Source organism: Zalophus californianus, chromosome 14, assembly GCF_009762305.2.
Source record: "Zalophus californianus isolate mZalCal1 chromosome 14, mZalCal1.pri.v2, whole genome shotgun sequence".
Taxonomy (NCBI): Eukaryota; Metazoa; Chordata; class Mammalia; order Carnivora; family Otariidae; genus Zalophus; species Zalophus californianus.
In genome coordinates this window covers 27,985,358-28,056,710 of record NC_045608.1, presented here as the reverse complement: position 1 = coordinate 28,056,710, position 71,353 = coordinate 27,985,358, and the positions used below count along the sequence as shown (strand labels likewise).

Genomic DNA, 71,353 nt, shown 5'->3' with positions numbered 1-71,353 from the left:
CTTGGTCCTTTCTACTTACTCAACGTGGGGGCATGCCTTCTCATCTCTGGGCCTGGGCCCCCTCATCTGCACCCTCCTGCTCTCTTATCAAATAACAATAACAATGATAATCATAGAAGCTACTGTTTCTTGAGCACTGACACTGTGTCAGGCACAGTGCTCACCCCTTGATGTAACATGGCATGGCTTGTTAGAAGGGGCTAAAGACCATCCTCCGTATTCTCTCAGTGCCAACTAGGGTCCAGTGTCCAGCTTTGGAGAGAGAGGACGGAGTGAAGGACAGAATGCCCGGCAATCTCATCACATCCACTTCTAGTCCCTAAAGTCTGCTTGGGGCCTATGGGAGCCAGCAAAGCAGCACTGAGCTCCCTGACTTGGTTTACCTGCAGTGGGGTGGCAAACTCAAAGGCCTGCAGGAATCAAGCAGGTGATGATATAAAGCTGGCCAACCAAGAGCTCTTGGCACTGGCTATTTGTCCCATGTATGCAGGCAGGCAGACCCAACACAGGGCAGGCCTCCAGGGAGGGGCATTTACATAGGAGTCAGAGTGAATTATGCCAAGGAGGTGGCCCTATCCATTATTGTCACAGTCTGCAACTTTTCATGAGAAACAAGAAATCCAGATTTTAATACTAGCTGCTAATGCAATTTTTAAAAAAGCACTCTAAAAGCCAAATGAAGCAGGTCCTGGGACCCATTTGTGTCATACACCACCAGTTAGTAGACATCTGTCTGAGATGATGTCTTTCGTTGACCTATGGGGAGAAGGGCATGGTGGGCCTACAGGGCCCTCTACCCATAACCTGGAAACTTGAGAAGATAGGAATTAAAACACCTTTTTGAGTGTTTTAGAAGGACAGATTTTTAGAAGGACATTTGTAGAAGGACCGATTTCTCTAAATATCTAGAAAATGATGTCAAGGGGTAGGCACCTGTTAAAGGTCTGTGTAAGACACCCACGCACAAACACTGAGGGAGCAAGATTCCATACTCCCCAAGCCCTGGAAGGGCCTGAAGTTAGTTTCCTACTGAAATAGTAACATTTTTGGCACACTTGGAGGAATACAAGCATGATGTTTTTAAGTCTACATGCTTCTTTTGCCAATTCCACGAAGCCTATATTCTCAAACAACCACAAATAGGCAGGTTTACTCCATAGTCCAGGCCTACAGAATCCTCCAGGCACCTGCCCCTCTACCCGCACCGTCCTGATCCTGACATGCTGCTCCTCTCACCATTCCCTTGACTACGGCCACCACCCCCATGCTCCTGGGGGCCTTGAGTCCTCCTCCTCCACCATCTCCCCATTTCTCATTACCTGACTTAGATACCATGGCCCATCAGTATTATTATACCCTTGAAAGAAACTCAACCACCTTTTGGCTCTAGCCCTTCACATTTTTGTATTTGGCAAACCCTAGCAAATATTGAAGTTGAAGCCAAATATTCCCTCGGCTGTGCCTACCCCTGATCTGTGGACATTACCGCAGAAAATTCACACAGCCCAGATTGTCAGTTGCATCATTTTTATTAACAGACTTTATTTCTTAGAACAGTTTTAGATTTTTCAGAAAATTGAGCAGATAGCACATAAGAGTTCCCATATACCTCCTCCGGCCAACCACATGCACACAGTTTATCCTAGTGTTATCATCTTACATTGCTTACAAGTAGCTATTCAGTGGTCTCCCATTGCTGAGGACAAAATCCAGAGTCCTTGTGATGGTCTGCAAAGATTGGCGTAGTCAAGACTTGCTTCCCTCTGCAAACAATCTATTTTTGCCCACTTTGCTCCAGCCAGAGACCTCCTCTCTCTTTGTCACACTTAACAGAACTATTCCTGCCTCCGGTCCTTTGCACGTTCATTCCCTCGGCCCGGGATGCTTTTCCCCTGTTTTACTTTGATCATTCATTCTCATTTCTCCTGGCTCAACCCACCTGTCACCTCCTCAGTGAGAAGATCTTAAAAGCATCAAGATGGAAAAGAACAACAGTTAGATTGAAAGCTGACTGTTCATCTGCAACAATAGGGGCTAGAACACTGTGGAATAAATAGTATCTTCAATGAACTGAGATAAAGTAACTATCAACTATCAACTTTCTTTACATTCATTAGAAATTTCTCTTAAAGACAAAGACAAACTGAAAGGCAAATTTCAGATAAATGAAACTGAGAGAGGTTCCTGCCAGAAGACACCCACTTAAAGAAATTCCAAAAAATCTACTTCAGGCAGAGGGAAAGTATCACATGCAAGAACATAAAAAGAGCAAAGATGTGCTAAGCATGAGGGTGAATCTAAACAAGCATTGAGTGGATACAACAACAAAGTTTCATGGGGCATGGCACAGACTGACTATATGGTCACCATTCATTTCTGCTCCTCTCAGACACAAAGGAAGCTGTTTTCCACTTTTAATTGCAAATAGTTGAGGTCATGTTATTGGATTCTGGCCAATGGAGTGCAGATGAAGACAGAAGTAGTGTATGCTACTTTCAGGCATAGGCATAAATCACCAATGCGCTTTCTCATCCCCTCCCACGGCCATGGTAGAGGTCACCCATTGAAGATGGTGACATCATATCATCCCAGATCCCTGAGTCACTCCATGGAGGAGACACTCCAGGAGAACTTTCCAACCAGCACTGAATATGGTGTGAAACAGAAACCTCTATTATGTTAACTCACAGCTGTAGAGATTATCACAGTAACTAGTTGTACTCATCTTGAGTAATGTAGAAATTGGTCCATTGAAAAGAGCTGTTGCCATTCCAAGACATCAAATGTGTGGCACTGGCTTAGTGGTCATGTTGTGGACAACAAGAAAACTCATATAAGAAGGCTCAGAAAGTGCTGATCTGTGTTGCAATGGCAGAACCATTGCCTGGATAATTCTGAGGCAGATCATGAGCCTCATGGGCCAGTAGCCCTAGGGGAAGGGTTTATAAAACAGAACGTTAGTATTGTGGGTCAGATGTAGATGGGTACATCTGTTAAGCTGTTACAAGAAAGAGATGAGCTTGGAGAATATTTGGCCAATTAATAAGAAATAAAAGGAAATAGAATCCAGAAATTTAGAGCCTTGAAGTTTCAAGAAAGTACACTATTTTAGATCCCAATCGGTTAAGCAATGGGATCGTCTTTAAGTATTGAAGACCAGTTAAATTTTTCAATGAAATGAAGCAAATCTTTTTTTTAATTTTTTATTGTTACGTTAATCACCATATATTACATCATTAGTTTTTTTAATTTTTATTGTTATGTTAATCACCATATATTACATCATTAGTTTTTGATGTAGTGTTCCATGATTCATTGTTTGTTCATAACACCCAGTGCTCCATGCAGAAGTGCCCTCCTCAATACCCATCACCAGGCTAACCCATCCCCCTACCCACCTCCCAAATGAAGCAAATCTTAGCAGAGATTCTCTAAACGCTGTTGCCACCATTTGAGAGCCACCAGTTGAGAGAGAAAGGCATGGGGACGAGAAAGCAAAGAAAAAAAGGGGAATTGAGAACTTTGTCACAGACCACAGAGAGGTCTGAAGCGACCTAAGTTTTGAAGGAATTGCATTACAAAAGAAACCATGAGCCCTGATTGAAAAAGCCTTTGACTCTTTAAAGCTGAAAACAAGCCTTGGCCCTGTTTCCACAATCAGGAGGCAAGCTTTGAAGATTGTACAGACCTTCCTTGGATGTGGCAACCTCACTTCTTGAAGGAGTCCCACCTGGAGCTGACTGGCTTGCATCAGAAGAGGACAAGAGTGACAAATAGACCTTGACTGGGTTAAGCTATGGAGTTTTGAGGATTGTTGGTACAACAGCTAGAATTATTTATCATTCATTAAGTCACATAGCTTTATTTAAACAAGATAAAAATAACATAATAGTAAGTTGGGAAATACTTACGATTGATCAAATCATTTAACTTTTTAAAAACAAGATAAAACTAAAATACTTAGCACAGTAGTAAATTGGGAAGGGACACCTGGAGTGAAAAGTGGTCTTGGAAAGTAAAAGTCTTAGCTAACTTTTGACTTCAATTCAATAATTCCTAAGGTAACCACTCAAAGAATAGCAACCGAGAGGTTTGGAAACCAATAGAGGAGGAAAATGGAACAGGACCAATAAAATATCCAAAGTAAATCAAGAATTGAGGAAGAGAGGGGGTGCCTGGGTGACTCGGTTGGTTAAGCAACTGCCTTCAGCTCATTTCATGACTCCAGGGTCCTGGGACCAAGCCCAGCAGGGAGCCTGCTTCTCCCTCTCCCTCTGTCCCTGCCCTGCCCCCGCTCATGCTCTCTCCCTCTCAAATAAATCAAATCAAATCAATCAATCAATAAATAGAATCTTTAAAAAAGTAATTGAAGAAGAGAGTACAAAAATACTAGGAGAGATGAAGCAAATAGAAACCCCAAAATATAATGATAGACATAAATCCAAACATATCAGTATTCACAATAAAGTAAGTGGGCTAAATGTTTTGGTTAAAAGACAAAGACTGGATTGTCAGAAGTAAATAAGAATCCAAAATCTGACTGTATGCTATTTACAAGACTCATACAAAAGCCCTAAAGATATACAAAGGTTGTAAGAAAAAGGACGGGGAAAGATGCGTCATGCAAATTCTATATCAAAGGAAAACAGCGTTATCTCATTAAATGAGGCAGATGAGTTTTTTTTAAGGCAAAAAGCATTTTTAGGGAGAAAGAAGGTCAATTCTTACTGATAAAAGTTTCACTTTACAGGGAAGATATAACAACTTAAAATATGTATGCATTTAATAACACAGCCTCAAGATAGAACCATAAGTAGATACAGACCATGCCATAATCGTAAGTGGGAGATATTTTTATACACTACCATCTCAGTAATTGCTAGAACAGGCAGACAAAAACAAGCAGGGATTTAGAATATTTGGACCACAAAATGAACTTTCTCTACCCGATGGATATATGCAGAGTATTGTACTCTACAATTGCAGAAGACACCTTTTCAAGTGAATAAGGAACATTTTCAACACGCTGGGCCAAAAGAAAACTACAACAAACTTCAAAGCATTAAACATGCAGTGTCTGTTCTCTGACTATAATACAATTAAGCTAGAACTCGATGGCATAAAGATACCCAGAAATTAAGAACCGTGCTTCTAATTAACCTTTGAGTGAAAGCAGAAATCAAATTTGAAATTCGAAAATATTTAGAACCAAACAATAAGGAAAATTCTACATATTAAAGCAGTTCTTAGAAGGAAATGAAGTCTTCATTGAATATATTGGAAAGGAACATAGGTTGAAAACGCCATCTGAAGAAGTTAGAAAAGCATAAAATATGTAGGACGGAGGATGTAACTAAGATAAGATGCAGGACTCCTTGAAATAGAAAACATCAGTGAAGGAGAGGAGACCAATGAGCTAAAAGTTGGTTCTCTGAAAAGACTAAATTGAGGACCTTTGGCAAGGCTAAGAAGAGATGAGAGAAAGCACAAATCACCATCTTTAAAGAAATAAAAAGGTAACATAAGTGCAGGTGATATAGACCCTTAAAATATAATGGCATAGCATACATGACTTTATGCCAAAAACTTGATAATTTAGACAAGGGAAATTTTTAGAAAAATATAACTTACCACAACCAATTTGAGAAACAGAAAACCTGACTAGTCCCACAACCGGGAAGAAGATTCAGTCGGTCATGAAAAATCTTGACCTCAAATGGCCTCCTTGGTGAATTCTACCAACCCTATGAGGAGGAAGTAATTCCAATCTTACCCGAAGACTGGGTGTAGAGGAAGAGGGCTACTTCTCACCTTTTTATGGAAATTAGCATAACCTTGATACCTAGATGCTAACACCTGGAAAGTACAACATAGGAAGGAAAATTAAAGGCCAAATATTACTCAACAATACGGATGCAAAAATCTTAAGCAAATTATAAGCAACCTGAATCTTCCATTGTATCAAAAAATGTATATCATAATCAAGTTGGGTTCATCCGAGGAAGGCAAAGTTGACTTAACAGTAGAAAATCAATTAATATAATTCACCACTTCGACACAGTAAAGGACAAAAATCATTTGAGTCTCTTAATGTATGCAGGGCAATTGTCTAATAAAATTAAACATCCATTCATGATGAATATTCTTAACAAAAGAGAATTCCTAAACCGATAAAGATTTCTCTTTTATCTTTAAAAAACAAATATTAGACTCAGTGAAATACTGAAAGCACTCTCTTTGAGATCGGGAAAACAGCAAGGATGTCTGCTACTAACACTTCCTTTCAACAGTGTACTGGGCATCCTATCATCACAATAGTGTAGTTAAAAGAACCAAATGTTATAAGTATTAGAAAAAAAGAAATAAAATTCACTATTTGCATATGATATGATTGTGTTAAAAATTTAAGAGATTATATAGATAAATCAGAATTAATAAGAAATTTGTGGAAATAAAAGTACTAAGTAGCAAAATGTTAGCAAAAAAAAAAACACTCAGAAAAGGACATTTAAAAAGAGATTTCATTTATAATAGCATAATGAACTAGGGAATATCTAGGAATAAATCTAACAAAAGATGGAGAAAATTCCTTATGAAAAAAATATAAAACTTTAGGGAGAGGTTATAAAACTATTGAAAGATTTAAAAAAATGGAGAGTGTGCTGTCTCCACGGGTCAGAAGACTACATAACATAAAGGTTGCATTCTTCCCAAATTGATGTATAAATTATTACAATCCCAAAAGAAAAGAACAAGTTTTGTGTGTATGTGGGGATGTAACTTGGCAAATTGATTCTAAAATGAATATGGAGGTGCAGAGGCCGAGATTTTCTTGAAGTAAAACAAGGTGGGTGACTTGCCTTACAGACACAGACATGCTCAAGGCAATTGCAGTACTTAAGACATGTGGTATTGCTAGAAGGACAGACCAGCGGCTGCATGGAGCCAGGATTTCAATAATGGGAAGGGAAGCAATGCTACTTTGAGAGGGAGCAAAAAGCAAGAAAGAATATACAACATTTTCATATCTTCCTTCTTTCCTTTTTTCCCCTCCTTTCTTTCAACCAACAAGTGTTTCTTGAGTTCCTACTATGTGCTGGGCTTTGGGATAGAATGCTAGACAAGGAAACCCTGGGTTTTGTCTCACGGATAATTGCAAACTGTGTAAAACACGTTAATTTGATGGGAGAATCCAACCTAAGATAGAGTGGCTGGGGAGAACCTCACTGAGGAGGTGACAGGTGGGTTGAGCCAGGAGAAATGAGAATGAATGATCAAAGTAAAACAGGGGAAAAGCATCCCGGGCCGAGGGAATGAACGTGCAAAGGACTGGAGGCAGGAATAGTTCTGTTAAGTGTGACAGAGAGGAGGTCTTTCTGGCTGCATCAAAGTGGGCGAAAATAGATTGTTTGCAGAGGGAAGCAAGTCTTGATTATGCCAATCTTTGCAGACCATCACAAGGACTCTGGATTTTGTCCTCAGCAATGGGAGACCACTGAATAGCTACTTGTAAGCAATGTAAGATGATAACACTAGGATAAACTGTGTGCATGTGGTTGGCCGGAGGAGGTATATGGGAACTCTTATGTGCTATCTGCTCAATTTTCTGAAAAATCTAAAACTGTTCTAAGAAATAAAGTCTGTTAATAAAAATGATGCAACTGACAATCTGGGCTGTGTGAATTTTCTGCGGTAATGTCCACAGATCAGGGGTAGGCACAGCCGAGGGAATATTTGGCTTCAACTTCAATATTTGCTAGGGTTTGCCAAATACAAAAATGTGAAGGGCTAGAGCCAAAAGGTGGTTGAGTTTCTTTCAAGGGTATAATAATACTGATGGGCCATGGTATCTAAGTCAGGTAATGAGAAATGGGGAGATGGTGGAGGAGGAGGACTCAAGGCCCCCAGGAAAGCATGGGGGTGGTGGCCGTAGTCAAGGGAATGGTGAGAGGAGCAGCATGTCAGGATCAGGACGGTGCGGGTAGAGGGGCAGGTGCCTGGAGGATTCTGTAGGCCTGGACTATGGAGTAAACCTGCTTATTTGTGGTTGTTTGAGAATATAGGCTTCGTGGAATTGGCAAAAGAAGCATGTAGACTTAAAAATACCATGCTTGTATTCCTCCAAGTGCGCCAAAAATGTTACTATTTCAGTAGGAAACTAACTTCAGGCCCTCCCAGGGCATGGGGAGTATGGAATCTTGCTCCCTCAGTGTTTGTGCGTGGGTGTCTTACACGGACCTTGAACAGGTGCCTGCCCCTTGACATCATTTTCTAGATATTTAGAGAAATCGGTCCTTCTACAAATGTCCTTCTAAAAATCTGTCCTTCTAAAACACTCAAAAAGGTGTTTTAATTCCTATCTTCTCAAGTTTCCAGGTTATGGGTAGAGGGCCCTGTAGGCCCACCATGCCCTTCTCTCCATAGGTCAATGAAAGACATCATCTCAGACAGATGTCTACTAACTGGTGGTGTATGACACAAATGGGTCCCAGGACCTGCTTCATTTGGCTTTTAGACGTGCCTTTTTAAAAATTGCATTAGCAGCTAGTATTAAAATCTGGATTTCTTGTTTCCCATGAAAAGTTGCAGACTGTGACAATAATGGATAGCGCCACCTCCTTTGCATAAGTCACTCTGACTCCTATGTAAATGCTCCTCCCTGGAGGCCTGCTCTGTGTTGGGTCTGCCTACCTGTGTACATGGGACAAATAGCCAGTGCCAAGAGCTCTTGCTTGGCCAGCTTTATGTCATCACCTGCTTGATTCCTGCAGGCCTTTGAGTTTGCCACCCCACTGCAGGTAAACCAAGTCAGGGAGCTCAGTGCTGCTTTGCTGGCTCCCATAGGCCCCAAGCAGACTTTAGGGACTAGAAGTGGATGTGATGAGATTGCCGGGCATTCTGTCCTTCACTCCGTCCTCTCTCTCCAAAGCTGGACACTGGAGCCTAGTTGGCACTGAGAGAATATGGAGGATGGTCATTAGCCCCTGCTAACAAGCCATGCCATGTTACATCAAGGGGTGAGCACTGTGCCTGACACAGTGTCAGTGCTCAAGAAACAGTAGCTTCTACGATTATCATTGTTATTGTTATTTGATAAGAGAGCAGGAGGGTGCAGATGAGGGGGCCCAGGCCCAGAGATGAGAAGGCATGCCCCCACGTTGAGTAAGTAGAAAGGACCAAGTCTCCAGCTTCCTGCACAGGGACAGGACAAGAAGAGTTTGCTGGTTGGTGACGTCCCCAGAGGACAGTATCTGTTCTCAGGGGTGTGGCTCCCTGAATGTGGAGGGAGTCTCCCCAAGTTGCCAAGAGAGAACATTACCAAGTGGAATGTCCACAGCACAGACAGGCTTCCCTTTTTGACCGCACCCAGCTCTATCAGGCTCACAGTGACAATGATGCCGTCAAAGATGTTCCATCTCTTCTGGAAGGAATGAATAGTAGGGGTCAAAGGCAATGATTTTGAAGACCATTTCATGTGTAAAAAACAGAGTAAAGACCTGTGGTCGGAAACAGGGATCCATCTCAGTAGCGTCTGTGGGGTCACGGGGTAATGAGAAATAGGGCGACAGGGAAATGTCTAGTTTAAAAATAAAATAACAAATCATTTTACTTTGTTCTTATTCAGTTTCTATATACTCCGTGGGCTCTTGAAGGACTGGGGATGGGAACACTCAGTGTGACAGCATAGAGAAATCTCTGGAGATATGCATTAGAACCCATGCTTCAGTGTTTTCATATGAATGGTGGTAGAGATGGATAATCATTAGGATAATAATTGTTATGTAATTATCTAAATGAGAAGTCAATCTGATTCAGTTGTTTCAAAGCTTGGATTGTAGGGCAACACAGACCCAGATAAAAATCCAACTTAGCCATGTCTGAGCTTGTGAAAGCAGACACAGCTCAATTTCCTCATCTGTATAATGGGCATAGAATGAGATAATGCATACACAGTTCTCAGAAAAGGTCCTGGCCAATAGTAACTCATTATTAAATAATAGCTGTTAAATTAGAACAATAGTAATAAATTCTAAGATTCTTTCAGCTCTGAGTGTCTCTACTTGTCTTAAACATGACAAGATCTGACACTGAGAGAGGTCAAGCCCAGACTCAGGTCACGGGAAAAGTAGCAGGGAAGGGAGACCAGTAAGGAAGAAGGGTCAGGTGCTCCTCTCTCATTTGCTCTTAGCAAAGCCTCTCGCCTGCCTGGGAAACAGAGGTGGTTGCATCCCCTTTACACAAAAGGAAATGCCGTGAGTTTAAGTGATCTGCCTACTACCACAGACTGCAACCCTGTGATCCAAAGAGCATGCACTGAGTGCCCTTTGTAGACAAGTGAGGCATGGCGGGGTAGGGCTGAGGTCCTGAGTCCTGCTGAGACCTGGGTCAACTGGCTCCATCGTCATGGGTTGTGCCCTCTTGGGCAGGATACTCTTAGTCTCAGTGCCCTCTTTGGGGCTGTGAGGATGGTGATAGCCTCATAGCATTGTTGTGTCGTAGAGATAACACTTACCAAGCCCTAAACTCTCTGCCTGCCTTTCTTGCTTTCTTTTTAAAACATGGCACTATGCTCTGTCCCAATGGTAAAGGCTTTTCTCCAGTCTTGTTACAACTTCCCCAGCTATAAAACGAGAGTGTGGGCTTTGAGGTCTCTTCCATAAGACCCTCTGTGGACTATGCTGACTTCTTGGAAATAAGCTCTTCCTTCTCTTTCCACGTCCCCTCTTCATATCAACTTTAAATAGAACGTGGCCTCTCAGCCCAGGCGCTGCCAAAACATAAGGCATGCTATGCTGATTCCAAAGTGTCCCAGAATCCTCTTCACATCACTGGATTCTGGGAGAAGGGGACGTTTCCAGGGAAGAGTAGTCACATTTCCCGAGACCCTTCCTTCGACCTCATTTGGCAGCCTATGTGGAGTTGGAAGAGCAGGGCGATCCTGGCAGACCAAACAGGCCACCTCTAGTGGGGTGGGCACTGCAGGGGACATGGAGGCAGGATCCCAACCTTGTTAGCATCTGCTTACCGTGTAGTGAAGTCCAGTATGGGTTTCATCTTGTTAAAAGCAAATCATACTAAAAAGAAGTAATGGAGGACAACTTAAAGTAGCATAGTGTCCAAACCAGATACAGAAGAAAGGATCGGACTCCCGGGTGCTTTTGTTACAAGAGCAACCACATTTCCATGTTCCCTCCCTCCCATTGCCTTCCCTGCCCCACCTGTACTCTTTCTGTCCTTAAATGACATCAGTGAAAAACCACCACCATTGGTTTTTGCAGTCACAAAAGCAATAGAACTAGGAGAAAACTTTGCAAGTCCATAGGCTGTCTTTAGATGGGGAAGTGACATTTATCCAATTTCAGCATAGAGGCAGCTGAGGTCCAGAGAATTCAAGGGCCTGCCCTCAGGTCTATAAAGAGGGAGCTAGCTGCCCCTCAGTCAGGACTCTCTAGGTCCACTTCTCTGTGCTGGTTGTCCGAAAGCTGTTTGCACCTACTCAGCCTGGCTGTCCAGACTTGACTTCCTGCGCTCAGTGCCACCACATCTACAATACCACCCCTCTGCTCTCAGCTAGCTGTATCAACACTCCAATGAATGAGGGCACGCTGCAACCCCACCCAAAGCCCCCCTCCATGACAGCTGGGCAAGGCCTGCCAGCGCACTCACAATGTTGCCTATGCGGAGCATGGTTCCGAGGGCAGCGCTCATGCCGTGGTGCTCCATGGCCATGAAGACTGCGAGGGTTCTGGAGGGGAGGGGGTGGGGGATGGGTTAGCCTGGTGATGGGTATTAAAGAGGGCACGTACTGGGTGGAGCACTGGGTGTTATACGCAAACGATGGGTCATGGAACACTACATCAAAACCTAGTGATGTAATGTATGGTGATTAACGTAACAAAAAAAAAGACTGAGGTCACCACAACGCACAATGTGATGGTGAGCTCCGCAAAGGGGTCCATCACAATCCCAAAGAGAAGCGTCTTGAGCTTCACCCACATGGGGCAGCACTCCCAGATCAGATACTTCTGAGCCAAGCTGGTCAAGCAGGGCGGGTACCTCCATTCGGACTCCTCGAATTCTGTATCACAGGTGTGGTCGATGACAGCTGTCAGCCACGTATCCCCTCAGACTCCCATCCCCAGCCCATCCCCTAGACCTTGTCAATACTAATACCACTTGCAGTCTCCACCCCAGCACCCTGCTGTAATGACCATTTCCTACTTTCTGAGCTCTTTCATTCCAGCAAGCGCAGTCCAATCTCTGTCCCCATTTAGTCCCCCAAAGCATGGACCCTACACTTTCAAATTGCCCATCACCTATGGCATGTTCTTAGTTCTCAGTTTACCTGACTTAGATTTCATGTCCGCCCCTCTGTATACCCCCTTGCAGACACCCTCAGCTCCCTTGCCCTTCTCAGCTCCTCTCCTCCCCTGATGTGTCTGCACCTACACCCAATCAGGTAAACCTGGTTGTAGAAAAACTATACAACCATGCTGACTGGTCCCACTAGCAATTCATGAGTCCCAGCTTGTCACAATCCAGAAATTCTGCCGTTTCCCAGACAGGCGGGGGCGGTAGGCGATCGCAGGCGGCAGTGGCAGGAAGCGGTGGCAGGTGGTGGTAAGCGGCGGCTGCCAGGCGGCGGTAAGCAGCGGCTGGCAGGCAACCTGCCGCAGTGAGTGTAGGCAGCAGCGGCACATGGCAACAGGCTGTGGCGGCAGGAAGCCGCAGAAGGCAGGTGGCGGGGGCAGGTGGTGGCGGCAGGCAGTAGCGTTAGGCAGGCCGGAGTTGCAGCTCTTGGCAGGCAGCAGCAGTAGGCACGCAGTGGCGGCAGGCTCCGGTGGCGGGCAGCAGTAAGTGGCAGCAGGTGGGGGCAGGAGGCGGCGGTAAGTAAGCGGCAGCGGGCCGTGGCGGGCAGTGGGCAGTGGGGGCAGGCCGGCAGTGGCAGGCAAGGGTGGCAGCGGGCTGGAGGCGGCAGCGGTAGGCAGGTTGTGGCGGCAGCGGCAGGTGGGGGTGGCAGGCAGAGGCAAGCGGCAGCAGGGGGCGGTGGTGGCAGTGGCAGTATTGACTGGCGGCGGCAGCGGGCAGTGTCAGGCAGGCGGTGTCAGGCGGTGGTGGTAGCGGGGGCAGGCAGTGGCGGCAGCAGGCAGGCGGTGGAAGGTGGCAGCGGGCAGCAGCAGAGGTGGCAGCGGTGACAGTACCCTCGGGTGGCATCTGCGGCTGCAGCGGCTGCAAGGGCGACAAGGGCTGCAGGGTCCCCGGCGTTGGACAGCCCCGGGTCATTGGGCAGCAGTGTGTGGCAGCCTCAGCAGCAGGCGCCAATTGGCTTCACCGAGTCACCCAGGGCCGAAGCGGCCCCCGCGGTAGGGGCGGGGTCAGCAGTAGCCGAGTCGGCGGCGGCAGCGTGGGTCAGCGCGGGGAGGGGCGCCGGGAGCGTCAGCCAGCGTCTGCGGAGTACGCGGCGGCGTCAGTCAGGGTCAGTGTTCGTCAGCCACGGAAGCCGGCGGCAACAGCAGGACCCTTAGCGGTGGGCGGCGGCAGCGGTAGGTGCCGGGTTAGTGGGCGTAAGCGTGTGGCAGCAGGTGGCAGCAGGACGTGGTGTAGGCAGGTGGCGGGCGGTAAGCGGTGGGGGCAGGGAGGCAGAGGTCGGTGGCGGCAGGCAAGGGTGATGGGACGTGGCAGGCAGGGTTGGCCGACAGGCGCCCGGGCGGTAGGCGATTGCAGGCGGCGGCGGCGGCAGGAAACGGCTGCAGGCTGTGGTAAGCAGCGGCAGGCGGGGGCAGCAGGCAGGCAAGGGCGGCGGGCGGTGGAAGGAAGTAGCAGGCAGTGCGTCAGGAAGCGGCGGCAGACAGCTGCAGGCAGGCTGCGGCAGTGGGCGTAGGCAGCAGCGGCAGATGTCGACAGGTGGTGGCGGCAAGAATCGGCGGCAGGCAGGTGGCGGGGTCAGGTGGTGGTGGCAGGCGGTGGGGGCAGCGGGCTGCAGGGGGGCAGCGGCAGCAGGTGGCGGCAGTAGGCGGGCAGCGTTCTCAGGCATCGTCAAGGTTAGGTAGCTGAGGGTGGTGGCAGCAGAGGAGGTGGTAGGCGGTAGGCTGCCGATGGCGGCGGCATGCAGCAGTAAGCAGCAGCAGGGGGTGCGGGCAGGGAGGCAGAAGCAGGGGACGCAGGCAAAGGTGGCAGGCGGCAGGCGGCGGTAACTGGTAGCAGCTGGCAGGGACAGCAGGCCCGGTGGTGGTATGGGCAGTGTCAGCGCTGGGCAGCTAGCGCCAGCAAGCAGCGGGGTCAGAGGGTGGCAGCATGGGGCGGCGGCGGCGGTCGACAGCGGGGTCTGCAATGGGCAACGGGTGTCAGTGGTGGTATGGCTGGGAGCAGCAGAGGGACACAGGGGCAGTGGTGTCGTTAGAACACTAGCATGCTGCGGTTCCGAGGAAAAGGTGCCCGTCATCCTGGTATCCACGGGGGACAGAAGGGGCAGCCCAGGACCTGGAGGCCGAGCCGAATGCCAAGTCCTGCTTCCTCCCATTGGGGAGGCCAGGTGAGTTCGGCCTCTGCCCTGGGCCTGAACTTCAGTCTCTCCATCTGTCGAGTGGGGAGAACAGCAAACCCTTAGGGTTATGGCGCAGATTTAACGTTGGTAACGGGCCTCTTCTAGACTGGTTCAGAGTACAGGTTGTCATTCCTCTTACTGCACTTCCAGCTCCGTGACCTTGAGCAAGAGAGGTCATCGCCATGCCTCAGAATTCTCATCTGAGAGATGGACCTGCAAATAGGACCTATATAGGCTTGTTTTGGGGATTTAGTGAATTAGTCAATGGAACCCATTTCCAAAGTCAATGTAAACCATGGTTCCTGGCATGGAATAAGTGCAGTACGAGTCTTTGGGATTAATATCATAAAAGTATTGGTTATTGTTATCGCTAGTGCTGGGGAAGGAACACCAACGCGATTGTCATCCTCTTGATTATCATCAGGAGTTGATTGAGGAGCTGCTCTGTGCCTGCTACTGGCATAAGCATTAGAGTATTCTACACCCTTTATCAGTTTGAACATCTCAGTGGGCTAGGATCCTGATAGGCCTCTGAGTCTTAGAGACACAGATAATGTTTGGAACCAGATTTCAAGGCCTTGTCTTTGCGGCTCCAAAACCTGTGCTTCCAAGCTCTCCGTGATTGGGGCGTATCCGAAACCCTCATGCCTCCATGCTTGGCTCTGCCCCTTACAGCTCAGAACAGGGCCTAACACAGAGGAATACAGAGGAATAAGTATTCTCTATCTCTGTTACCATTGTTACCTTTATTCACTTGCAGTGCTTTACGGGCACAGATGTAACGGCGGTGGTTAGTGATTCAGATCAACAGCTGAAGGACCAACCCACCTGAGAGAAATGAGACCAATTTTCTGTGCTCCTCTCCCCCTAGAATGACGGTCAAGAGACAGTGATGACTGAGAGGTTGCCAGTGACTGAAAGAAGTTACTACCCAGCCGAAAGAGCCTGAGCAGCGACCTTTTGTAGGATCTCAAAAGACACCTACGCGATGGAACATGCCCAGGGATTTGGAAAACCGGTAAGGCACTTTCCATACACCCTGCATTGTTCTTCTTCCTCCACTTCTTCAGTATCCTCAGGAACTCCCTGCTTCTTCCTGTACCCCTAAGCGGCATGCAGTGCCCACTGCTCCGGGTGGAGGGGAGCCCAACACTTCACTTGCTGTTCTGTGCACGCACTCACCAGTGTACAAAGCTCTCCTGTAGCCTCTGCGCGGAACAGGAGGGCAGCTTCCCACACAGAATTTGGCAGTTCTGTGCACTTCCTGAGTCCCCTGAACAATGGTGTGTGGCTTATCTGTTTAAATCCAGTTTTGTCTTGGTTTGTTTTACAAAACCTTTACCTTGGGATAACTTGTAAGATCACTCTCTTTACAACTTCCAGGCTTGCTATACAGTGTTACTAACTATAGTCACTGTGTTGTACATTACATCCTGTAACTTACTTATTTTATACCTGTCGGTTTGAACCTTTGACCCTTGTCACCCGTTTCACACCCATCCCCCTGTCTGTCAACCACCAATCTGATTGCTGTATCTTTAAGCTCAGTTTTTTGGTGTTTTAGATTCCGTATAAAAGTGATGTCATAGAGTATTTGTCTCTGACTTCTTTCAGTTAGCATCGTGCCCTCAGGGTCCGTCCGTGTTGTTGCGAAAAAAAAAAAGATTTCGTTTTTTGTTACGGCTGAAGAGTATTGCAGTGTCTACATACACCACATCTTCTTTATCGCTTCATCCCTCCACGGACGCGTAGGGTGTCCTCCTATCTTAGCTGTTATAAATAATGCTGCAGTGAACATGGGGGTTCAGATATCTTTTCAAATAGGTGTTTTTGTTTTCTTTGGCTAAATGGCCAGAAGAGAAATTGCTGGACTGTAGGGTCGTTCTAGTTTTAAGGTTTTGAGGAGTCTGCCTACTGTTTTCCACAGTGGATGCACCTCCCTACGTTCCCACCAACAGTGCACTGGGGTCCTCTTTCTGCCACATCCTTGCTAACATTTGTTATTTCTCATCCTTTTGATACTAAATATTCTAACCAGTGTGAGGTGCTATCCCATTGTTGTTTTGATTTGCATTTCCCTGATGATTAATGATGTTGAGCCTCTTTTCACGTACCTGTTGGCTCTCTGGATAATGTTCGTTTGGATAATCCTCCCGCTTTTTAACCACGTTGTTTTTTGTTGTAGTTATTGAGTTGTAGGAGTTCTTTATGTGTGTGGGATATTAATCTTTTAGGAGATCTTTGGATCTGCAAATCTTTTCTTCCAGGCAGTAGGTTGCCTATTTACTTTGTTGGTGATTTTCGTTGCTGGGCAGGAGCTTTTGAGTTTGATGTAGATGTGCTTATTTATTTTTGCTTTTGTTGCCTTTGCTTTTGGAGTGTGAGCCACAAAAATGACTACCAGGACCTATGTCCAGCAGCCTTCCCCTATGTTTTCTGCTCATTGTTTTAGGGTTTCAAGTCCTACATTCAAGTCTTGAATCCATTTTGAGTTAATTTTTATGTATTTTGTACGATACACAGAGTAAGTTTCATTCTTTTGCGAGGGGCTTTCCAGTTTTCCCAGCACCCTTGATTAAAGAGACTGTTCTTTCCTTCTTGTATATTCTTGGCTCCTTGGTCATAAGGTACTGCACCATAGAAGTGTGGGTATCTTCCTGGGCTCTCTCTTCTGTGCTGGTGATTTGTGTGTCTGTGTTTAAGCCAGTACGCCAGCAATCACTAGAGGTTTGTAATAGAGTTTGAGACCAGGGAGCCTGATGCCTCTAGCTTTGTTCTTTCTTAAGATTGTTTTGGTTATTCGGAGTCTTTTGTGGTTCCATACAAATTTTAAAGAGTCTTTGCCTTATGTCTGTAAAACCTGTTTCGAATTTTGATAAGAATTGCAATTGAATCTCTAGATGGTTTTGGATAGTATAGACATTTCAACACTTAATTCTTCTAATCCACGAGCATGGAATGTCTATTTACTTGTGTTGCCTTCAGTTTCTTTCCTTAACGTCTTACAGTTTTCAGTAGATAGGCTTTCACCTCCTTGGTTAAATTTATCTCAAAGTGTTTTTTGGCTTTTTTGATGCAGTTTTTAAATATGATTGTTTTTTAAATTTATTTTCCTGTTCATTATCAGTGTATAAAAATGGAACATATTCTTATGTACTTTTTCTCCTGCAACTTTATTGAATTTGTTTATTTTCATAGTTTTTTTCATGTTGTTTTTAGGGTTTTTTACATATAAAATGTCATTTGAATAGAGTGACCTTACTTCTTCCTTTACAATTTGGATGCCTTTTATTTATTTATTTTTCTTGTGTAACTGCTCTGGCTGGGATTTTCAATAGTACAGTTGACCCTTGTGCAACGTGGGTTTGAATTGTGTGGTGCACTTAATACATTTTTTTTCAGTAAATACAGACATTGATTCTAAATGTATTGTCCTTTCAGATTTTTTTTTTCTTTTCAAATTTTTATTGAAATTCTAGTTACTTAACATACAGTACAATATTGGTTTCAGGACAATTCAGTGATTCATCACTTGCTTCCAAGCCCCAGTGCTCATCATAACATGTGCCCTCCTTAATCCCATCACCCAGCTAGACCATCCCCAACCACCTCCCTTCTATCAAATCTCAGTTTGTTTTCCAGCATCAGGAGCTTTTTTTGTTACCCTCTCTGTTCTTTGTATTCCCTGTGCCATTTGTTGATCTGTTTTGTTTCTTAAATTCCATAGGTGTGAAATCACATGGTATTTGTCTTTCTCTGACTGACTTATTTTGCTTAGCATAATACACTCTAGCTTCATCAGGATTTTCATTTTTTTTTTAAGATTTTATTTATTTTTTGACAGAGACACAGCAAGGGAGGAAACACAGGCAGGGGGAGTCAGCAAGGAAGAAGGAGGCTCCCAACAGTCTTTGGAGACAATGTGGGGCTCGATCCCAGGACCCTGGGATCGTGCCTTCACCTCAGAAGGCACACGCTTAATGACTGAGCCACCCAGGCGCCCCAAGCTGCATCAGGATTTTCTTTTTTTTTTTCTTTTTTTATTGTTATGTTAATCACCATACATTGCATCATTAGTTCTTGATGTAGTGTTTCATGATTCATTGTGCATAACACCCAGTGCTCCACGCAGAATGTGCCCTCTTTAATACCCATCGCCAGGATAACCCATCCCCCCACCTTCCTCCCCTCTAGAACCCTCAGTTTGTTTTTCAGAGTCCATCGTCTCTCATGGTTCGTCTCCCACTCCGACTTACTCCCCTTCATTCTTCCAAACCTGCTGTCTTCATCTTTTTCTTTTCTCTTAACATATGTTGCATTATTTGTTTCAGAAGTATGGATCTGTGATTCAACAGTCTTGCACAATTCACAGCACTCACCATAGAACATACCCTCCCCAGTGTCTATCACCCAGCCACCCCATCCCTCCCACCCCCCACCACTCCAGCAACCCTCAGTTTGTTTCCTGAGATTAAGAATTCCTCATATCAGTGAGGTCATATGATACATGTCTTTCTCTGATTGACTTATTTCACTCAGCATAACACGCTCCAGTTCCATCCACGTCATTGCAAATGCCAAGATCTCATTCCTTTTGATGGCTGCATAATATTCCATTGTGTATATATACCACATCTTCTTTATCCATTCATCTATCGATGGCCCTCTTGGCTCTTTCCACAGTTTGGCTATTGTGGACATTGCTGCTATAAATGTCGGAGTCCACGTACCCCTTCGGATCCCTACCTTTATATCTTTGGGGTAAATACCAAGTAGTGCAATTGCTGGATCATATGGTAGCTCTAATTTCAACTATTTGAGGAAACTCCATACTGTTTTCCACAGTGGTTGCACAAGTTTGCATTCCCACCAACAGTGTAGGAGGGTTCCCCTTTCTGCACATCCCCGCCAACATCTGTCGTTTCCTGATTTGTTAATTTTCGCCATTCTGACTGGTGTGAGGTTAGGTATCTCATTGAGGTTTTGATTTGGATTTCTCTGATGCCGAGCGATGTTGAGCACTTTTTCATGTGTCTGTTGGCCATTTGGATGTCTTCTTTGGAAAAATGTCTGATCATGTATTCTGCCCATTTCTTGATTGGATTATTTGTTCTCTGGGTGTTGAGTTTGATATGTTCTTTATAGATTTTGGATACTAGCCCTTTATCTGATATGCCATTTGCAAATATTTTCTCCCATTCTGTCGGTTGTCTTTTGGTTTTGTGGACTGTTTCTTTTGCTGTGCAAAAGCTTTTTATCTTGATGAAGTCCCAATAGTTCATTTTTGCCCTGGCTTCCCTTGCCTTTGGCGATGTTCCTAGGAAGAAGTTGCTGCGGCTGAGGTGGAAGAGGTTGCTGCCTGTGTTCTCCTTTAGGATTTGGATGGACTCCTGTCTCACGTTTAAGTCTTTCAACCATTCGGAGTCTATTTTTGTGTGTGGTGTAAGGAAATGGTCCAGTTTCATTCTTCTGCATGTGGCTGTCCAATTTTCCCAACACCATTTGTTGAAGAGACTGTCTTTTTGCCATTGGACATTCTTTCCTGCTTTGTCAAAGATGAATTGACCATAGAGTTGAGGGTCCACTTCTGGGCTCTCGATTCTGTTCCATTGATCTATGTGTCCGTTTTTGTGCCAGTACCATACTGTCTTGATGACGACAGCTTTGTAATAGAGCTGGAAGTCTGGAATTGTGATGCCACCAGCTTTGCTTTTCTTTTTCAACATTCCTCTGGCTATTCGGGGTCTCTTCTGGTTCCATACAAATTTTAGGATTATTTGTTCCATTTCTTTGAAAAAAGTGGATGGTATTTTGATGGGGATTGCATTGAATGTGTGGATTGCTCTAGGTAGCATTGACATCTTCACAATGTTTGTTCTTCCAATTCATGAGCATGGAACGTTTTTCCATTTCTTTGTGTCTTCCTCAATTTCTTTCATGAGTATTTTATAGTTTTCTGAGTACAGATCCTTTGCCTCTTTGGTTAGATTGTTTCCTAGGTATCTTACGGTTTTGGGTACCATTGTAAATGGGATCGACTCCTTAATTTCTCTCTCTCCTGTCTTCTTGTTGGTGTATAGGAATGCCACTGATTTCTGTGCATTGATTTGATATCCTGCCACTTTACTGAATTCCTGTATGAGTTCTAGCAGTTTTGGGGTGGAGTCTTTTGGGTTTTCCACATAAAGTATCATATCATCTGCAAAGTGTTAGAGTTTGACTTCCTCTTTGCCGATTTGGATGCCTTTGATTTCTTTTTGTTGTCTGATTGCTGTGCCTAGGACTTCTAATACTATGTAGAATAGCATTGCTGATAGTGGACATCTCTGCCGTGTTCCTGACCTTAGGGGAAAACCTCTCAGGTTTTCCCCATTGAGAATGATATTCGCTGTAGGTTTTTCATAGATGGCTTTTATGATATTGAGGTGTGTACCCTCTATCCCTATACTCTGAAGTTTTGATCAAGAAAGGATGCTGTACTTTGTCAAATGCTTTTTCTGCATCTATTGAGAGGATCATATGATTCTTGTTCTTTCTTTTGTTAATGTATTGTATCACATTGATTGATTTGCGGATGTTGAACCAACCTTGCAGCCCAGGGATAAATCCCACTTGGTCATTGTGGATAATCCTTTTAATGTACTGTTGGATCCTATTGGCTAGTATTTTGGTGAGAATTTTTGCATCCATGTTCATCAAGGATATCGGTCTGTAATTCTCCTTTTTGATGGGGTCTTTGTCTGGTTTTGGGATCAAGGTAATGGTGGCCTCATAAAATGAGTTTGGAAGTTTTCCTTCCATTTCTATTTTTTGCAACAGTTTCAGGAGAATAGCTATTAATTCTTTAAATGTTTGGTAGATTTCCCCTGGGAAGCCATCTGGCCCTGGGCTTTTGTTTCTTGGGAGATTTTTGATGACTGCTTCAATTTCCTTAGTGGTTATAGGTCTGTTCAGGTATTCTATTTCTTCCTGGTTCAGTTTTGGTAGTTAATACATCTAGAATGCATCCATTTCTTCCAGGTTATCTACTTTGCTGGCATAGAGTTGCTCATAATATGTTCTTATAATTGTTTGTATGTCTTTGGTGTTGGTTGTGATCTCTCCTTTTTCATTAATGATTTTGTTGATTTGGGTCCTTTCTCTTTTCTTTTTGATAAGTCTGGCCAGGGGTTTATCAATCTTGTGAATTCTTTCAAAGAACCAGCTCCTAGTTTCGTTGATCTGTTCTACTGTTCTTTTGGTTTCTATTTCTTTGATTTCCGCTCTGACCTTTATTAGTTCTCTTCTCCTGCTGGGTTTAGGCTTTAGTTGCTGTTTTTTCTCTAGCTCCTTTAGGTGTAGGGTTAGGTTGTGTATTTGAGACCTTTCTTGTTTCTTAGAAAGGCTTGTATTGCTATATACTTTCCTCTCAGGACTGCCTTTGCTGTATCCCAAAGATTTTGAACAGTTGTGTTTTCATTTTCATTGGTTTCCATGAATTTTTAAAATTCTTCTTTAATTTCCTGGTTGACCCATTCGTTCTTTAGTAGGATGCTCTTTAGCCTCCATATATTTGAGTTCTTTCTGACTTTCCTCTTGTGATTAAGTTCTAGTTTCAAAGCATTGTGGTCTGAAAATATGCAGGGAATAATCCCAGTCTTTTGGTACCGATTGAGACCTGATTTGTGACCTAGGATGTGATCAATTCTGGAGAATGTTCACTGGGCACTAGAGAAGAATGTGTATTCTGTTGCTTTGGGATGGAATGTTCTGAATACGTCTGTGAAGTCCATTGGGTCCAGTGTGTCATTTAAAGTCTTTATTTCCTTGTTGGTCTTTTGCTTAGATGATCTGTCCATTTCAGTCAGGGGGTGTTAAAGTCCCCCACTATTACTGTATTGTTGTCAATGTGTTTCTTTGCTTTTGTTATTAATTGCCTTATATAATTGGCTGCTCCCATGTTAGGGGCATAGATATTTACAATTGTTAGATCTTCTTGTTGGATAGACCATTTTAGTAGGATATAATGTCCTTCCTCATCTCTTATTCCAGTCTTTGTTTTAAAATCTAATTCGTCGGGCGCCTGGGTGGCTCAGTTGTTAAGCATCTGCCTTTGGCTCAGGTCATGATCCCAGGGTCCTGGATTCGAGTCCCACATCGGGCTCCCTGCTCGGCGAGAAGCCTGTTTCTCCCTCTGACCCTCTCCCCTGTTTGTGTTCCTGCTCTCGCTGTCTCTCTCTCTGTCAAATAAATAAATAAAATCTTTAAAAAAAATCTAATTTGTCTGATATAAGGATTGCCACCCCAGCTTTCTTTTGGTGTCGATTAGCATGGAAAATGGTTTTCCACCCCCTTACTTTCAATCTGGGGGTGTCTTTGGGTCTAAAATGAGTCTCTTGCAGACAGCATATTGATGGGTCTTGTTTTTAATCCAATCTGATAGCCTGTGTCTTTTGATTGGGGCATTTAGCCCATTTACATTCAGGGTAACTATTGAAAGATATGAATTTAGTGCCATTGTATTGCTTGTAAGGTGACTGTTCCTCTATATTGTCTGTGTTCCTTTCTGGTCTATGCTGCTTTTAGGCTCTCTTTGCTTAGAGGACCCCTTTCAATATTTCTTGGAGGGCTGGTTTCGTGTTTGCAAATTCCTTTAGTTTTTGTTTGTCCTGGAAGCTTTTTACCTCTCCTTCAATTTTCAATGACAGCCTAGCTGGATATAGAATTCTTGGCTGCAATTCTTGGTTTGCTCTTGGGAGCTTTTGTGCCCTGCAAGCTTTCTGTACAGCTTCGGAGGACGAGAGTGAAAATGGTGGCCTCCCAATCTCTGCCCGGAGGAGCTGAGACTCGGGGCTCCGCTCCTCAGTGTGCCCCCGAGAAAAGCAGTCAGTCACTCCCGTGTCCCCGGTCTCCGGACGCACTCCGTGCTCACCCAGCCTGTGACCGAGCGTTTCTATCTTTGGCACCCGACTCTGTGTGGAGTCTCCAAACCCAGCAGTTTCATGCGGTGTGCGCCCACGCTGCTCCTCCCAGGGGAGGAAGGGGAGTCTCCCGGGATCTACCACTTGTTGGTTCCCTGCTGGAGGAGCAGTGGCCTGACTGTGCCGCGGATCACGGTTTATGGCCACCGCGAGGTGAGAGCCTGCACCTCGGCTCCGTCTCTGCAGCTGTCTTCCCCGTTCCGATACCTGGGAGCTCTGCCGCACTCAGGCACCCCCGGTCTTTCTGTGACCCTGAGGGTCCTGAGACCACACTGTCCCATGAGGGTTCCACCCCCAGCTTAGTCACTGGAGCGATGTCCTCAGTGGAGCCGACTTCTAAAAGTTCCGATTTTGTGCTCCGCGGCTCTATCACTTGCCAGAAGCAGCTGACGGAGGTCCCCTCCCCCGCCGTCTTTCCTCCCAAATATCGCCTCGGATTCACTTCTCTGCACGTCCTACCTTCCAGAAAGTGGTCGCTTTTCTTTTCAGAGTGTTGTTACTATTCTTTTCTTCAATCTCCTGTTGAATTCGTAGATGATCAGAATGGTTTGATCCCTATCCAGCTGAATTCCTGAGACCAGATGAAATCCAGGTCTCCTACTCCTCCGCCATCTTGCTCCGCCTAGCCAGGAAAGACGTTTTTAAACAAGGTTTTTTAAATAAAAGATTTACAGAATGGCAGATATAAAATGAATATTTAAGTCTTCTATGTGGCCCCTCCAGGGGTATCCTTTTTTTTTTTTTTTTTTTTTTTAGTTCATGTAAAATACAGTGCAGTATTGGTTTCTGGAGTAGAATTCAGTGATTCATCACTTATATATAGCACTCAGTGGTGATCACAACAAGTGCCCTCTTTTATACCCATTGTCCATCTGCCCAACCCGGACCCCCTTCCCTCCATCAACCCACAGAGTGCAGAGCTGTCTGCACTCTGAAAGTTCTATCATGGCCAACCCATCGCCATGGTGACTGATGATGCAGCCATTTCAACTGCCATTTCAACTGTCACTCTGTGAGCCGAGCCCTTGCAGTTTGGTAACAGGGGTGAAGTTTCCCACGATGGGCAACCTGAATTGCTGTTCTACAGGTATGTTCATATGGATTTTCTGAATTCTCTTCTCTCAAGTTGGCTGCCTCACTTCTAGAGAAATTTGTTTCCTTTTTTTTTCTGTTCATGGCCACCTTCCAATTTGTCCACACTGATAGATGAATATTCTAGGTTTTCTGGATTAGTTACTTTTGATTGTTCAATGAAGCTGGCTTCCTTAAATACCTTCTAAATCCAGAAAACTATACTATTTCTGAATGCCAGTTTCCTACATAGTCATACCGAGAACGCACACAGGGAACACACCACACTGCTCTCATTGGATCAGGAGAATCTTGATGCCATCCAGTAACACATTATAGGGAAAGGAATTACAAGTCACCTCTTCTCAAGGTGGACGACAAAATCTGGAAGCAACTGTGAGCAGTCTAAATCCAGACATTTTTAGAAGGAGAGAAACTTCATCTTTTGTTATTTTCATGGGTTGATGTGGAAGGGTTCACTGGCTGTCTGGATGATGCCTGGGAGAGAACGAGAAGGGACTGTGCCATCGGGTAGGTGGAATGAACATTTAGCAGCTGAGTAATGGGCTGTCTCCCTTCAAAGATAGTCCTGGGGTGGGTTTTCAAGGCCGTGTGTATGGAGGGGACTCTCTAAGAGGAGACAGGAGACTGTCCCCTAACCCTAGAGTGTTGAGAAAGGACAAAGAGACCTGAGAGTAGAGACTGCAAGTGGGGGAGGTAGGAAGGAGTAGGGAGGAACTCACTCCAGCCAGTGTAGCCTCATTTTAGTCCAGGCCACTCAGACCATTCCTTAGATCAACAGTAAGACATTCAGCATCAGAGATTGACTTCCTTAAAGCAAACATTTCCAGCCTGGATGGCCACTTCCACGATAATTCCCGTGAATTGCTGCTGGGGATTGGTGAGCTGAAGGCAAGCAAATTCCTGGTAGGGTCACGGTGTGACAGGTGGTTTGGAATGGCCTGAATTTTGAATCATCCTGGGAGCCAAGCAAAGCGCCCGTCACAGTGGGTGGTCAACTGCCCTTTGGGAAGAACCTGGGGGACTGAGCTGACATTGCAAAAAAATGGGGGAAAGTGGCCAAACTGCACTTCTCTGATGCTTCACTGAGGCTCAACTGGAAGAACCTCCAGCATATCTCATGACCGGAACCCTAACGTAGAGGTGAATTGGGATTGAAATTGTTCTTGTGGCACAGACACCTCCTGCAGGGCACAGGTGGATTTGAGAAAGTGAGGGCAGCTCTTGGTTCAGGGGTTCAGGATATTTCCTCGGGGGCCCTGGGGCAGTGTCAGGTCCTCAGGATCTCTCTCCCCAGGGAAACAACTACATTCCTGTCCCGGATCCATCACGCACCAGAGATAGTCACTTCATCTCCCTACCTTTTTAGGGCCCTCCACTATAAAATATGGGTTAGCCACCCCATATTTTCCGCTCCAATGGTGCTGGTGTGGGATAACAAGAGTAGATGATACACTTTCTCTGAGAGCTGTAAAGCTTCATTCCCACGTGAAGGATAAAGACTGAGCTTCCAACCTCCCATGCAGTGGAGTCATCCGGGTCCCATATCTGGATTCACCCACTACCAGGTGTCTAGCTCTTTCTATAGGAAATCAGAACCTGAATACCTCCAGAGCAATTGTGAAGCATCAGTCCTTTACTATGTGCGAGGCTCTACTTGGAGGAAATCACTTTTAGCATTTACAACAGCACACTGATGAATAGGAGGTATGAATATTTCCACATTTCAGAGCAGGAAACTGAGACACAGAGGGCTCTCGGTAACTCTCTCAGGTATGGGTACCTTCTAAATGGGATGTGAATCCAGGCCATCAGGCGTGGTTACTGTGCTTTTGTTGCCTTTCTTTCACGTTCCTGCTACATCACAGTAGTTGCCCACAAAGCCTGTCTGTTGGGGGATGTCAGGGCACACCGTCCTGCAACATTTTCCTAAGTACAACGTTGAAGGACAAATGTCTGCTAGACAGCTGGTGAGTAGGGGGAGCAGAAGGTTGAACTAGGAGTAAATTATGACTCCTGCCCCGATGGCAAGATGCCAACAACGCTCTCTATTTCTATGCATTTCCCACGACTCTGTGTGGAAGGAGGGAAGGAAGTTGTGGAGCCCTCCACAGCCACGTCGGCGTCTTCCCCCAAAAAAAAGAGAAGAGTCCGCTTCTCCCTCCAAAACCAGGTCTTCTATATCGCGGACACCATGGAAGGTACTGTGGAAATTTACTCATTAAGTTGATTGAGGAATAATTCTTTCATTCAGTAGCATAGGCATAACAGAAGAATATAAAAATGCTGAGACAATTTTCTTATTATTTCATATACACATATTTAAATATATTAGGTCCATCACCATTAACTATAGAAGTCAAGATGAATTTCTCCCTGAAACTGGATCCATGTGTCATAGGAAAAAACTGTCTACTAGCTGAACGTATGGGCCTTAGCTATTTTTTGAACACAAGTTAATACAGATCTCTCTATGAAACTTGTTTCTCGATTTTTGGTAACTAGGCAACCATGTTTTGAACTGGTTTAGATTAACATAAAATTGGAACAGATGACAGGAAGTTTCCATATGCCACCCCTCCACTTCCCTCCATTAACCACATCTTACATGTGTGTACAATATACCTTACAATTAATGAAACAACCTCAAACTTTTTAAAAACTAAAGTCCGCAGTTTACATTAAAATACAATCTTTGTGTTTACAGTTCTACACATTTGGCAAATGCGTAATGTCAAGTATTCCTGTTGCGGTGACAGAAATCTGTGCACCAATGTTCGAGACAACAGTATTGCCAGTAGCCATAGACACACACAACCCACAAATCCATCCTGTGAGGGAAGGACACATTAAATGGAATACGTACACATAATGGAACGCTATTCAGCCATATGAAAAAACTAAAGTATTCAATATTCTACGAAATGGATGGAACTTGAAGAAATAAGATGCTTTTTGAAAGGCATGCACAGAAAGACATGTGTTACACGATCCCACTCTTTGAGGAAACGATAGTAGGGAAATTGGTAAACCCAGAACGTAGAAAGTAGGACGGAGGGGGGAAAGGGTGGGGTGCAGCCATTTTTCATGGGTACAGATGTTATTTCGGATGGAAATGCTCTGGATATAGATGGTAGTGCTGACTTCAAAGCCTTACGCATGTAAATAGTGTTGTTGAGTAACACTTATTAATAAAAGCATAAACACTGTATAGATTCCATCCCATAAAAAACTAATAACTCCGAGGCAATAGAGGACAGATCCCATCACAGCATAAATGCCGGGATGAAAGCTGGTCCCGTGACGGGGGAAGAAGTGGGAATGTGCCTGGCTTGGTCACCGATCACATACATTCACTGTGGCCCCGTGTGCTCATCAGGGAAAACTCCCTGAGTCATTCCTGTGTAGTGCAACCAATACCCTGACAGCTACTCTGTGTTCTCCTAGATCCTGAGGAGTGCCAGACCGACGACCTTCCCAGGGACAGGACAGAGGAAGGGGCCCCACCTGTCCCTGATGTAAGCTCACCTCTCTTTCTCTGAGCTAGAAATGTCCCTTCCTTGATTTCCTCTTCCATCAGTGCGGGATGAAAATCCGGCACTACACCTTAGAGATGATAAAGCAGTCTCCTTTGTTGGAGGAATGCTGAGTGGAAGTCTGTTATGAACTGACAGTGGACACAAAACGGGTGACAAAGGAGGACAGCCTGTTACAAACTGTATGGGATTAAACACCTTTTCAGCTGAAAATGGTTCGCCTTGGAAAAGAATTTTCTCTCTGTTGACCAGAATGGACTTCAGAGGTCTGCCATGAAGAGCTCAACCATCACTATATATGTCCTCTTTCACTTGGGTGGGGGGACCCTGGCTCAACCATTGTATCCCATCCAATTACCTGAAGTCCTTGCACCAAACAAAAGAGCTGTGAGAACAGTGTACGGGATGGTGTGATCCTCATAGTGTTTTATTTTCTCCAATCACAGGTGGATGCGGCGAGAAACAAAAACTGTACGTATTTAAGAGTATCACTCTTTGTGGTGAAGTCTAGGGTAAAAAGAAGTTTGCAACCTGATTTGGGGATCCCCCAGGGAATGAGGGTTGGGGTAGTTTGAGAGCGACTGTCCAATAAAGCACTGTGATCGCGTTGTACAGGGCCTGGAAGAACTATGGCATACAGAAGGTATGACTTGTGTGCATGTGCGTTGAAGGGCGCACACGCGCATGTGTGTGTCTGTGGGTGTGTGTGTCTGTGTGTTATGATTGTTAATGTAGATGTGTGCAATTTCAGGAGGTATTTCTCACACTTCCATCATAATAGACTGTCACCCTTCTGAAACACTCAAAACACCGTGGCACACTTTACATACTCATTCCCTCCGTCACCACAGCTGTACCTAGAGGAGGTTTCCATTTCCTTTCCTGAGATGGGGATGGTACGGAGATGAATGATCCAAACCCTTGACCTCCTCCATGGAGAGCCAAGCTGGGAACCACACGCACACACTCGCCTCCTGTCCCCATCCACCCACACTCCCTTACTAGTTCTTGAGCAGCCACACCAGTGTCCTCACAGTGCCTCTGTATCCTCCTAGCTGCTCCCGAGGGCGTGATGGAAAGACCCAGTTCGAAGGCAGAGGAAGAAACTGCGACTCTCCCTCAGGTAAAGTCATTTTTTTTAAGTTTGTATTTTTATGAGAGAGAACGAGAGAGAGAGAGAGAGGAGGCAGGGTGAGTAGCAGAGGGAGAGGGAGAAGCTGGCTCCCCGTTGAGCACGGGGATCCATCCCAGGTCCCTGGAGCTCCATCCCCAGTCCCTGGGATCATGACCTGAGCTGAAGGCACACGCTTAAACAACTGAGACACTCAGGTGCTATGGTAAAGTCATTTTCTGTGTCTGAAGTACAACCATTGTTTTATTTCTATTTCCTTGAACAACTAAGCATGTACATTCCAGAGGATATATACAATGTCCTCGGCATTGAGAGTTTCCTGTGAGTTTATACTACTAACTGACCCGTATTTAGAGGGGCATTAAAACAAACCTCACCACCAATTAGTTACACAATGTATGCTAGCGGGCATTTTCCAGGAGACAATCTTGTCTGTGGAAAATAACTTTGTATTTGCTGATTAAAATGGACTTGTGAGTTCTGACATTCAAAGGTGGAGCCTTTTTTGCTGGTGATTTTATTAGTTTTTTTGATCATAAACTCAATGATGTATCCCATCTAGCTTGCTGACATCACCAAGAGAACAAAAGTTGTGTGCCAACAGTGTGCACAGGATGATGTGATCCTCACAGTGTTTCCTTTTCTCTAACTGTAGGAGGAGGCAACCGGAAATGGTCCAAGTACGTATTCTAAGATCAGTCACTTCTTGAGGACAAATCTAGCTGATGCACAAAGTGGGGCTTTCTCCTCCTCTTTGGTCTGGAGAGCTTCGCTGATTCTGGGCTCCTGCTGGGAATGGAGGCTGGGGTTGAGTGAGAAAAACTGTCCTGTAGAAACCTATGACCCTGTTCTACAGTCCCTGGAAGCAAGTAGGTCACTTAGGTGGTGTGGCTGGTGTGTATGAGGGTTGGGGGTTGTTTCTGTGAGTCGATGGGATGGGATTGTGCATGTGGGTGTGTTGATTGCATGTGTTTCACCGGAAGACATTTCCCACATACACAGATCAATACAAGTGGCAAATTTCCAAAGGTAAACCTCATCCGCACAGTGCACACCACCTAGGACACCACATTCCTCTCTGAGCACAGCTACACCTGGAGGTTTGCTTAGGGCTCCCTTTCCTCAGATGGGAATGGGGCAGAAATGAAGGGCCCAACATCTGTCATAGTTGGGGATAATTCCCATCCATGACCAAAGCAGAGAAGAATCAGGAAGACATTTTGGTCTATCAAAAAATCATCATTAGCCTTCAAAAATGCTCACACCTTCAAAGCACATGCTGAAGGTAAGTGGCAAATGGGGACTCCCAGTAAACCTTCATCATTCGGTTGGTGCCTGACCAAACTTACTGCAAATCTCCTGCATGGCCAGGTGAGAGAGTGTCCGTGCTCTCACCAGGCCTCTCCTCTGTAATGAACTTGCCACTTCCTGGGGGGGGGGGGGTTCCTGGAGAGAATGGGTCCAACTGACTCTAGGACACACACATTGCACAGAAATGGAAGACTGGAAAGAAACAGCGTGTCGTTCACGGTGGCTATTTTGAAATGCAGGCATGTCAGTAGGTTGAAAGCCTGTATCTTTGATTTTCCTCATGATAAATGATTAGTGAACAAATATAAAACTGGAGGGTAGTTTTGGTAGGATTGAATGCAGCCCTGCAACACAGTGTTCTCTAAATGAATTCTAATCTTCTAGAAGAGATGATATCTGCGTAGGAGCAGCGTAGGTTTATCCTGGCAAAGAATCTGTCTTGAAAATGGCCACAACACAAGCTCAGTTTTGCTGAACGTCAAAGAGTCAGTAGGGTTCATAGGATTCTGTCAGTAAAACGTAGCATGCATATTAGTGTTTACCCTCTTTCAGATTGACGGATTCACCCTGATTCAATTCCCTGTAGCTAAAATTCAGAGGCAGTGTTTCTCTTTACTTTCCTGCTCCTCTCCCTGACCTTTCTTGATCCAGCGGCAGATCAGTCCATACTCATGAACCACCCTTGCCATACTCTTGTGCGCATGTCCACGCCAAGCAGAGCTCCCAAAGCAATTCCTGAGCCGCCTCACCAGTGTCCTGACAGTTTCTGTGTGTTTCTACCTAGCTTCCCCGGATGGCCTGATGGATGACCTTTCCTTGGAGAGTGAAGAGGCAAAGGGCCCCGTTTTCACCAAGGTGGTAAGCTGGCCTTTCTTTGTGTGAGACACAACATTCATATTTTCTCTTTCAGTCGAGGTCAGATGCAAAAATCTCAGCAAGTACAATTTATGTGGTGGGGAGAATATTTAGTGACTGTCTATTTTCAACTGATACTTGATTCCAAAGACACTGAGGAAAAAAAAGCAGGATCAGTTAGTCTTCAGGCTAGTGAGCTTTTCCGCGGGCAGCAGTATTCCTCCTTGCCAATGATTTGGCACATGCATCCTGTAGGAAGATCTGATGCCTGTGCCCATGACTAAGTTTGCTCTTTGGGGTTCGCTGGCATCTGTCACCCTTTCCCACCTGGTTTTTTCCCATCACCAAGATCACACAAGTGCTGTGCAAACAGGACAAGGCATGATTCGATGCTCATAATGTTTTCTTCTCTGAAATCGCAGGTGGCCCTGCTGGAACCTGACAGTGGTAAGTATTCTGGACTCTAGAGCCACGCCCTTGTTTGGAACAAGGTGGAAAATGGTAAAGGTGGGGCTTTATTGCAGGCTCAGTGTTGAGAGCCACCCTAATTCCAGGTCCTGCTGGAATGAGAATAAGAGTCCATGTACCAGAAAGGGATTTTCTGGGTAAAGACCTCTGGCCACATGACACTGTCCCCGGAAGCTACTGTCATGCCCTTAGGTGGTGTAGGTTTGTGTGCGGGGCAGTAACTGTGTCCTTCAGATTGACTATTTCACACTTTTTCTATTCCCTGTAGCTCGAATTCAGAGGCAGCATTCCTATTTACTTTGCTGCGCCTCTCCATGACCTTTTCCATCCACGAAGGCCAACGGCAGCTCAGTCCATACTGATTAACCACCTGTCTCCATTCACTTGTACATATGTGCACAGCAAGCAAAGCCCCCTGAGCAATTCCTGAGGAGTCCCACCAGTGTCCTGACTGTTTCTGTGTCTATCAACCTAGATTCGCTGGATAGCACGTGCAACCTTTCCTTGGACAGCATGGATGGAGAGGGCCCATTTTTCACCAAGGTGGTAACCTTTCTTTGTGTGAGATCCAACATTCTTTTCTTCTCTTTCAATCAAAGTCAGATGCAAAAATCTCAGCGTGTACATCCCACTTGATATATACACTTTACTTGGCGGGGAAAATGTTCAGTGAGAGTCTATTACCCACTGATACCTAATAAGAAAGACATTTAAAAAAACAGGAGCATCAGTTACAGTCTGCAGGATAGTGAGCTTTTCCACGGGTAGCAGTCCTTCTTGCCAATGATTTTGTCAAATGGACCCGGGACGTGCATCCTGTAGGAAGATCTGATGCCTCTGCCCATGACTAAGTTTGCTCTGTTTGCGTTTTGGGGTTTGCTGGCCTCTGTCACCCTTTCCCACCTGGTTTTCTCCCATCACCAAGATAAGAAAAGAGCTCTGCAAACAGGGCAAGGCATGATTCGATGCTCATACTGTTTTCTTCTCTGAAATCGTAGGTGGCCCTCCTGAAAAGTAAGACAGGTACGTATTCTGCATTCTAGAGTCACTCACTTGTTTGGAACCAACTGGAAAATGGGAAGGGTGGGGCTTTATGGCAGGCTCAATGTTGAGAGCTACCCTGATTCCAGGACCTGCTGTAATGAGAACAGGTGATATGGAAGTAGAAAGGGATTTTCCAGGTAAAGACCTGGGTCCACATGACACTGTCCTCAGAAGCTACTGTGCTGCCCTTAGGTGGTGTAGGTTTGTGTGCGGGCCAGTAGGTGTGCCTTTCAGCTCCACTATTTCACTTATTCAATTCCCTGTAGCTCAAATTCAGAGGCAGTGTTTCTTTGCTGCTCTTCTCCTTGACCTGTCTTCATCCACCAAGCAAAGGCCAACAGCAGCTCAGTCCATACTGATTCACCGCCCGTCTCCATACACTTGTATGTGTGTGCACAGCAAGAAAAGCTCCGGGAGCTCTTCCTGAGGGGTCCCCCCAGTGTCCTGACGGTTTCTGTGTATATCTACCTAGATACCCTGGAGACCGTGTTGGAGGACCTACCCGTGGACAGCGTAGAGGGAGAGGCCCCATCAGTCCCCAAGGTGGTAAGCTGGCCTTTCTTTGTGTGAGGTCCAACATTCTTTTTTTCCTCTATCAATCGAAGTCAGATACAAAAACTCAGCGTGTACATCCCACTTGTTATATACACGTTACCCGATGCAGAAAATGTTTAGTGAGAGTCTATTATCGACAGATACCTGATTCCAAAGTCATTTAAAAAACAGCAGGGTTAGTTACAGTCTGCAGGCTAGCAAGCTTTCCATGGGTAGCAGTACTTCTCCTCACCAATGATTTTGTCAAATGGACCCGGGACGTGCATCCCGTAGGAAGATCTGATGCCTGTGTCCATGCCTAAGTTTGCTGTGTTCGTGTTTTGGGGTTCGCTGGCCTCTGTCATCCTTTCCCGCCTAGTTTTCTCTATCACCAAGATAACAAAAGAGCTGTGCAAACAGGACAAGGCATGATTCGATGCTCATAATGTTTTCTTCTCTGAAATCGTAGGTAGCCCTGCTGGAACCTGACAGTGGTAAGTATTCTGTACTCTAGAGTCACTCACTCGTTCAGAACAATCTGGAAAATGGGAAAGGTGGGGCTTTATTGCAGGCTCAAAGTTGAGAGCCACCCCGATTCCAAGTCGTGCCGGAATGAGTATGGGTGGTATGGAAATAGAAAGGGATTTTCCGGGTCAAGACCTGTGGCCACATGGCACTGTCCCCAGAAGCTGCTGTGCTGCCCTTAGGTGGTGCAGGTTTGTGTGCGGGCCCGTAGGTGTGCCTTTCAGCTCCACTATTTCACTTATTCAATTCCCTGTAGCTCAAATTCAGAGGCAGTGTTTCTTTGCTGCTCTTCTCCTTGACCTATCTTCATCCACCAAGCAAAGGCCAACAGCAGCTCAGTCCATACTGATTCACTGCCCGTCTCCATACACTTGTACGTGTGTGCACAGCAAGAAAAGCTCCAGGAGCTCTTCCTGAGGGGTCCCCCCAGTGTCCTGACGGTTTCTGTGTATATCTACCTAGATTCCCTGGAGACCGTGTTGGAGGACCTACCCGTGGACAGCGTAGAGGGAGAGGCCCCATCAGTCCCCAAGGTGGTAAGCTGGCCTTTCTTTGTGTGAGGTCCAACATTCTTTTTTTCCTCTATCAATCGAAGTCAGATACAAAAACTCAGCGTGTACATCCCACTTGTTATATACACGTTACCCGATGCAGAAAATGTTTAGTGAGAGTCTATTATCGACAGATACCTGATTCCAAAGTCATTTAAAAAACAGCAGGGTTAGTTACAGTCTGCAGGCTAGCAAGCTTTCCATGGGTAGCAGTACTTCTCCTCACCAATGATTTTGTCAAATGGACCCGGGACGTGCATCCCGTAGGAAGATCTGATGCCTGTGTCCATGCCTAAGTTTGCTGTGTTCGTGTTTTGGGGTTCGCTGGCCTCTGTCATCCTTTCCCGCCTAGTTTTCTCTATCACCAAGATAACAAAAGAGCTGTGCAAACAGGACAAGGCATGATTCGATGCTCATAATGTTTTCTTCTCTGAAATCGTAGGTAGCCCTGCTGGAACCTGACAGTGGTAAGTATTCTGTACTCTAGAGTCACTCACTCGTTCAGAACAATCTGGAAAATGGGAAAGGTGGGGCTTTATTGCAGGCTCAAAGTTGAGAGCCACCCCGATTCCAAGTCGTGCCGGAATGAGTATGGGTGGTATGGAAATAGAAAGGGATTTTCCGGGTCAAGACCTGTGGCCACATGGCACTGTCCCCAGAAGCTGCTGTGCTGCCCTTAGGTGGTGTAGGTTTGTGTGCGGGCCAGTAGGTGTGCCTTTCAGCTCCACTATTTCACTTACTCAATTCCCTGTAGCTCAAATTCAGAGGCAGTGTTTCTTTGCTGCTCTTCTCCTTGACCTATCTTCATCCACCAAGCAAAGGCCAACAGCAGCTCAGTCCATACTGATTCACTGCCCGTCTCCATACACTTGTACGTGTGTGCACAGCAAGAAAAGCTCCGGGAGCTCTTCCTGAGGGGTCCCCCCAGTGTCCTGACGGTTTCTGTGTATATCTACCTAGATATCCTGGAGACCGTGTTGGAAGACCTACCCGTGGACAGCGTAGAGGGAGAGGCCCCATCAGTCCCCAGGGTGGTAAGCTGGCCTTTCTTTGTGTGAGGTCCAACATTCTTTTTTTCCTCTATCAATCGAAGTCAGATACAAAAACTCAGCGTGTACATCCCACTTGTTATATACACGTTACCCGATGCAGAAAATGTTTAGTGAGAGTCTATTATCGACAGATACCTGATTCCAAAGTCATTTAAAAAACAGCAGGGTTAGTTACAGTCTGCAGGCTAGCAAGCTTTCCATGGGTAGCAGTACTTCTCCTCACCAATGATTTTGTCAAATGGACCCGGGACGTGCATCCCGTAGGAAGATCTGATGCCTGTGTCCATGCCTAAGTTTGCTGTGTTCGTGTTTTGGGGTTCGCTGGCCTCTGTCATCCTTTCCCGCCTAGTTTTCTCTATCACCAAGATAACAAAAGAGCTGTGCAAACAGGACAAGGCATGATTCGATGCTCATAATGTTTTCTTCTCTGAAATCGTAGGTAGCCCTGCTGGAACCTGACAGTGGTAAGTATTCTGTACTCTAGAGTCACTCACTCGTTCAGAACAATCTGGAAAATGGGAAAGGTGGGGCTTTATTGCAGGCTCAAAGTTGAGAGCCACCCTGATTCCAGGTCCTGCTGGAATGAGTATGGGTGGTATGGAAATAGAGAGGGATTTTCCGGGTCAAGACCTGTGGCCACATGGCACTGTCCCCGGAAGCTACTGTGCTGCGCTTAGGTGGTGTAGGATTGTGTGCAGGGTAGTAGGTGTGTCTACATGTGAATCCGAGTGCTTTGATTCTCAGGGTGTGTGTGTGTGTGCGTGTGTGTGTTAGTTTGGTGAATGGTGCGTTTCCCTAGGTGTATGTTTCCTTAAACACTGCAATTAATGGTGCCCAAATTCTCAATGAAATTTCCCATCACTGTCACATCATGAATGTATATGTATGTGAAAACACTTCAACATGCACAATTTAAATACGTGTTCCTTAGTTGCAAATACACATCAATTCACCTGGAAAACAAATCTCATCACCAACTAGGTAGAGGATAACCACAGATTCCTGTTTGACAATCCCTATTCCTCCATGTGACTCTCACCTCATGGCAGGCCGTGTGGCATGAATGGTCATGGTCCCCCACTCTTGCCACTTCACTCACACACAACGCTCTTCTTCAGAGGCCCCACAGTGAGTCTTCGCACCCCAAGCTGAAGCACTGAGTACCGGGACAGACGCCTTCCTCCTGCAGGTGGCTTCTGGGGCAGCCTCGTGCCACAGGCCTGTGTGAAGGTACGGCTGGGCCCGCGGCACAAACTCGCTGTCACGGCAGCGCTGACCTGTCACCAGGTGTCGTCTAGGCATAGGACAAAGCCTCTGGGCAGCAGGGCCAGGGAGTCACGGCTCCTCTCCCAAACCCCTCCCCGGGCTCACAGCACTGGCCATGCTCCCCACTCCCCAGTCAGGCCAACCTGTGGGAAGGGAAAGGAGCATCCTTAGGAGAGGAGGAGGAAGGGGAGCAGGGAGGGATAGGAACAAGCAGGGAGGAAGGCATAGTCCTGCACAGACAGTCATGGGGACAGTGAGTGCCTACAGCAGGGACGGGATGACGCAGACTTCATTCCTGGTCAAGGAGAGAACCGGAGGTGGGAAAAGCAGGTGGGAGCTCAGAGACCCACTTCCACCCTCTGCAGAGAAAAGCACCAAGGCCAGGGAGGACGCAGAGCCGAGGACCCATCAAACTGAGGTCAGAGCCCAGCATCCCAAGAGCAACAGGCCATAGGCTGTCCCTTCCACTAACTCTCCTTTGTCCTCTCCCACGGCCCCCCCAGCATCACCACTGCTCTCCGCACGCAAAGAGGACTCCATGGACGAAGAAGATTCCGATGGAAGGAGCAACACTGTGCCTGTGATTCATTTCCTCCTCCAGGTCTTGCCCTTCCTCTCTCTGCGGTCCATGAGCTCCTCTTCCTCGCTCTTCCCCATTCCCTGGTTTGACGAGGCCCACCTGGAGGACCTGGTCTCCTGCAGGCACTGAGCCTTTGCATCTGCAGTGCTCAGGAAATCACTCTGCAGCCCTCCTCAGCCTTTCTTAGCATCACCCTGACCCCTCACCACTGAGTCTGGGAAGCAGCCCTGAACAGCTGAGCAGGGAGCTGGGCTGGGAGTCCGCAGGGCAGAGCTCACCCTGCTGGAGGGGCTTCAGGAAAGGGACACGGGGACTGGAACGCCCCACGTGGGTGTTTCCTGACTGGAAAGATGGTTATGCCTGATTCTGCTCTTCCTTGCAGCCCTCAGGATGCTCCCCTTCAATCAACATGGAGGAAAAAACGAAGCCATCTCTCAGTCAGAAGAGAAGGACTTATGAATGGGGTGAGTTTGGCAGGAAATGGGGAAGGCACACATGCACACATGTTCTCCATCGCTTCCCTGACTCACTTTTTGGCACCTCAGGAAACCGCACGAAACCTGGGATGTTGTCCTAGTTCCTGAGCAGAAAGAGGAGACAAGAGGAAGGTCCTAGTCCCTGCAGGCTCTAGGATGCCCCGAGCACATCCCACGGGGAACCTGACCCTGATCCGTACAACTTCTTTTGCTGGTTGGGCTTTACCCTCCAGCAGCTGCTGTCCTTGGCGGGAGGGCAGTGGGTACCTGTAGGGACTGGAGCCCAGAAGGTGTATGCACTGTGCTCTTCTGGAAAAGAGCCCTGGCAGTTCTTGATCCCCTCGCTCTGCAGGACCCAGGCCTGCCCTCCCAACCTGCAAAACTCAGCAGAGAGCTTCCTTCAGAACATCAGTAAATGGGATGAAATAGTGGTGGGGTGGCCCAATGGCCACTTCACGCATCTGAGGAATGAATGAACAAGACCGGCCCCCGGGCTAATGTGAGCAGAACAGCTCACCTCACCCAGTGGTGCATCCCTGTGGGCACATAGTAGGCCCCGGCATCTGACACACGTAGGACTGCCACTCACGTGGGAGCTGCCCCATGCCTTGGGCCCCCTGAGCCTCCAAGAAGCCTTGTGGGAGGTAGGGGGTCACCTCTTGGCACCGTTTCTCCATGTGAGTTTGAGGAACTATTGATTCTGCTCAGTCTGTAGACAAGGCCCTCAGGGGAAGCCCACCCTGGCTTTTCCCAACTCACCCATGGCCTGCCCACAGTGTGTGGACTGTGCAGTCACTTCGCATGCGGGTCAGGAGCACGTGCTCTCTGCCAGGCCACCTGCAACACGCACGGGTGCAAAGCCTCCTCCACAGAGAACGGCATGTTGAGGGCTCTTGGAGAGGCTGAGGAAGGGACACGCAAGCATGAGGAGGACCCGGCAGTCACAGAGGAGGGTGGTCAGGGAAAGGGCCCCCGTGACACTGGGAATGTAGCCTTCATTCAGCCCCAGGGGGCCCATGGAAGCTTCACTTTCTTCATGCCACAGATGGGTCCTGCAGGAATCCCTGCACCACAAGACCTCAGAAGACATGTCCCACAATAAACCGTAGGCCTCTTGTAAGAGCTGCCCCAAACCACACGCCACTCACGATCTCATACCTCTCCACCTGCTGTTTCCCACAAGTGCACAGCAGGACAGTCTGAGCACGACCCAGATGCTCCAGACCCTCCAGACGTCCAAGAGAAAGGGAACCAGGAATGACTTCTGGCTCCATCTGCAGCTTGAGAAGAAACAACGCCTGCAGGAACTGCTCTCCTACACCTGACCTGTGCAGGCCAAAAAGACTTGTGCGGCCGACCAGAGGACGGCACCGGGACCCCTGAGGACGAAACAAGGAGGCCGTCCGAGTCGGCCACCGTATGAAGAGCTGATGACTGACACTCTGAGGAGGCGGCGACGCTCTGGGCCTTCAACAGTGCATTGTCCGGTGAGAATGGGCCCACCTGGGACTGTGGGGCCCAGCAGCCTTCCAGGCTTTTCCCCCGTCGGCTGCAGGGGCTGCTCCTCCTCCCCCCTGTCCATCCAGTCCCCAGCAACAATGCAGAGCATGAGAGATGCAGGAGGAAGCGGGACTGCCCGGGTCCCGTGGCCACCCTGGAACCTACTGGATGGGCAGCGGCCATCCCAGCCGTCTTCCCCTGCCGCACAGCCCCTGAAATGCCCCCGTCGCTTCCACGCACAGGTCTGTGACCGATGCTGGGCGCAACACTGGCAGTGGCACCACAGAACACAGTGGCCCACCTCGGCCTGTGTGTGTTTCTGGAGCAGCAACAGGTTTAGGGAGGAGGGCCTGCCCCAGATCTGAGCTCTACCTCTGGAGCACTCAGACACCACAGCAGAGACACTGGGGCCCCGAGCATCACCCTGCAACTTGGGGAAAACCTGGGCCTGAATTACTGGGATGCCACATATCTATGACTTGCAGAAATGGGGTAAATTATTCATTTGTAAGCAAATGAAAGCATTTAACTTTTCTCTCTCCTTGAACCCTCAAACTCAAAAGGTCTCAGTAAGAACTCTTTCTTCCATGGCAATTGTAAGCATTTGCATATGCTCAATAGGAATCTGTTCTTCTTGTAAGAGGACATCGTGGAAACACTGGTTCTTTTACCAAGGTTTTGGCTGGAATGTCCTATTTGAGAGAGGCATGCACAGACTCAGAACTGACCAAACAGCTTTAAGGAACTAAGGTTGACTTTAGGAAACTTGGAGCCATAAAGCCCTTTGGGAATGATGGCCTGATACCTTGCTGACAGAGTTTCCAGCAGCCTCAGCAGGTGAGTAAAGAATGTCACTTCCTGGCAGGTGCAGGAACCTCGGGATATACTGGGGACCTCAGCAAGAGGAATCGGCCCAAATCTACAGGTGTTGCAGGCATGTCTGATGGCAAGCCCTTGGCTTGGCTTCTGGCCTGGAGAGACTACTCAAAGTTCAACCTAGAGATTCCTTAGAAAAGTTCCAGCAAAGCAGATTCTAAAAGATCTGCAGGATCAATCACTCTTCTTGCTGAGCTTATGTAAATTACTAGGCCAAGTTTGTTAAAGCTGCACTTGTTTTTGAAATAAATGACTCCTGATTTGGCTACCTCTGGAAATGACAGGTATTTTAGAGAGAAAAATTATGTTTCAATAACCCACCTTTGCGGACTTTAAATTCTAACTCTGGTTGTCTTTAAATATTTGTTGTTTACCTAAGCTAGACAACTTGAGGTAAACTTCAGAAAAATTACCATAGCATCTCATGTATAGGCAATCTCCTTGCTTGCTATTCTGTGGGGATAATAACAGGACCACCATGGGCATAGGATTATTTGAACAACTGGAAAATCGGGTTCATTCCCCGACTGTATAACTCAATGAAGACCTTGACTCATTCTATGTGGCTGGGATGATGAAATCATTCGCTAAAAGGCAGAGCGTACCCCACTCCATAGGGTTAATTGTGGACTTACGGAGATAATGGATGACCCCACTTTCATTAAGATTGGGCTGGATGATGCATTTTGGGATGGCCTGGTCTCCGGACTAGTTTTCTCCCACTTGCCAGTGATTCCTAATTATCATACTAAGGCTGGACCTCCAACAAAAAGCGCTTCTTCATGGTTTCACCCCTTATAGTCATACTGATGCTAGAAGTAACCCCTATTGAGGTACAATTGCAAATAGAGGCTTTAGCTAAGCATACAACAGTCCTCGTGGTAAAAGGAGCCTCAAAGTTCAAGTTGGCACCGTCCCTGACTGGAATGGCTTCACGTCAGGTTAGAGTGTCTTACAGACCAAGGACCACCAACAGATGATAGGAAGCCGACTCATTAAGTACTAGCCTATGCTTATAGATATACCCGAAATAATACGTAAAACCTGTCCAACTTTAAACCCAGCTACCCTTATGCCTGGACCTGACCATTATACCTCTCCAGAGCATAGCTGTTGAGAGGTTTTTGAATCAACCAGATTTAACATGCCCCTATGAAAATGCAGAGGACAGTTGGTTTACCAATGGCAATATTTTCATGGAAAGACGGTAAGAAAAACTGGGTGTGCTCTAATCAGTCTAAATCAGACTATTAAGGCCAAAGCCCTGTCAGCAAACACATCTGCCCCCAAAGCAGAATGAAGAGTGCCCACCTGTTCACTGCAGTTGACTAAAGCCTTAAAAGTATTTATACTGACTCCAAATATGCCTTCCTAGCCCTATATACCCATGGAGCAATTTAAAGAAAAGGGGATTATGATCAAGCCATGACCCCCCAATCCAATATGGGCCTGAAATGATTGCAGGTTCAAAGAAGTGCCCTCCAAAACCGAGTAGCACCTGAAATCCTGACTGCAGTTCAAGGAGGCCCCGTATTGGATGGCTGGTTCCTGGCTGAGACCGAGTGGCTATGCAGCTCTAACCTGTGGCCACGTCTTCCCCCAGGCTGGACAGGCCACTGTACTCTTGGGTTTTGCCTGGATGCTTGGGTGCATTATGAAAGCCATCACCAACCCAGCCAACCTTCCAAATTTAAAGCAACCATGGAAACATTCTGTTTTCCATTGTTATGGCCACCTAGCACCCATCTCTGTTCCCTCTTTGGGACTGGAGGATGTCGTGTGGCACGTGGAAGCCCTTAAGAAATACACAGTCAAGGCCCTAGATGATACCCAAAACAGTATTTCTCTATCAAATACAGAAATGTCTCAAATGCGTAAAGCAGTTCTACACAATAGAATGGCATTCGATGTTTTACCTGCTGCAAAAGATGGAACATGTGCTATTACAAAGACAGAATGCTGGGTGTCCATTCCAGATTATCACAAAGATTTCAGGGTATCTGTCAGACATGAATGCTCAAATTGGCACTTCAAAGGATTCCTCTCTTTCCTTTAAAGATTGGCTAAGCTCTTGGGCTGGGGGAGGATTCTCATCCAGTATCAAGAGACTCTTAATTGGGCTTCTCTTTCTTTTGGTTATTCAAATCATGTTTTGTTTTCTTCAGTGTCTCTCCACTTGGTGCCCAGAATCCTTCACTGCAATAACTTCCAGATGGTAGATGGTCCCTACCACTCAGGAAGATCCACACAAACGGCCTCCCCTGGACTCAGCGGCCTCTGCCGTTCTCAACTCCTACATATATAGGCCCCCAGCTGACCAACAGTGACCCATAGGTAGGGACATCTCTATGCCCCTCTTCAACAGGAAGAAGTTACAGAAGATGAGACCTTCCATCTTCAACAACCTTCAAGACTGAAGGGTCAAAACTGTTCACCAGAAGCTGGCACCGAACACTGCCCCGCCTCCCACGTGATTTGTGTGACAATCCTCAGGCACTCCTGGCTGTCCCTGTGCTGTAATAACTTTTTGCAACCAACGTCTCAAGAACTCTCTCTTGACTGTCGGCCTCGAACCCTAACGTCTTTCCTACATTAGTCCTCACCTCTTGTAAGGCCCATGTGGAAACACCCCTGCAATTCTGTCACATTTCTCTCAACACATTCGTCTCTAACCACCTAACCTGCGGCTCATTCCGTAGCCTCGGAGAACAGGAGATTTCAGTTAGTCTTGGACTGAAACTGTGACATGGCACCCCTTTCGGTCCCTCGGCTTTTGTTGATTTTCCCCATCTTAATCTCCCCAGCATCCCATCCTCATGTACTTTTTCTCGCTCACATTTTCCCTTGTCAATAGTTTCTAATCACCAATGCCCTATAACATGTTTCTGCTCATTGGTAGACAGCTCCATTTCATTTGTGATGAGGTGAAATTTTAACATTCTGATGTTTGCCTCGCAGCCGTCACAACATTCTCCTTCCCCTCATGCCCCTCTACCTCTTTCTCTTCTCCCTTTTTATTCAGGCACTTTAAAATTTTTTTTTCTTATGCTCAGTTTGCCACTGAAGAGCACATCAGTAGTGTTTGATGGAGTGTTCAATGATTCATGAGTTACGTATAACACCCAATGCTCGTCATAGCACGTGCCCTCCTCAGTACCCATCTCTCGGTGATGAACTCACATGAACTCCTGTGGGAGGAAACACTAGAGCTGTATCGTGGTGGGACAAGCTTCAGGTGGAGCTCCAGCCTGAGCTTACACCAAGAACTGAGGGTAGCAAAGGTGCAGGAACCCTCCGGGGACACCCTGGATCGTTGCTGCTGCTGAAATCCAATGAAATCCAATCCAATGTGGGAATCCCATTACACGTGGAGCCAACACATCAAGGACCTGGGAGGACTCACGCAGAATAAAATCCTCTCAGTGTGATCAGGAAGGGACAGTCCTTACTTGTCCCATATTCCTTAGTGAACAAGGACATCCTCACACGGAGGAAACACCAATTCCAAAGCAAGGAGGAAAATCCTTCCTCTGACAGTCACATCAAAAACTCTAACCGGGAACATATTCACAAAGAATTTTTCCTTTTATTGTGCAATTGAGACGGGAGCTCAAACACTGGCAATTGTACACTCCAAACAGACACAATGGTGAAGTGTTCTGAGAATTGTTGAATGTGACATTCAGGAACAGGTAACCAAGAAAGGAGCCATCTCACTTCAATAGATCAGTACTTCCAAATATGGCAGCGCTACTGAGTGGACGTCTGTCTGTCAGAACCACGGACACTGTGCTGAGTGACAATTCCCAACTCCTTCTTCAACAAAAGCCCAAATGAAGAAGAACAAAGAGTATGGACTGACACCAGGTGATTCTGTCTATCAGAAGAGACACCAAATTAAAGACTCTCCACAACCAGGACAGAAGGAACCTCACCAGGCACTTCCCGGGACACCAAATTAGAAGGAATCAACCAAATATATGGACTTCAACTCGTATGACTGACACCCGGCTCTTCCCAGGATGACATTCACCTTCAACCCAGGATGAGAAGCAGATGACAACCGAGTAGAAAGCTAACCTCATGATTCAGGACCAGGCCTGTTCTAGTTCTCATTACTCTTTTTAACTCTGGTAACCTAGATGACCTTTGTCTGCTGGTTCATCTCCACCCCCTCTCCTATGACAGCCTCCTAAAATTTCATGCTTACCCACTCATCATGCTGATTTTACACCAACAGCACCATAATTACCTACTCTAAAGAGACAATTTAATAACATGCTACTGAACAACCAATGGGTCCATGATCAAACCACAAGAGAAACCAAGAAATACTTCGAGACAAATGAAAATGGAATATAACATAGCAAAATTTACAGAATGTAGCAAAAGGGGTTCCAAGAATGCAACACTTGGCTTAGACAGTGGAGCATTGTGACTCTTGATCTCCGGTTTGTGAGTTTGAGTGCCACATTGGGCATAGAGTTCAATGTATTTCTTTTTAAATATTTCATTTATTTATTTGACAGAAAGAGAAAGATAGAGACTGAGCACAAGCATGGGGAGCTGCAGGCAGTGGGAGAGGTAGAATCATGCTCTACCCACTGAGCAGGGAGCCCTATGCAGGGCTGGATCCCAAGGACCTAACATCATGACTTGAGCCGAAGGCAGATGCTGAACCGACTGAGCCACCCAGGCATCCCTTGGAGTTTACTTAAAAAAAAAAAAAAGTGGTCCTAAGAGGGAAGTTTACAGTGATACAGGCGTAAATCAAGAAACAAGAAATGTCTCGAATAAGCGACCTAACTTTCCAACTCAAAGAAACAGAAAAAGAACAAAGGAAGCCCAAACTTATTTGAAGAAAGGAAGTAACATATCAGAACAGAAAAAAATCAAATACAGACTCTGAAGACAATAGAAAGATAAAAAAAGACAATAGAAAGATCAACAAAAGAGCTGGCTCTTGGAAAAGAAAAAAGCTGACAAATTTTCACCTAGACTCAAGGTAAAAAAAAATTGAGGACACATAATCAGAAATGAAAGAGATGTTCCCACTGATACCATAGACAAAGACCCATAAGAGACTACTATGAAAAACTACACCCCAACAAGTTTGACAATCCAAAAGAAAAGGATAAATTCCAAGAAAAACACAACCTTCCAAGACTGAATCACGAAGAGACAGAAATTCTGAACAGACCACTTACCAGTAGGGAGATTAAATGAGTAATTAAAAACCTCTCAACAAACAGGAGTCCAGATGGCTTTCCTGCTGAATTCTACCAATATTCAAAGGAAAATGAATACCAATCTTTCTCAAACTTCTCCACAAAAACAGGAGGAAGGAATGCTTCCAAACTCCTTTTAGGAGGCCAGCATTGCCCTTATCAAACCCTACCAAGCTACCACAAGAAAATAAAATAACAGACCCATACGTGTGATGAACATAGATACAAAAATCCTCAACAAAATAACAGCAAACCAAATTCAACAATACAGGAAGAGGTACGAACAAGTCAGATTTATTTCAGGGATGCAAGGGGCGTTCCAAATCCACAAATTAATCAAAGAAATAGGCCGCATTAAGAAAACAAAGGGTAAAAATCATATGATCATCTCAACTGATGCAGAAAAAGCATCCAACAAAATGCAACACCCATTTTGATAAAAGCTCTCCACAAAGCAGGAGTACAGAGAACGTAACTCAACATAATAAAGGCCATACCTGAGAAGCCACATCCTATGCAATGGTGAAAGCTGAAAGCTTCTCCCCTAAGTTCAGGAACAAGACAAGGATGCCCACTCTTGCCACTTTTATTCAACATACAGTTGGCCCTTGAACAAAGCCGGCATTAGGGGTGCCAAACCCATGTGCAGTGGAAAATCAGAGTATACTTTTGACTCCCCCAAAACTGAAATACCCTACTGTTGACCAGAAAAGATATCAATAACACAACGAGTTGATTCACACATATTTTGAATGTTATAGGTATTATAGATTGTATTCCTACAACAAGTAAGCTAGAGAAGAAGAATGTGATTAAGAAAATCCTGATGGAGCTTGGGGCGCTTGGGTGGCTCAGTCATTAAGGGTCTGCCTCTGGCTCAGGTCATGATCCCAGGGTCCTGGGACCGAGCCCTGCATCATGCTCCCAGCACTGCAGGGAGCCTCCTTCTCCCTTTCCCCCTTCCCCAGCTTGTGTTCCCTCCCTTGCTGTGTTGCTCTCTGTCAAATAATAAAATCTTAAAAAAAAAAAAAAATCCTGATCAAGCTAGAGTGTATTATAGTAAGCAAAATAAGTCAGTCAGAGAAAGACAAATACCACGAAATTTCACTCCTGTGGAATTTAAGAAACAAAACAGATCAACAAATGGGACGGGGAATACAAAGAACAGAGAGGGAAAGAAAATATAAGAAACTCTAGAGGCTGGAAAAAAAACTGCGGTTCGATAGAGTGGAGGTGTTTGGGGGATGGACTCGCTGGGTGGTGGGGATTATGGAGGGCACAGGTTATGGTGAGCACTGGGTGTTGTACGTAAGTGATGAATCACCGAATTCTCCTGAAACCAATATTGCACTGCATGTTAAGTAACTAGAATTTAAATAAAAATTTGAAAAGAAAAGAAAAGAAAATCCTAAAGGACAATACATTTACAGCCATGTCTGTATTTACTGAAAAAAAAATGTATTAAGTGGACCACATAATTCAAACCCACATTGGACAAGGGTCAACCATATTACTTGAAATCATAGCCAGAGCAATTACACAAGAAAAATAAATAAAAGGTATCCAATTTGGAAAGAAAGAAGTAAGGTCACTATATTCAGATGACATTTTATATATAAAAAACCCTAAAAACAACACGAAAAAAATATCAAACAAATTCACTAAAATTGCAGGATAAAAAGTACATAAGAATATGTTCCATTTTTATACACTAATACTGAACTAAGGGGAAAATAAATTTTAAAAAATCATATTTAAAACTGCATCAAAAACACCCCCAAAATACTTTGGGATAAATTGAACCAAGGAGGTAAAAGCCTATATACTGAATACTATAAGACATTAAGGAAAGAGAAGACAACACAAGTAAATGCACATTCCATGCTCATGGATTAGAAGAATTAAGTGTTGAAATGTCTATGCTACCCAAAGCCATCTACAAATTCAATGCAATTCTTATCAAAATTCCAAACACATGTTTTACAGACATGAGGCAAAGAATCTTTAAAATTCGTACGGAACCACAAAAGATTCTGAATAGCAAAAGCAATCTTAAGAAAGAACAAAGATGGGAGCATCAGGCTCCCTGGTCTCAAACTCTATTACAAACCTCTAGTGATTGCTGGCATACTGGCTTAAACACAGACACACAGATCACCAGCACAGAAGAGAGAGCCCAGGAGGATACCCACACTTCTATGGTGCAGTACCTTATGACCAAGGAGCCAAGAATATACAAGGGGGAAAGAACAGTCTCTTTAATCAAGGGTGCTGGGAAAACTGGACAGCCCCATGCAAAAGAATGAAACTGCACCACCATCTCACATTATACACAAAAATTAACTCCAAATGCATTCAAGACTTGAATATAAGTCCTGAAACCCTAAAATGCTTAGCAGAAAACATAGGGGAAAAGCTGCTCGGCATAGGTCCTGGTAGTGATTTTTGTGTCTCACACTCCAAAAGCAAAGGCGACGAAAGCAAAAATAAATAAGCACATCTACATCAAACTCAACAAAGAAAATCACCAACAAAATAAATAGGCAACCTAACTCCTGGGAGAAAAGATTTGCAGATCATAGATCTGAAAAAGGTTACCATCCAATATATAGAAAGAAATCCTACAACTCAGTAACAACAACAAAAACAATGTGATTAAGACGTGGAAGGATTATCCAAATGGACATTATCCAGAGAGCCAACAGGGAGATGAAAAGGTGCTCAACATCATCAATCATCAGGGAAATGCAAACCAAAACAACAATGGCATACCACCTCACACTGGTTAGAGGGGTTAGGAGCAAAAAGACGAGAAATAACAAACGTTACCGAGGATGTGGGGGAAAGGGAACCCCGGTGCACTGTTGGTGGGAAGAAAACTAGGTGCAACCACTGTGGAAAACAGTAGGCAGCCTCCTCAAAACATTAAAACTAAAACTAGAGCAATTTCTCTCCTGGTCACTTATCCAAAGAAAACAAAAACACCTATTTGAAAAGACATATGAACCCCCATACTCCCTGCAGCATTATTCATAACAGCTAAGATAGGAGGACAACCTACGTGTCCGTGGAGGGATGAATCGATAAGGAAGATGTGGGGCATGTAGACACACTGCAATACTCTTCAGCCGTAACAAAAAACGAAATCTTTCTTTTTTGCAACAACATGGATGGACCCTGGGGCACGATGTTAGTGAAAGAAATCAAACTCAAATAGTATATGACATCACTTTTATATGGAATCTAAAAAACAAACAAACAAAAAAACCTGAGCTTAAAGATACAGCAATCAGATTGGTGGTTGACCGGCAGGGGGATGGGGGTGAAATGGGTGACAGGGGTTAAAAGGTACAAACTTACAGGTATAAAATAAGGGAGTCACAGAACGTAATCTACAACATGGCGACCATAGTTTATAACATTTTATTGCAAGCTTGGAAGTTGCTAAGAGAGTAATCTTACAAGTTATCCTAAGGAAAATGTCTTGTAAAACAAACCAAGACAAAACTGGATTTAAACAGATAAGCCATACACCATTGTTCAGGGGACTCAGGAAATGCACAGAACTGCCAAATTCTGTGTGGGAAGCTGCCCTCCTGTTCCACGCAGAGGCTACAGGAGAGCTTTGTACACTGGTGAGTGCGTGCACAGAACAGCATGTGAAGTGTTGGGCTCCCCTCCACCCAGAGCAGTGGGCACTGCATCCCGCTTAGGGGTACAGGAAGAAGCAGGGAGTTCCTGAGGATACTGAAGAAGTGGAGGAAGAAGAACAATGCAGGGTGTATGGAAAGTGCCTTACCGGTTTTCCAAATCCTGGGCATGTTCCATCGCGTAGGTGTCTTTTGAGATCCTACAAAAGGTCGCTGCTGCTGTCTACTCAGGCTCTTTTGGCTGGGCAGTAACTTCTTTAATTCACTGGCAACCTCTGAGTCATCACTTGTCTCTTGACCGTCATTCTAGGGGGAGAGGAGCACAAAAAATTGGTCTCATTTCTGTCAGCTGGAATGGTCCTTCAGCTGTTGATCTGAATCACTAACCACTGCTATTACTTCTGTGCACGTAGAGCACTGCAAATGAATAAAGACAACGACTGTAACAGAAATAGGGAACACTTATTTGTCTATGTTAGGACCTGTTCTAGGCTGTAAGGTGCAGAGCCAAGCATGGAGGCATGAGGGTTTCGGATACGCCCCAATCATGGAGAGCTTGGCAGCACAGGTTTTGTAGTTGCAAAGACAAGGGCTTGAAATCTGGTTCCAAACATTATGTGTGTCTCCAAGCCTCAGAGCCCTATCAGAATCCTAGCCCACTGAGATGTTCAAACTGATTAAGGGTGTAGAATGCTTATGCCAGTGGCAGGCACAGAGCAGCTGCTCAATTAACTCATGATGATAATCATGAGGATGACATTCACGTTAGTGTTCTTCCCCAGCACTAGCGATAACAATAACCAAAACTTGTATAATAGTAATCTCAAACGCTGGTACTGCGCTTATCCCATGCCAGGAACCGGGCTTTACACTGACACTGGAAACGGGTTCCATTTACTAATTCACTAAATCCTCAAAGCAAGCCTATATAGGGACTATCTCCAGGTCCATCTCTCAGATGAGACTTCTGAGGCATGGAGATTACATACCTTGCCCACGGTCACACAGCTGGAAGTGCAATAAGCGAATGACAGCCTGCACTATCAACCAGTCTAGAAGCAGCCCGATATGTACATTACATTACACCATAAGCCTAAGGTTTTGCTGTTCTGCACAATTTACAGATGGAGAGACTGAGGCTCAGGCCCAGGGCGGAGGCCGAACTCACCTGGCCTCCCCAATGGGAGGAAGCAGGACTTGGCAGTCGGCCTTAGGCTCGGCCTCCGGGTCCTGGGCTGTCCCTTCCATCCCCCGCAAATACCAGGCTGAGGGGCACCTTTTCCTCGGACCCACAGCATGCTAGGGTTCCAACGAGGTGCTGCCACCGACTCTCCCTGCTCCCCCCCATCGCCGCTGCCGCCGGATGCCGAGCGCCGACACCGCTGCCTCAAGCTGCCACCCTCTGCCGCTGGCTCCTTGCTGGCGCTGGCTGCCCAGCGCTGATGCTGCCCCTACCCCCGCCGGGCCCACTGCCCCCACCAGCGGCTGCCGTCCCCGCCTCCACCGCCTCCGTCTGACACCCGCTGCCACACACTGATGCCCACTAACCCGGCACCTACTGCTGCCGCTGTCTGCAACCGATGCTGCCCAACACTGACTCCAAATGACCCCGCCGACTCCACCACTACTGTCGCTGCTGATGAGGCCACTGATGCTTCGGCGCCCCTCTGCCCGCTGACTCACGCTGCCGCCGCTGACTCGGCTACTGCTGACCCGCCCCTACCGCAGGGGCCACTTCTGCCCCGGGTGACTCGGTGAAGCCAATGGCGCCTGCTGCTGAGACTGCCACACACCGCCGTCCAATGACTCGGGGCTGCCCAATGCTGGCCACCCTGGAGCCCTTGCCGCCCCTGCAGCCGCTGCAGCCACAGACACCACCCACTGGTGCTGTCACCGCTGCCGCCTCCGCTGCGGCCCGCCGCCGCCTGCCACCGCCCACCGATGCCGCCTGCCACTTGGTACTGCCACCGCCTGCGTGCTGCCGCCACTGCCTAACCCCCGCTGCCACCACTGCCTGCCACGGCTACTGCCTCCATTACCGCTGCCTGCCTCTGTCTGCCAACAATTCCTGCCGCCGCCTGCACCCTGCCCCCGCCACCAGGATCCGCTTACTGCCGCAGTTACCACTGCTTGCGGCTGTCTACCGCCGCCTCCTGACGCTGCTGCCATGGCTTCCAGCTGCCGCATGCCTTCCCTTAGCCGGGGCCGGCCTGCCGCCACCACCTGCCCCCGCCGCCTGCCTGCAGCCCCTTCCAGCCACCACCACCTGTCGCCCCCGGCCGCTGCTGCCTACCCCCCACTGCCGCTGCTGCCTGAAACTGTCTGCCGCCTGCCTGCCGTGGCCCGCCAGCCACTGCTTACCGCTGCCTGCTGCCGCTTCCTGCGGCCAACGCCTGCTACCTCCTACCGCTGCAGCCTGTCTGCTGCTCCTGCCTGCCACTGCCGCCTCCTGCCGCTGCCGTCCTGCCCCCCTACACCTGCCGCAGCCTGCCTGCACCACCGGTGCCGCCTGCTGCCCGCTTACTGCTGCCACTTACCGCTGCCTGCCACTGTCTACCGCCACTTCCTGCCACTGCCGCGGATCCCTGCTGCCGCCTGCCTACCGCTTGCCCGGGACAGCCTGCCGCCACTTCCTGCCGCCGCCGCCTGCTACCTCCTTCTGCTGCCCGCGGCCGCTGCCTGCCACCGCCTGCCCACCCCCACCACCCTCGCCTGCCTACCGCCGCCGCCTGCCTCGTTAGCCTGCCTGCTGCCACATACGGCCGCCTACAGCTCGCTGCCTGCCGCCACCGCTGCCGCTTCCTGCTGCCTCTGCCGCGGCCGCCTGCTCCCACCTGCCTGCCCGCAGCCGCCCACCACCACTGCCTAACCCCATGCCACCTGCCGCGGCCCCCTGGCTGCCACAGCCTGCCTGCCCATGATGCCTGCCACGCCACCTGTGGTCGCAGCTGCCTGCCGCCGCCTGCCACCGCTTCCTGGCGCTCCTGCGTGCAGCCTGCTGCCCCCACCGCGGCTGTGAACCTCTGACGTCACTGTCGCGCTGCCGGAGGTCATCACCATGCCAGCCAGAGAGCCATAGGTGGTGGTGCGCCTGATCCTGTGGCCTCTCTGCCCTGCCCGTCGGGCCTGGGCAGGAGCCACTGGCTGCAGCCCACACTGCAGGCCGAGCCCCCAGCTGCTGGGGTACTCTGGCGGTTGGACAGTGCCAGGACATCAAGGGGTGGGACCCAGGCCGAGAGACCCTCTTGGGAGCCTGTGGGCGTGTCAACCACACCGATGGACCCACCAGGGTTCCAACAGGGCTGCTGCCATGCCCCCCCGAAGTCACTGGCACATCCTGGACATCATCACTGTGTGCCAGCGCTCTCAGAATTAATGTAGGGGGCGGTAGGCCACGGGCCCCGAATTCCCAGCCCCCTGTAGCTTAGACCAGACCTCTCCCAGTATCCTTAGCCCATTTCCCATCATAGGCATTACTGCACCTTTTCCAGTTTTGAGAAAGAAAATCTTTTTTACCAGGTGGTGTTTGAGGTTAGACCCTATGCAGGCATGTGGTCTCTAGAGAGCCCTCTTCCTTTCCTTTCAAAAAAAAAAAAAAAAAAAAAAAGAGCAGCAGGTAGCAACCCATTAGTGGGCATCACGCTCCATACAGCATGCTGGATTATTCTCCACATCACTGTGCTTGGCATTTCTGTGAATTCATGATCTCAAGAGAAATGTAAATCAAAAGCATGAATTTGTTTTTTTATCTCAAATAAATGACTCCTGATTTGGCTATCTCTGGAAATGAGGGTTATTTTAGAGAGAAAAATTATGTTTCAATAACCCACCTTTGCGGATGTTAAATTCTAACTCTGGTTGTCTTCAAATATTTGTTGTTTACCTAAGCTAGACAACTTGAGGTAAACTTCAGAAAAATTACCACAGTAGCTCCTATATAGGCAATCTCCTTGCTTGCTTATTCTGTGGGGATAATAACAGGACCCCATGGGCATAGGATTATTTGAACAACTGGAAAATCGGAAAGGCAGGTGCTTAACGACTGAGCCACCCAGGTGTCCCTGTAGGAAGTTTTTTTTTGTTTTTATCACTAACTCAATCTCTTATTTTAGGTCTATTCAGATTATCTATTTCTTCTTGAGCCAGTTTTGGCAGTTTGCATCTTTCTAGAAATTAGTTGAAATTAGTCTATTTCATTTAAGTTATTTAATTATTGGTCAGTATTAATGTGCCCTTTTTCATTTTGTGGATTTTAGTCACTTGAGTCTTCTTTTTTCGTAGCCGATCCTGTTGATCTTTCCAAAGACCCCAGTTTTGGCTTCGTTATTTTCTCTATTGTTCTCCTATTTTCCATTTCATTTATTTTCACCCTAATATGTATTTTTTTCGTTTTTGCCTGCGTTGGGTTCTAGTTGGCATTTATTTTAGTTTCATAAGGTAGAAGTTTATGTTGTTGATTTGACCCCCTTCTTCCAGGGGGTGCCTGGTGGGCTTAAGTAATGCATGGGACTCTTGAACTTAGAGTTTTAAGTTCAAGCCCCACGCTGGGTGTAGAGATTACTTAAAAATAAAATCTTATTAAAAAAGAAGAGCTTTTGGAGCACCTGGGTGGCTCAGTCGGTTAAGCGTCCAACTCTTGATCTCAGCTCAGGTCTTGATCTTAGGGCCATGAGTTTGGCACAATACTGGACTCCATGCTCGGCATGGAGACTCCTTTAAAAAAAAAAAGAGCTTTCTTCTGTTTTAATGTAGGTGCTTATAGCTCTGAACTTCTCTCCAGGCAGTGCTTTTGCTGTATCGATTAAAACTTGGTATGTTGAACTTTCATTTTTTTAAAGATTTTATTTATTTATTTTATTTATTTATCAGAGAGAGAGAGAGTGAGCACAAGCAGGGGGACCAGCAGACAGAGGGAGAAGCAGGCTTCCCGCCACGCAGGGAGCCCAATGCTGGACTCAATCCCAGGACCCTGGTATCATGACCTGAGCTGAAGGCAGATGCTTAACCGGCTGAGCTACCCAGGCATTCCAAACTTTCATTTTAATTAACCTCAAAATATTTTCTAATTTCTCTTGTGATTTCTTCTCTGAGCAACTGGGTATTTAGGAGTTTGTTACTTAGTTTCCACATATTTGTGAATTTTCCCAATTTCCTATTATTTCTAATTCCATTCCTTTGTGCTCAGAGAACATACTTTCTATTACTTCATTTCTTTTAAACATATGGAGCCTTGTCTTCCTTGTTTTATGGTCTACCCTGGAAACTGTTCTATGTCCACATGAGAAGATATGTATTTGCTGTTGCTGGGTGGGGCATTCTATAGTTTTCTGTGAGGTTTAGTAGCTTTCTAATCTTCAAGTCTCCCATTTCATTGCTGATCTTCTGTCCAGTTGTTCTGCCCATTATTGAAAGTGGGGTATTGAAGCCTCCAAGTCTTATTGTTGAATTGTCTATTTCTCCCTTCAACTGTCTCAGTTTTTGCTTCATGCACTTTTATTTTAAAGATTTATTTATTTATTTATTGAGAGAGCGAGAATGAGGGAGAGAGTACAGGAGATGGGGGAGGGTCCAAGGGAGAAGCAGGCTCCTTGCTGAGCAGGGAGCCCGATGCGGGACTCGATCCCGGGACTCCAGGATCATGACCTGAGCCGAAGGCAGTCGCTCAACCAACTGAGCCACCCAGGCGCCCTGCTTCATGCACTTTGAGGCCCTGTTGTTAGGTACATATATTGCCTATATGTTTATAATTGTTACATCACTTTGATGGAGTGACTCTCCTACCATTATATAATGTCCTGTCTCTAGTAACCATTTTTGTTTTCAGGTCTATTTTAGCTTATGTTGGTATAGCCACTCAGCTCTCTTTTGGTTATATGCTTGCAAGGAATATCTTTTTTCCCTACTTTTCCTTGCAACCTATTTGTGTCTTCAGAAGTTTTTTTTTTTTTTTAAGATTTTATTTATTTATTTGAGAGAGCGAGAGAGAGAGCAAGAGAGAGAGCACGAGCAGGGAGGAGAGGGAGAAGCAGGCTCCCCATTGAGCAGGGATCCCGATGTGGGGCTCAATCCCAGAACCCTGGGATCGTGATCTGAGCCAAAGGCAGACACTCAATCAACTGAGCCACCCAGGCACACCTATTTGTGTCTTTGTATCCAAATTGAGCCTGTTATAGACAACTCATAGTTGGATCGTGTTTTTAAATCCATTCTACCTGGGGCACGTGGGTGGCTCAGTTGGTTAAACCTCTGCCTTTCACTCAGGTCCTGATCTTAAGGTCCTGGGATCAAGCCTCATGTCAGGCTCCCTGTCGGGGGGGGAGTCTGCCTCTCCCTCTGCCCTCCCCACTGCCTGTGTGCTCTCTCTCTCTCTCTCTCTCTCTCAAATAAATAAATAAAATCTTAAAAAAATAAATCCATTCTACCAATCTTTGCTTCTAATGGAAGTGTTTGATCCATTTATATTTAATGAAATTACTGATAAGAACTTATATCCGCCATTTTGCCATTTGTTTTCTATATGCCTTATGTCTTCATTTGCTCCTCAGTTCCTCTATTATTGCCTTTTTTAATGTTAAATAGATATTTTCTAATGTCCTGTTGTTTCTTTTATGACATATATTTTGGTTATTTTCTTAGCAATTGCCTTGGGGGTTACAATTCAAATCTTCATTTATAGCAATCTAGTTCATATAGCACCAATTTAATTTCAGTCGTATATAAAAACCTTGTTTTTATATAGCTCCATTTTCTCTCCTTTATACTGTCATTACAAAACCTAAAATAATTTACATATTCCCAGGAGTAATAGGAGAGTTTAATAAGGGAGCAGGCTATAAGATCATGATATAAAAATATGCCAAGTTTTATATACTAATTATAAAGCAGGTAAAAAATATTTAAAAATACACTATTTACAATAACAACAGAAACTAAAGATAACTAAAACACTGGACAAAAATTATGCAAACCCTGTATGGAAAAATTATAAAATTTAATTTAAAGATATTTAGGGGCACCTGGGTGGCTTAGTTGGCTCAGTGGCTGATTCTTGATCTCAGCTCAGGTCTTGATCTCAGGGTTGTGAGTTCAAGCCCCATGCTGGGCTCCATGCTGGGTGTGGAGCTTACTTTAAAAAAAAAAGATATTTTAAAAGACCTAAGTAAGAGAGATAATATACCATATTTATGGATTGGAGGATTCGGTATTATTAAGTTGTCAATTCTTCCCAAATTGGTCTACAGATTTAATATAATTCCAAGAAAAACTTCAAAAATGCCAATAAAAATTCTGTGTGTGTGTGTGTGTCCATGTGTGTAACTTGATAAGCTGACTCAAAAATGTAGATTAAAAAGGGAAGAGATGAGAATGACCAAGACACTCAAGAAGAAAAATAAGATGGGAAGATTTGTCTTACCAGATAGCAAAACATTTTAGAGAAGTGTCATAATTAAGACACTCTAATAGTGATGCAGGGATAGACAAAATGACCAAAAGAACAAACCAGAGAGCCTGAAAATAGACCCAAGCACATATAATAGAAGTAGCACATCAAATAAACACTACTGGGATAATCCATTATCTAAGTGGAAAACACATGGGGTACCTGGGTGGCTCAGTTGTTAAGCATCTGCCTTCAGCTCAGGTCATGATTCCGGGGTCCTGGGATCGAGCCCCACGTCGGGTTCCCTGCTCTGCGGAAGCCTGCTACTGCCTCTCCCACTCCCCCTGCTTGTGTTCCCTCTCTCACTGTGTCTCTCTCTGTCAAATAAATAAATAAAATCTTTTTTAAAAAATGGAAAATACAGGAATGAATCCCAACCTCACACCAAGCACAAAAATCAATTCTAAACAGATATGAGACTACATGTTAAAAGCAACACTTTCAGTTTTTAAATGAAAACATAGAAGGCTACCTTTTTCCTATTGGGTAGGAAAAATTTTATTAAGCAAGACACAAAATGCACTAACAATAAAAGTAATGGTTGATAAACTCAATTACATTAAAGCTTAAAACTTCTGTTCATCAGACACAACCATAAAGGAAGTTCCAAACTCATTTGCTATAAAAAACTGAGAAAAGACATTTGCACATACACACATAATAGACGAAAGAGCATTCCAATGGGGCACCTGGGTGGGCGCAGTCGATTGAACGACCAACTCTTGGTTTGGGCTCAGGTTGTGATCTCAGGGTTGTGAGATCAAGCCCCAGGTCAGACTCTGCGGTCAGTATGGAGTCTGCTTGGAACTTTCTCTCCCTCTCCCTCTGCCCCTCCCCACTGCGTGCTCTCTCTCTCTCACATGGATAAATAAATCTTTTCTTTTTTTTAAAAGATCATTCCAAATGTTTAAAGTTTATTGACTTAAATAGCAGTTGCTTTTTGTGGGTACTGACTGGGAGGGAGCCTTCTGGGTGCTATAAATATTGTACATCTTGATCTGAGTTAGTTCTATGGTCTAAATGTTTGTGTTTCTCCAAATTCATATGCCCAATGTGATGGTATTAGGAGGTGGGATCTGTGGGAGGTGCTTACGTCATGAAGGAGGAGCACTCATGAATGGGACTAGTACCTTATAAAAGAGGCTCCAGAGAGATCTCTAGCCCCTTCCACCAAGTGACAACACAGCCAGAAAGTAGAAACTATGAACCAAGAAGGGGGCCTTCACTGGAAGGTGACCATGTTGGCCATAAATTTTGATCATAAATATTCCAGTCTCAGAACCGTGAGAAAGAAATTTGTGTTGTTTCAGGGCACCGGGGTGGCTCAGTCGGTTGAGCGTCTGCCTCTGGCTCGGGTCGTGATCTCCAGGTCCCGGGCTCCAGTCCCATATCAGGCTCCTTGTTCAGCGGGGAGTCCGCTTCTCCCTTTGGCACTCCGCACTCTCGTGCTCTCTCTCTCTCCCTCTCTCAAATAAATAAATAAAATCTTTAAAAAAAATTTCTGTTGTTTATAAGCCACCCAGTCTATGGCATTTTGTTATATAGCAGCCCGAACAGACCAAGACAATGAGTGAAGATGAATATAAAAGTCCACCTGTACATCTAAAATATGTGCACTATACTAAATGCAAATCATATTTTGATAAAATAAATGAATTAAATAAGACACTTACAATTCAATAAGAAAAAAGAAAACCAAAACACTCAATAGGAAAATGGGCGAAAGTCATGAACAAGCATTTCACAGAGCCGGAACCATCAATGGTGAATAAGCATCTGAAAAGATGCACAGCTTCCCCAGTATTGAAGGAAACACAAAGTAAAAGCACAGTGAAATATTAATTAACACCCACTTGATTAGCAAAATACAAGAATCCTGTCAGGACCACGTGTTAGATACTTGTGAATCAACAGAGGTCCTCATATACTGCTGGTGAGGGTAGGAATTCATGAACAATTTGGCATTCTCTCAAATATTTACATGGTGCTACACCAGGTCCACACCCCAATATATTCCTTTGAGAAATTCTTGCCTATGGGTCCCAGGGGACAGGTACAAAAATGTGCATAGAAGCACAATTAGTACTAGCAAAAAACATGAATGATTCAAATATCCATTGATAGGAGCATGCCCAAATCAACTGGAAAATTATACAGTGGTGAAAAAGAACCAGCTCCACCCCAGCAACCTGATGAATCTCAGAAGTAACGTTAGGTAGAGAAGGCAAGACCCACAAGTGTACACACGGTCTAATGCCATTGTTACGGCACTCAAAGGCAAGCAAAACCAAATGACACACTGTGTAGAGATACTTACATACATGAGAAGATATTTTATATATATATATATATGTATATATATATATAAGCCAAGGAAACACACAGTTCAGCACAGCAGGTGCCTTTGGAGAGAAGGAGAGGACTCACTGGTACTGGAGCAATTCCTGGGTTGGGTAGCTGACTCACAGTTGTTCTATTGGGATGCTTTTAGCAGACACACATGTTACGTGGTATCTTGTATGTTATCATACATGACATTAAACATATAATACAGAGAAAACTGATCTCCTTCGAACTGAATTTTGAGACAGGAAGGTGTAGGGGAAAGATCTTGATGTGGGTGTTAGTTACAAGGGTATACACAGATGTCTCACATGACCTGGTTCAAATCCTGGAAAGCGGCCTACACTCACACTCCCTTGTCTCCATCCCTTATGCAAGACTCATGAAAGGACTCAGAGGGGGTTCAGTGGGGTGGGTGGGGAGTGGTAAGGGCTCCCCTCCTGTGACATGCGCCCTCCCATACTGCCCCCAGCCCATCCCCCAGTCCTGACACCCCGTCCCTGCATGAATATCACCCCCAACTTCTTCCCCCTATGCAGCCCAGGCCTCCCTGACACCAACCTCCCCCCACTTGTATACTCTCCAACCCCTCCCCTGCCACCCCACCCCATTGGGGCACATCAAGGGTGAGGGCAGAGAGCCTGGCCAGGGCCAACTCCAGGCGGGGTGGGGAAACCCTAGGCTTGGGCTGAGCGAGGACCCTGCCCTTCCTCAGGCCATCCCAGGCAGGGGACACTAGAGACACAGCCAGCCCCACAAGCTGGGCCTTCCACGATCACCCCCGCCCTGCAGGCCTGGAAATAAAGCCAACGCTGAGTGCTTACTCAGTGCCAAGCCCAGTGCAGACACCTTCATTCACAGAGAGCTGATTTATGCCATGCCTACTGTGTGCCAGGCATATTTCTGGACCTTGAGGATGCCAGGGTGTCCCTGCCCTATTGGAAGTCAAACCCAAACAAGGACAGAGACCAGATACCCCACATCCCAGAAGGAAATGCAAAGCTTGGTGAGTGCTAGGTAGGCAGATGCAGGGGCAGCATGGGGAAGGGCCCCTGGGTCAGGGCAGGCCTTTCTAGGAGGCCATGTAAACTGTGACCTGAGGCAGAGGGAGCAGGATGTGCACAGGCTTGGGGGTGGGTGGGTAGGTGGGGGTGCGCTGGCACCCATGCTCTGGAGTCCATGCTGAGGGCCAGGGTCTGTGACCAGAACGGCAAGGGGCAGCCCACTCCAGGCCCAGCTCCAAGGCTAGCCCCCTTTTCCTCCCGGGGTGGCTGGGGGCTCAGGGCAGACCATACTGCTAAGAGAAGGGGGTTCCTGGGGGTCTGCATTTCCTCTGGGGGTCACCCTCCTCAGACCCTCAGAGACAACCTGGGACGGTCTCCCCACCTTGTGCCCCCCTTTACTGAGAACCAGGCTGGGCCAGAACTTGGTTTGTAGACAGTTGCAGAAGAAGACAAAGACCACCGTGCCCTGAACGCTCACACTCAGTTCTACCTCATGGGATTGGCGGAGGGAGTGACCTGGGCATCTGCATTTGCAGACACTCCCGTGATGACTGGGAGGCTCCCCTGCCCCCTCTGAGGCCACCAGGGCCCCTCCAACATACAAAGCTTGCCTGGCCCTGCCCACTGAACTCTTTCCCGGCTCCCACCACCCTCAGGTTTTGGAAAATAAGACCTCCTCTCTGGGTGGCCCCCAGGGTTGCATGGCAACAGAGTGCAAAGGTGAGGCAGTTCAGTGACCCAGAGGCTACATTAATTCTGAGAGCGCTGGCACACGGTGATGGTGTCTGGGATGCGCCAGTGACTTCAGGGGGCCATGGCAGCAGCCCTGTTGGAACCCTGGGGGGGTCAATCGGGGTGTTAGACATGGGGACAGGCTCCCAAGAGGGGCTCTCGGCTAGAGTCCCTCCCTTGGTGTCCCCGCACTGCCCAACCGCCAGAGTAGCCCAGCTGCTGGGGGCTCGGCCGGCAGTGTGGGCTGCAGCCAGCGGCTCCCGCCCAGGACCTACGGGCAGGGCAGAGAGGCCCCAGGATCAGGCGCCGCCACCGCCTATGGCTCCCTACAATTGTCAGAGCGCTGCCACGGGCTGATCACATCCAACCTCCCGCCAGTGACGTCACAGGGCCATGGCGGTGGCGCCGATGGAACACTGGGTGTCCAATCTTGGTGATGTCTGGTGGATGGGCTGCCAAGAGGTGCTCTCAGCCAGGGTCCCGCCCCTCGGTGTCCCCACGCAGCACAACTACCGAGTAGCCCCAAAGCTCAGTGCTTGGCCTCCAGTGTGGGTGGCAGCCAGGCGCCTGAGGCTCCACTGGGACCTACACGTGGAAGAGAGGCCCCAGGATCACAACCCGCCACCGCCTACAGCCACCTACAATTCTCAGAGCATTGGCACGGTGATTACCTCCGGCAGTGTGACAGTGACGTCAGAGGGTGATAGCGGTGGTGGGGGCGGCAGGAAGGCGGCAGGTGGGGGCGGCAGGCAGGGGCGACAGGAAGCGGTGGCAGGCAGCGGGACGCAGGTGTCAGTGGCAGGCAGCGGTAAGTGTCAACAGGCCGGCCTTGGAGATAGGAATAGGCGGCAGCAGTGGGTGGCAGGCAGTGGCGGCAGGCATCATTGGCAGGCATCATTGGCAGGCAATGGCGGCAGGCAGGCGGCGGACAGATGGTGGCAGGCAGCAGGCTGCAGGCGGTGGCGACAGCAAGGGCAGGCAGTGGTGGCTGGCTGTGGTAGGCAGGCGGCAGCAGGCGGGGAGGAAGCGGCAGCGGCGGAGGTGGCAGGAAGGGAGACAGGAAAGTGGCGTTGGCAGCGGCAAGTGGTGGCAGCAGCGGGGGGCGGGCAGGTGGCAGCCAGCGTCGGCAGTAGCGGCAGTGGGAAGCAACAGCGTTGGCAGGCAGTGGCTGGTGGCAGGCGGCAGGCTGCGGCAGGCAGGCGGAGGTGGCAGCGGGTGTAGGCAGTGGCGGCAGGCAGGCGGCAGGCAGCGGCGGGCTAGTGGGAGCAGGTGGCTGTGGCAGCCGCGGTGGGAAGTGGCAGCAGCAGGCGGCGGTGGGCAGCGGCGGCGGTGGGGGTAGGCAGCAGCAGCAGGTGGCGACAGGCGATGGCTGCAGGAAGTGGCAGCAGGCAGGCGGCAGGGGTAGGTGGCGGCGGCAGGCAGGCCTGGGCGAGTGGCAGGCAGGCAGCAGCAGGAGGCGGTGGCAGCGGCGGCTGCAGCGGCTGCAGGGGCGGCAGAGGGCAGCAGCGGGCAGCAGTGTTGGGAAGCCCCGGGTCATTGGGTGGCAGTGTATGGCAGCCTCAGCAGCAGGCGCCGTTGGCTTCCGCACTCAGCGGCGGAAGCAGGGGGCCGCAACTGAGGTAGAGGTGGGGTGAGCCGTAGGTTGGGTGAGCGGCGGCAGCATGGGGGAGCGTGGGTCAGCATGGGGAGGGGAGCCAGAAGTGTGCCTCGGCGGCAGCAGCGTCAATGAGCATCCGCAGCAGCGGCAGCAGGGGGCTTGTCAGCGGCGTCAGCAGGAGTCAGTGTTGGGCGGCAGTGGCAGCAGAGGTAGGTGCCGGGTTAGTGGGTGTCATTGTGCAGCAGCGGGTGTCAGCAGGAGGCGGTGGAGGCAGGGGCGGCAGCAGCTGGTGGGGGCAGCAGGCCAGGATGGCGATAGGGGCGTCAGTGCTGGGCAGGCATCGCCAGCAGGGAGCGGGCGGCAGCGGGTGGCAGCTGGGGCAGTGGTGTTGGCAGCTGGCAGTGGCGTCAGTGGTGGGCAGCGGGTGTCAGTGGTGGCAGCGGCGGAGGTCGGGGCGTTAGTGGGTGCCCGGTAGGGGTGGAAGCAGGGGGAGCCGGTGGCAGTGGTGCCGTTGGAACCCTAGCATGCTGCGGGTCCGAGGAAAAGGTGCCCTGCAGCCTGGTATCCGCAGGGGACGGAGGGGGCAGCCCAGGACCCGGAGGCCGAGCCTAAGGCCGACTGCCAAGTCCTGCTTCCTCCCACTGGGGAGGCCAGGTGAGTTCGGCCTCCGCCCTGGGCCTGAGCCTCAGTCTCTCCATCTGTAAATTGGGCAGAACAGCAAAACCTTAGGGTTATGGTGCAGATTTAACATAGGTAATGAGCTTCTTCTAGACTGCTTGATAGTGCAAGTTGTCATTCCTCTTATTGCACTTCCAGCTGCATGACCTTGAGCAAGAGAGGTCATTGCCATTCCTCAGAATTCTCATCTGAGAGATGGAACTGGAGATAATCCCTATATAGGCTTGTTTTGGGGATTTAGTGAATTCGTAAATGGAACCCATTTCCAGAGTCAATGTAAACCCCGGTTCCTGGCACGGGATAAGCGCAGTACCAGCGTTTGAGACTACTATTCTACAAGTATTGGTTATTGTTATCACTAGCACTGGGGAAGGAACACCAACGTGATTGTCATCCTCTTGTTTATCAACGTGAGTTAATTGAGGAGCTGCTCTGTGCCTGCCCCTGGCATAAGCATTCTACACCCTTTATCAGTTTGAACATCTCAGTGGGCTAGGGTCCTGATAGGGCTCTGAGTCATAGAGACACAGATAATGTTTGGAACCAGATTTCAAACCCTTGTCTTTGCGGCTCCAAAACCTGTGCTTCAAAGCTCTCCATGATTGGGGTGTATCCCAAACCCTCATGCCTCCATGCTTGGCTCTGCACCTTACAGCTCAGAACAGGGCCTAACACAGAGGAATAAGTGTTCCCTATTTCCGTTACCATCGTTGTCTTTATTCATTTGCAGTGCTTTACGGGCACAGATGTAACGGCGGTGGTTAGTGATTCAGATCAACAGCCGAAGGACCATCCCACCTGAGAGAAATGAGACCAATTTTATGTGCTTCTCTCCCTCTAGAATGCCAGGCAAGAGACACTGATGACTCAGATTACCAGTGAATTGAAGAAGTTGGCTGCCCAGCCGAAAGAGCTTGAGTAGACAGCAGCACCGACCTTTTGTAGGATCTCAAAAGACACCTACGCGACAGAACATGCCCAGGGATTTGGAAAACCGGTAAGGCACTTTCCATATACCCTGCATTGTTCTTCTTCCTCCACTTCTTCAGTATCCCCCAGGAACTCCCTGCTTCTTCCTGTACCCCTAAGCGGGATGCAGTGCCCACTGCTCTGAGTAGAGAGGAGCCCAGCACTTTACATGCTGTTCTGTGCATGCACTCACCAGTGTACAAAGCTCTCCTGTAGCCTTTGCGAGGAACAGGAGGGCAGCTTCCCACACAGATTTTGGCAGGTCTGTGCACTTTCTGAGTCCCCTGAACAGTGGTGTATGGCTTATCTGTTTAAATCCAGTTTTGTCTTGGTTTGTTTTACAAGACCTTTTCCTTAGGATAACTTGTAAGATTACTCTCTTAGCAACTTCCAGGCTTACAGTACAGTGTTATTAACTGTGGTCGCCATGTTGTATGTTACATCCTGTGACTTACTTATTTTATAGCTGTAAGTTGGAATCTTTTGACCCATCACCCAATTCACACCCATCCCCCTGCCCGTCAACCACCAATCTGATCCCTGTATCTTTAAGCTCAGTTTTTTAGATTCCATATAAAAGTGAGATCATACAGTATTTGTCTTTGATTTCTTTCACATAGCATCGTGCCCTCAGGGTCCATCCATGTTGTTGCAAATGGAAAGATTTCATTTTTTTGTTATGGCTGAATAGTATTGCAGTGTGTCTACATACACCACATCTTCTTTATCAGTTCATTCCCCCATGGACACGTAGGTTGTCCTCCTATCTTAGCTGTTATAAATAATGCTGCAGTGAACATGGGGGGTTCATACATCTTTTCAAATAGGTGTTTTTGTTTTCTTTGGATAAATCGCTAGAAGGGAAATTGCTGGACTGTAGGGTCGTTCTAGTTTTACTGTTTTGAGGAGCCTGCATACTGTTTTCCACAGTGCTTGCATCTACTTACTTTCCCACCAATAGTGCACCGGGGTTCCCTTTCCCCCACATCCTGGCTAATGTTTGTTATTTCTTGTCTTTTTGCTACTAACCCTTCTAACCAGTGTGAGGTGGTATCCCATTGTTTTGATTTGCATTTCCCTGATGATTAATGATGTTGAGCACCTTTTCATCTACATGTTGGCTCTCTGGATGTCTTCTCTGGATAATGCCATTTGGATAATCCTTCCACTTTTTAACCACATTGTTTTTGTTGTGACTGAGTTGTAGGAGTTTTTTATATATATTGGATATTAACTTTTATCAGATCTATGATCTGCAAATCTTTTCTCCCAGGCAGTAAGTTGCCTATTTATTTTGTTGGTGATTTTCTTTGCTGGGCAGGAGCTTTTGAGCTTGATGTAGATGTGCTTATTTATTTTTACTTTCGTCGCCTTTGCTTTTGGAGTGTGAACCACAAAAATCACTACCAGGATATATGTCGAGCAGCTTTTCCTCTAGTTTTCTGCTAAGAGTTTTAGGGTTTCAGGTCTTATATTCAAGTCTTGAATGTATTTGGAGTTAATTTTTGTGTATAATGTAAGACAGTGGTGCAGTTTCATTCTTTTGCATGGGGCTGTCCAGTTTTCCCAGCACCCTTGATTAAAGAGACTGTTCTTTCCCCCTTGTATATTCTTGGCTCCTTGGTCATAATGTATTGGACCATAGATGTGTGGGTATCCTTCTGGGCTCTCTCTTCTGTGCTGGTGATCTGTGTGTCTGTGTTTAAGCCAGTATGCCAGCAATCACTATAGGTTTGTAACAGAGTTTGAAACTGGGAGTCTGATGCTTCCAGCTTTCTTCTTTTTTAAGATTGCTTTTGCTATTCAGAGTATTTTGTGGTTCCACACAATTATGAAAGATTCTGTGTCTTATGTCTTTGAAAAATGTGTTTGAAATTTGGTAAGAATTGCACTGAATCTGTAGAGAGCTTTGGGTAGTATAGACATTTTAACACTATTAATTCTTCTAATCCATGAGCATGAAATGTCCATTTTGTTGTGTTGTCTTCAGTTTCTTTCCTTAATGTCGTACAGTTTTCTGTATATCAGCTTTCACCTCCTTGGGAAAATTTATCCCTAAGTTTTTTTTTTTTTGATGCAGTTGTTAATCTGATTGTTTTTTAAATTTAGTTTTCTTTTTTAAAGATTTTATTTATTTATTTATTTGACAGACACAGAGACAGTGAGAGCAGGAACACAAGCAGAGGGCATGGGAGAGGGAGAAGCAGGCTTCCCGCTGAGCAGGGAGCCCAATGTGGGACTCGATCCAGGACTCCAGGATCATGACCCAAGCCGAAGGCAGCTGCTTAATGACTGAGCCACCCAGGCACCCTAAATTTATTTTTCTGATAATTCGTTATTTAGTGTATAATAATGCAACAGATTTTTATGTATCTTTTATCCTGCAACTTTACTGACTATATTTATTTTAATACTTTTTGGTGTTGTCTTTAGGGTATTTTACATACAATATCATGTCATCTGAAAATAGTGACCTTTACTTCTTCCTTTTGAATTTGGATGCCTTTTATTTATTTATTTTTTCTTCTGTAATTGCTCTGACTAGGATTTTCGGTACTACAATTGACCCATGGCCAACGTGGGTTTGAATTGTGGGTCCAATTAAGACCTGGGTTATTTTCAGTAAATACAGATATTGCTGTAAATGTATTTTCCTTTTGGATTTTTTTTTTTCTTTTCAAATTTTTATTTAAATGTTAGTTACTTAACACACAGTGCAATACTGGTTTCAGGAGAATTCAGGGATTCATCACTTGCAGACAACACCCAGTGCTCATCATAACATGTGCCCTCCTTAATCCCTATCACCGAGTGATTCCATCTCCTGCCCACCTCCCCTCTATCAATGCTCAGTTTGTTTTCTGTCATCAAGAGTCTCTTATAGTTTGTTTCCTTCTCTGTTCTTTGTATCCCCCCTCCCATTTGTTGATCTGTTTTGTTTCTTAAATTCCACAGGAGTGAAATCATATGGTATCTGTCTTTCTCTGACTGATTTATTTTGCTTAGCGTCATACACTCTAGCTCCATCAGGATTTTTGTAATCACATTTCTTTTCTCTAGCTTACTTTGTTGTAACAGTATAGTCTATGATATAGATAACATACACAATATGTATTAACCGACTCATTGTGTTATAGATAAGGTTTCCAGTCAATAGTAGGCTACTGGTGGTTCATTTTTGGGGGAGTCAAAAGTACACTCAGATTTTCCACTGCACAGGGGTTTGGCACCCCTAATCCCTGCATTGTTCAAGGGCCAACTGTATGTTGAATAAAAGTGGCAAGAGTGGGCATCCCTGTCTCATTCCTGAACTTAGAGGAAAAGCTTTTGGCTTTCACCATTGCATAGGATGTGTCTTCTCAGGTATGGCCTTTATTATGTTGAGTTATGTTCTCTGTATACCTGCTTCGTTGAGAGCTTTTAGATTTGTGGATGTTGAACCAGCCTTGCAGCCCAGGGATAAATCCCACTTGGTCGTGGTGAATAATCCTTTTAATGTACTGTTGGATCCTATTGGCTAGTATTTTGGTGAGAATTTTTGCATCCATGTTCATCAAGGATATTGGTCTGTAATTCTCCTTTTTGATGGGGTCTTTGTCTGGTTTTGGGATCAAGGTAATGCTGGCCTCATAAAATGAGTTTGGAAGTTTTCCTTCCGTTTCTATTTTTTGGAACAGTTTCAGGAGAATAGGTATTAATTCTTCATTAAATGTCTGATAGAATTCCCCTGGGAAGCCATCTGGAGCTGGGCTTTTGTTTCTTGGGAGATTTCTGATGACTGCTTCAATTTCCTTAGTGGTTATAGGTCTGTTCAGGTTTTCTATTTCTTCCTGGTTCAGTTTTGGTAGTTGATACATCTCGAGGAATGCACCCATTTCTTCCAGGTTATCTAATTTGCTGGCATAGAGTTGCTCATAATATATTCTTATAATTGTTTGTATTTCTTTGGTGTTGGTTGTGATCTCTCCTCTTTCATTCATGATTTTGTTGATTTGGGTCCTTTCTCTTTTCTTTTTGATCAGTCTGGCCAAGGGTTTATCAATCTTGTTAAATCTCCCAAAGAACCAGCTCCTAGTTTCGTTGATCTGTTCTACTGTTCTTTTGGTTTCTATGTCATTGATTTCTGCTCTGATCTTTATTATTTCTCTTCTCCTGCTGGGTTTAGGCTTTATTTGCTGTTCTTTCTCCAGCTCCTTTAGGTGTAGGGTTAGGTTGTGTATTTGAGACCTTTCTTGTTTCTTGAGAAAGGCTTGTATTGCTATATACTTTCCTCTCAGGACTGTCTTTGCTGTATCCCAAAGATTTTGGACAGTTGTGTTTTCATTTGCATTGGTTTCCATGAATTTTTTTAATTCTTCTTTAATTTCCTGGTTGACCCATTCGTTCTTTAGTAGGATGGTCTTTAGCCTCCATGTATTTGAGTTCTTTCCGACTTTCCTCTTGTGATTGAGTTCTAGTTTCAAACACTGTGGTCTGAAAATATGCAGGGAATAATCCCAATCTTTTGGTACCAGTTGAGACCTGATTTGTGACCTAGGATGTGATCAATTCTGGAGAATGTTCCATGGGCACTAGAGAAGAATGTGTATTCCGTTCTTTGGGATGGAATGTTCTGAATCTGTCTGTGATGTCCATTGGGTCCAGTGTGTCATTTAAAGTCTTTATTTCCTTGTTGGTCTTTTGCTTAGATGATCTGTCCATTTCCGTCAGGGGGGTGTTAAAGTCCCCACTATTATTCTATTGTTGTCAAAGTGTTTCTTTGCTTTTGTTATTAATTGCCTTATATAATCGGCTGCTCCCATGTTAGGGGCATAGATATTTACAATTGTTAGATCTTCTTGTTGGATAGACCCTTTTAGTAGGATATAATGTCCTTCCTCATCTCTTATTCCAGTCTTTGTTTTAAAATCTAATTCATCGGGCGCCTGGGTGGCTCAGTCATTAAGCATCTGCCTTCGGCACAGGTCATGATCCCAGGGTCCTGGGATCGAGTCCCACATCGGGCTCCCTGCTCGGCGAGTAGACTGCTTCTCCCTCTGACCCTCTCCCCTGCTTGTGTTCCTTCTCTCGCTGTCTCTCCCTCTGTCAAATAAATAAATAAAATCTTTAAAAAAAATCTAATTTGTCTGATATAAGGATTGCTACCCCAGCTTTCTTTTGGTGTCCTTTAGCATGGGAAATGGTTTCCCCCCGCCTCACTTTCAATCTGGGGGTGTCTTTGGGTCTAAAATGAGTCTCTTGCAGACAGCATATTGATGGGTCTTGTTTTTTAATCCATTCTGATAGCCTGTGTCTTTTGATTGGGGCATTTAGCCCATTTACTTTCAGGGTAACTATTGAAAGTTATGAATTTAGTGCCACTGTATTGTTTGTAAGGTGACTGTTCCTGTATATTGTCTGTGTTCCTTTCTGGTCTATGCTGCTTTTAGGTTCTCTTTGCTTAGAGGACCCCTTTCAATATTTCTTGTAGGGCTGGTTTCGTGTGTGCAAATTCCTTTAGTTTTTGTTTGTCCTGGAAGCTTTTTATCTCTCCTTCAATTTTCAATGACAGCCTAGCTGGATATAGAATTCTTGGCTGCAATTCTTGGTTTGATCATGGGAGCTTTTGTGCCCTGCAAGCTTTCTGTACAGCTTCGGAGGACGAGAGTGAAAATGGTGGCCTCCCAATCCCCGCCTGGAGGAGCTGGGAACTCGGGGCCCCGCTCCTCAGTGCGCCCCCAGAGAAAAGCAGTCAGTCACTCCCGTGTCCCCGGTCTCCGGCCGCACTCCGTGCTCACCCAGCCTGTGACCGAGCGTTTCTATCTTTGGCACCCGACTCTGTGTGGAGTCTCCAAACCCAGCAGTTTCATGCGGTGTGTGCCCGCGCTGCTCCTCCCAGGGGAGGAAGGGGAGTCTCCCGGGATCTACCACTTGTTGGGTCCCTGCTAGAGGAGCAGTGGCCTGACTGCCGTGGATCACGGTTTATGGCAACCCCGAGGTGAGAGCCTGCACCTCGGCTCCGTCTCTGCAGCTGTCTTCCCCGTTCCGATACCTGGGAGCTCTGCCGCACTCAGGCACCCCCAGTCTTTCTGTGACCCTGAGGGTCCTGAGACCACACTGTCCCATGAGGGTTCCACTCCCAGCCTAGTCACTGGAGCAACGTTCCTCAGTGGAGCCAACTTCTAAAAGTTCGGATTTTGTGCTCCGCGGCTCTATCACTTGCCAGAAGCAGCTGACGGGAGGCCCCCTCCCCCGCCGTCTATCCTCCCGAATATCGCCTCGGATTCACTTCTCCGCACGTCCTACCTTCCAGAAAGTGGTCGCTTTTCTTTTCAGAGAGTTGTTGCTATTCTTTTCTTCAATCTCCTGTTGAGTTTGTAGGTGATCAGAATGGTTTGATCCCTATCCAGCCGAATTCCTGAGACCAGACGAAATCCAGGTCTCCTACTCCTCTTCCATCTTGCTCCGCCTAGCCAGGAAAGACGTTTTTAAACAAGGTTTTTTTAAATAAAAGATTTATAGAATGGCAGATATAAAATGAATATTTAAGTCTTTATGTGGCCCCTCCCGGGGCATCCTTTTTTTTTTTTTTTTTTTTTTTTTAGTTCATGTAAAATACAGTGCAGTATTGGTTTCTGGAGTAGAATTCAGTGCTTCATCACTTATAAATAGCACTCAGTGGTGATCACAACAAGTGCCCTCTTTTATACCCATCGTCCATCTGCCCAACCCGGACCCACTTCCCTCCATCAACCCACAGTGTGCAGAGCTGTCTGCACTCTGAAAGTTCTATCATAACCAACCCATCGCCATGGTGACTGATGATGCAACCATTTCAACTTCCATTTCAACTGTCACTCTGTGAGCCGAGCCCTTGCAGTTTGGTAACAGGGGTGAAGTTTCCCACGATGGGCAACCTGAATTGCTGTTCTACAGGTATGTTCATATGGATTTTCTGAATTCTCTTCTCTCAAGTTGGCTGCCTCACTTCTAGAGAAATTTGTTTCCTTTTTTTTCTGTTCATGGCCACCTTCCAATTTGTCCACACTGATAGATGAATATTCTAGGTGTTCTGGATTAGTTACTTTTGATTGTTCAATGAAGCTGGCTTCCTTAAATACCTTCTAAATCCAGAAAACTGTACTATTTCTGAATGCCAGTTTCGTACATAGTCATACCGAGAACGCACACAGGGAACACACCACACTGCTCTCATTGGATCAGGAGAATCTTGATGCCATCCAAGAACACATTATAGGGAAAGGAATTACAAGTCACCTCTTCTTAAGGTGGACGACAAAATCTGGAAGCAACTGTGAGCAGTCTAAATCCAGACATTTTTAGAAGGAGAGAAACTGGAATATCTTTTGGTATTTTCATGGGTTGATGGGGAAGGGTTCATTGGCTGTCTAGATGATGCCTGGGAGAG

At 46.5% G+C, this 71,353-nt stretch overlaps 1 protein-coding gene across 9 annotated transcripts; it reads left to right on the top strand.

Moving 5' to 3' along the window:
- The first annotated feature begins 14,411 nt into the window (after positions 1 to 14,411).
- Positions 14,412 to 42,807, top strand: LOC113910880. 9 transcript variants are annotated; one of them, XM_035723941.1, is made up of 21 exons: positions 14,412 to 14,533; positions 15,417 to 15,563; positions 26,466 to 26,567; positions 26,682 to 26,798; positions 28,045 to 28,115; positions 28,580 to 28,604; positions 29,921 to 29,945; positions 31,361 to 31,434; positions 31,854 to 31,878; positions 32,375 to 32,442; positions 32,898 to 32,922; positions 34,465 to 34,538; positions 34,996 to 35,020; positions 35,514 to 35,587; positions 36,045 to 36,069; positions 36,724 to 36,835; positions 37,375 to 37,472; positions 37,834 to 37,915; positions 39,111 to 39,414; positions 40,049 to 40,264; positions 42,469 to 42,807. In XM_035723941.1, the coding sequence occupies exons 3-16, from the start codon at positions 26,496 to 26,498 to the stop codon at positions 36,735 to 36,737; spliced, it is 714 nt and encodes a 237-aa protein (XP_035579834.1). In that variant the 5' UTR covers positions 14,412 to 14,533; positions 15,417 to 15,563; positions 26,466 to 26,495; the 3' UTR covers positions 36,738 to 36,835; positions 37,375 to 37,472; positions 37,834 to 37,915; positions 39,111 to 39,414; positions 40,049 to 40,264; positions 42,469 to 42,807. The 9 variants fall into 9 exon arrangements, with proteins under 9 accessions (XP_035579834.1, XP_035579835.1, XP_035579833.1 ...); XM_035723942.1 differs by lacking the exons at positions 14,412 to 14,533; positions 15,417 to 15,563 and adding exons at positions 24,523 to 24,592; positions 29,189 to 29,256; XM_035723940.1 differs by lacking the exons at positions 14,412 to 14,533; positions 15,417 to 15,563 and adding an exon at positions 24,523 to 24,592.
- Positions 42,808 to 71,353: the final 28,546 nt, after the last annotated feature.

What these genes read in the sequence shown, in the direction of transcription:
- LOC113910880 (XM_035723937.1), top strand. Translation starts at nt 24,565, where the DNA reads ATGGGCAACCTGAATTGCTGTTCTACAG. An exon ending in TATCGCGGACACCATGGAAG is followed by an intron (nt 26,799 to 28,044) that starts GTACTGTGGAAA and finishes GTGTTCTCCTAG; the next exon opens with ATCCTGAGGAGTGCCAGACC. An exon ending in CCTGCTGGAACCTGACAGTG is followed by an intron (nt 31,879 to 32,374) that starts GTAAGTATTCTG and finishes CTATCAACCTAG; the next exon opens with ATTCGCTGGATAGCACGTGC.